The sequence below is a fragment of the Myotis lucifugus genome, unplaced genomic scaffold (genome assembly GCF_000147115.1).
Source record: "Myotis lucifugus unplaced genomic scaffold, Myoluc2.0 scaffold_146, whole genome shotgun sequence".
NCBI classification, from domain to species: Eukaryota; Metazoa; Chordata; class Mammalia; order Chiroptera; family Vespertilionidae; genus Myotis; species Myotis lucifugus.
The window spans coordinates 2803095-2861275 of NW_005871194.1; the positions used below are offsets into that span (position 1 = coordinate 2803095).

The 58181-nt window shown below is 56.9% G+C and overlaps 6 protein-coding genes across 6 annotated transcripts in view; all 6 read left to right on the forward strand.

The window, feature by feature from the left end:
* Positions 1–3311, forward strand: part of KRT19 (keratin 19) — a 4173-nt gene extending 862 nt beyond the window's left edge. Inside the window, exons 2-6 of the mRNA XM_006094937.3 lie at positions 1637–1719; positions 1950–2106; positions 2398–2559; positions 2692–2817; positions 2926–3311. Of these exons, the coding sequence (XP_006094999.1) occupies positions 1637–1719; positions 1950–2106; positions 2398–2559; positions 2692–2817; positions 2926–3180 (783 nt within the window). The 3' untranslated portion in view covers positions 3181–3311. The remainder of the gene's footprint in view (positions 1–1636; positions 1720–1949; positions 2107–2397; positions 2560–2691; positions 2818–2925) is intronic.
* A 5195-nt stretch (positions 3312–8506) lies between these two features.
* KRT15 (keratin 15) lies at positions 8507–13117 on the forward strand. The gene is given in 11 exon segments (XM_006094936.3): positions 8507–8697; positions 8700–9139; positions 10038–10086; positions 10089–10119; positions 10228–10384; positions 10826–10987; positions 11071–11196; positions 11372–11550; positions 11552–11590; positions 11988–12013; positions 12750–13117. Coding segments are annotated over 11 exon segments (1401 nt in total). The 5' UTR covers positions 8507–8648; the 3' UTR covers positions 12893–13117.
* A 6137-nt stretch (positions 13118–19254) lies between these two features.
* On the forward strand, positions 19255–23075 carry KRT13 (keratin 13). The gene is made up of 8 exons (XM_006094938.3): positions 19255–19781; positions 20731–20813; positions 20980–21136; positions 21323–21484; positions 21573–21698; positions 21788–22008; positions 22638–22663; positions 22978–23075. The coding sequence occupies exons 1-8, from the start codon at positions 19311–19313 to the stop codon at positions 23034–23036; spliced, it is 1305 nt and encodes a 434-aa protein (XP_006095000.1). The 5' UTR covers positions 19255–19310; the 3' UTR covers positions 23037–23075.
* Positions 23076–30984: 7909 nt separating this feature from the next.
* On the forward strand, positions 30985–34531 carry KRT36 (keratin 36). Its single transcript, XM_023759041.1, has 7 exons — positions 30985–31425; positions 32105–32187; positions 32433–32589; positions 33124–33285; positions 33386–33511; positions 33666–33886; positions 34261–34531. The coding sequence occupies exons 1-7, from the start codon at positions 30985–30987 to the stop codon at positions 34358–34360; spliced, it is 1290 nt and encodes a 429-aa protein (XP_023614809.1). The 3' UTR covers positions 34361–34531.
* A 5019-nt stretch (positions 34532–39550) lies between these two features.
* KRT35 (keratin 35) lies at positions 39551–44148 on the forward strand. The gene is made up of 7 exons (XM_006094940.3): positions 39551–40064; positions 41025–41107; positions 41300–41456; positions 41919–42080; positions 42368–42493; positions 43268–43488; positions 43762–44148. Exons 1-7 carry the CDS (start codon positions 39594–39596, stop codon positions 43907–43909), a joined length of 1368 nt encoding a protein of 455 aa, XP_006095002.1. The 5' UTR covers positions 39551–39593; the 3' UTR covers positions 43910–44148.
* A 3828-nt stretch (positions 44149–47976) lies between these two features.
* Positions 47977–53700, forward strand: KRT32 (keratin 32). The gene is made up of 7 exons (XM_006094942.3): positions 47977–48508; positions 49170–49252; positions 49406–49562; positions 50563–50724; positions 50804–50929; positions 51648–51868; positions 53281–53700. The coding sequence occupies exons 1-7, from the start codon at positions 48041–48043 to the stop codon at positions 53408–53410; spliced, it is 1347 nt and encodes a 448-aa protein (XP_006095004.1). The 5' UTR covers positions 47977–48040; the 3' UTR covers positions 53411–53700.
* Positions 53701–58181: the final 4481 nt, after the last annotated feature.

The following is a 58181-nucleotide window of genomic DNA, read 5'->3' on the forward strand; positions in this document are numbered from 1 at the left end:
GGTCTGGAGGAATTTGGGGACATAGGACACCGCTGTGGGCAGCCCTGACGTCCAGACCTGAAGCCCCCTTCGCCCTCGCAGCAGGAAAATGGAGTTTGGCCTGGGAGGGATCTGGTCCACCCCGGACCAGCCCTGCCTCGAGCTGCTCCCTGTCGTCCCCCCCCCGCCCCCCCCGCCACCTCCCCCTCTCCCCATGGGGCCTCTGCTTTCCTTGTCTCTGGAGGACCAAGGCCAGGTCTGGTTTCCATCACGTTCAGGCCCCTCCCTCCAGGCCTAGGGAACCACCTGGAACTTGAGAGAAGATCTAGGAGAAATGGGAGAGGCCAGGGGTGGGGACAGATGCAGAAGCCTTGGGGTTCTTTGCTGTGGAGACCTCTGTCCAGGACCGGGTGAGCACCAGTTCTCTGTCCTGGGCTCTTACAAGGGCCCTCGGAGCCTGCAGGGTGGGGCTTGGGCTCCGCCCACAGGGAAGAGCTTGGAGCTCTGTCCTGAACACATGTAGGAGAAGCCAGTGGGGGGCCCCGTTCTGGTCTCCCCACAGCACTGCCCAGTGTCCACCGTGGGCATGGCGCTGGGTGCTGGGACATAGATCAGGCCACAGACACGGAGGGAGGCCTAGAGATACACAGCGCACTTTTTAAGATGTGACCTATGATAGGAAATACATTTTTGTTGTTTGTTCATTTTTACCAGAGGATATTTTTCTATTTATGTTTTTCTATTGATTTTTTTTTGAGAGAGTGGAAGGGAGGGAGATAGACACAGAGAGAGAAAAACATTGATGTGAGAGAGACACATGGATTGGTGATCAAGCCTGCAGCCCAGGTACATGCCCTTGACTGGAATCAAGCCCCGGACCTGAATCGAACCTGGGCCCGATGCTCTATCCACTGAGCCAAACCAGCTGGGCTAGGAAATACGTTTTAAGATGAGTCCTCACGTTCTCTCATACACATGCACAATGGAGAGAAAAGTTTCCGGAAGCCATCCTTACCCTACTGTGAGTGATCACTTCTGCCATGTTCATCCTGTTCTGTTCCATTTAAAAACGATGCAAATCACCGCACAGCACAATGACTAACGCGTCATGACCTGGATGCACGTAGCTTAATGGTGTGACCATGCCCCTCAGGTCACGGGACCTGAGATTGGGGGTGACAAGAAATCCTGAACTTCACTTCCCACCCCCACAAAATAGGTACCCACTGACCTGACATGAAAGAGGTGTAAGGTGCCCGGCTCCTAATAGATGCCCAACAGACTTCCCTTCCTTGGGGCAGAATGCTGTGAGTGGGGGATACAGACAGGGGTAACCCCCTACCTCCCCACTTCCCTGCATCTGGTTTGCATATCATAGAGGCTGTCTTCCTTGACACCATGTGGAGTTTCCCTGGGCACAGGTCTCAGAGACACTCTCCCCAGGCTCTCCTGCCTGCCCTCCCCTGCTCATCACCCCCCCCCCCCCGGCTCCGCCTCCTGGGCAGGACTGATGCCAAGGTCTCCCAGAGAGCAGGCCCGTGGGCAGATGAGGGGCTTGTCTCCAGGCGGCAGGGGCACACTCAGGTGCTCCCCTTTCTCTGAAAAGAAAGTGGTGGGCAGGGCCAGTGTGCTAAACTGCCAAGCTTCTGCCTTCCAGAATCTTGGTGCCACCATAGAGAACTCCAAGGTTGTCCTGCAGATCGACAATGCCCGTCTGGCTGCGGATGACTTCCGAACCAAGTGAGCATCCCTGCCCTGCTGGGCTGCAGAAGCCGGGGTGGGGGGGTGGGTAAGAAGGTGGGGGTGGGGTGGGGGTGGGGGGCAATCCCAGGCCCTTTTGGGGCTTAGTGCAGTGGGGGCACTGGTTGAAGAACACCCCTCATGGACCCCGGACCCTAAGGAGGTGAGGAAGTGAGTCTTCAGAGGCACAGAGGAAAGGCTGGCCTGACTGCAAGTACTTCCTCTGAAAGGTACGAGACGGAGCTGAACCTGCGCATGAGCGTGGAGGCGGACATCAACGGCCTGCGCCGGGTGCTGGACGAGCTGACCCTGGCCAGAGCCGACCTGGAGATGCAGATCGAAGGCCTGAAGGAGGAGCTGGCCTACCTGAAGAAGAACCACGAGGAGGTGGGTTCCCAGCGGGGCCACCCCGGCTTCCCAGGGCTCCTCAGGACACCTGTTTCCTGTATGTTCTGACCACGGCCACACTGGCCGCACTCTCAGCATGGCCCTGGGTGTGGAGCATGGCTTCCAGGGTGCCAGCAGGGGATGGTGGCAACCCAGTCTCTCCCCCAGGGCCAGCTCCTAGGTCTGCACCCGAAAACCAGCCCCCTTCGGCCTGCGGGGTTGGGGAAGGACCTGGCCCGGGCCCAGCAGGCTCTGGGCCCTGACATGCCCACCTCTGCTCTGTCTTCCCAGGAGATCAGTGCTCTGAGGGGCCAGGTGGGTGGCCAGGTCAGCGTGGAGGTGGATTCCGCTCCTGGCATTGACCTAGCCAAGATCCTGACCGACATGAGAAGCCAATATGAAGTCATGGCCGAGAAGAACCGGAAGGATGCTGAAGCCTGGTTCACCAGCAAGGTATGAAGGGGGAAGCAGGTGCCCTTGGTGGGAGGGTGGCGGGGGGCGGGGGTGGCAAGGAGAGAGGGCTTGATGCTCAGAGGCGAAGGTCTGCCTCCGGGCTGATTCCCTTCGCCACCTCTCTGATTGCAGACTGAGGAGCTGAACCGGGAGGTCGCTGGCCACACGGAGCAACTGCAGGTTAGCAAGACAGAGGTCACCGACCTGCGCCGGACCCTCCAGGGGCTGGAGATCGAGCTGCAGTCTCAGCTCAGCATGGTAGGTGCCCTCTTCTCTGTGGGATGCACACTCGTGCCCTTGCGGACTTGGGCAGCCTGGACAGGGGCACAGGCTCCCCTGAGTCACCTTGTCTCTCCCTGCCCTCAGAAAGCCGCCCTGGAAGGCACGCTGGTGGAAACAGAGGCGCGCTACGGGGTCCAGCTGGCCCAGATCCAGGGGCTGATCAGCAGTATCGAAGCCCAGCTGAGTGACGTGCGCGCTGACACCGAGCGGCAGAACCTGGAGTACAGGCAGCTCATGGACCTCAAGACGCGGCTGGAGCAGGAGATCGCCACCTACCGCAGCCTGCTCGAGGGCCAGGATGCCTACTACAACAACCTGCTCACCACCAAGACTGCCTGAGCCCAGCAGCTCCTGGGGCTTCCTGCTTCCAGCTGAGGGATGGATGCGCCTGGGTGGGGGGAGGGGAGGGGAGGGACCCTTACCCCTGGCTCTTCCTTTGACCTGTCAATAAAATGTTATGGCTCAAGGGAGGAAGGGCATCGGGTTTGTTTCTTCAGCCCATGGAAACGGGCCAGGCCTGGGGCCTTGTTAGGTTTTATTTGGACCAGAGTCCACCCTGTCCCAGGAAAGGGAAGGGAGGGTGCTCACAAACTCTGACTGTTCGGGTCATTCTTGTTGGCAGAAGTCTTCATTAACCTGTTTCTTAAAACAAGCTTATGAAATAAGCATTGCTCCCATTTCACAGAAGGGTAAGCTAAGGCTCGGAGAGGTGAGACGCTTTGTCGTATATGTAACTGCTCCAATACATGGCAGAAGTGGGATTATTTTTTTGCTTCCAGGTTAGTTTGCTTTCAACTATATTCCTCCAAGGGTTGGTGTTTGTGTGTATGAAATGAATGGTTACTGAACACCTCCTAAGGGCCATTTAATCAAAACAACCCTAAAAGGTAGTAAGTATGAGTTGCATCTACAGAGCAGGAAACAGGCTCAGAGGTTAAGTACCTTGTCCAAGGCCGCACAGCAATTTTACGGGGCGGAGTGAAGACTAGAATCTAGGTGGCCTGATTCCTAACTCAGTGCTAAGCCGGCACCAGGTCTCCTAGGATCCACACCCCTTGTGCCAGGTCCTCAGGACATTTCGGTCTGGCTCCAGGTGAAGCCCAGGACAGGGATCCCCTGGGGCAGTTCCTGCTGACACACTTTTCCACCTGACGGAGGAGACACTGGGGCTTTGGGGTGAGAGCCCGAGTAATGGGGGCAGGCATCCACTCAGCAAGGCTGGGGAGTGCCTGCTGGCGTGCGTCTGTGTGCAGGCGCTAACACATTCAGCCGTTCCTGGGCAGCCCCACATAAGCCCCTTTCGCCCACCAGCCCATACCTGGGCCCGGAGCCTGGAATGGGACCCACATGGGACCCAGACCTCCTACACAGACCCCCCAACCGGGCTGGCCTGGAGCCGGGCCAGCCGGAACGCAAGTCCCAACTTCCTGGTACAACTCTGCCCTTGGGTGGGTATGGTCCTGCCCCTGTGGTTTATAGCTCGGTTGCCAAGAACGGAGGCCAATTAAAGGTAAATAAGTCCCACTTGGCCTTGGTCGAGAGGTTCAGGCTGAGGGCATCTGTTCAGGTTCCATGGCTCTGACAGCTGGCTACCCTGTGAGGGAGAGGGGCGAGGGAGGAACATTCTCCTCCATATCATCCCCCCTCCTTCCCCCAAAGTCTGTAGGGAAATGGAATGCTTGTTGCTGGGACCCCAGCACTGTGCTAGGGAGACCCGTGACCCTGTCATTCCCATGCCAATCCTGAAGGGGGCGCTCTTCCTGCCATTGTCCTGTGGGCCTTGGAGGTTTATTAGTTTGCTGCAAACCACATGGCTGGTGACTCCAGAGCCCAGCTCTTCCCTGCTGAGCCCTGGGCCAGGAGCCCTTTCTGCAGCTTCCCTAGCTGTGCTGCTCTGGCTTGCAGCACCCACAGCCCCCCTCTCCCACTTCACTTCTCAGGAGGTTTTGTAACTACAGACCTGAGACCTGGCTGCACCCTCAGGCTGGGACTTCCCAGAGATACTTGTCCCCAGTTCATGAAAGCCTCTGTTGTCACAGCTGAAACCCTCCCCCATGCCCCAGAGGCCCCTGGAATGTGGCTGGGGGCGGGGTCTGGGTCCACACAGGTGGGGTAGGTGACTGGGTCACAGGTCTGGGTGCTGGGAATGAAGCAGTCCTTTGTGCATGTGAGTGGTGGAGAGAGGGCAAGGGCGGGGACACTTAGGCCTCGGTCTGAGAGCTGAAACTAGGGGCTGACATAAGTGGCTGCCAATGGGAAATGGGAGAGAGGGAGAGAGAGAAAGGGGGAGGGGGTTTGGGGGGCACGGTCTTTACTTCCCTGCGGGTCACCTGGCAACTGCAGTTTGCAAAGCACTTCCTGTCAAGCATATTGCTCCATCCCTGTGAGTCAGACTGGGCAGGAGTTCTCTCTACTTTCCGGATTGGTAGACTGAGGCTCAGACAGAGGAGGCGGGACTACCCAAAGCCACACACCTAATAAATGAGAAAGGAAGAATTCCAAGGGGGTCCCTAGGCCCCAGGTCATGTGCTCTGTCCCTAGCATCTCCCTTGGGGGTGGGTGGGGGTGGGTAGTGGCCACCAAATGCTGACTGTGGCCCTGTAGCTGGTGTCCGTGTCAAGGCCTAGCTTTTATTATTATTATTATTATTATTATTATGGTAAAACAGGTAACATACATCTTACCATCTTAACCGTTTTTAACTGTACAGTTCAGTGGTATTAAATACATTCAAATTGTTGAGTCACCATAACCACCATCCATCCTCATAACTCTTCCCTCCTAACTCTTGTAAAACGGAAACTCTGTACCTATTAAACAATAACTCCCCATTCCCTCCTCCTCCCCACCCTGGCAACCACAATTCCACTTTCTGCCTTCATGATTTTCTAAGTACCTCATAAAATGGGAAAATGGCCCAATTTTGAATCAGAGGTTTTCTTAAAAAAATATATATATATATGTATTTTATTGATTTCAGAGAGCAAGGAAGAGGGAGAGATAGAAACATCAATGATGAGAATCATTGATCAGCTGCCTTCTGCACGCCCCACACTGGGGATCGAGCCCGAAACCCGGGCATGCGTCCTAACTGGGAATCAAACAGTGACCTCCTGGTTCATAGGTCAGGTCGATGTGCAACCACTGAGCCACACTGGCCAGACATCAGAGAGGTTTAATCGCACCCAGAGGAGGAGTCCAGCCGAGCCCCTGGGCTGCACCACCCCATCCCAAGGAGGAAAGGCCAGCTCTAGGGACAGCCTGTCTGCGGTGGACAAAGCTCGGAAACTGGCACAGCCTCCTGGGCAGGCTACACCCTGGACTGCGCCAAACAGCCCGATCCCCGCCCTGGCCAGCCATCCCCACCTGGTGCTAATTTGCAGGCCCCAAGGCCCCTCCCGGACCTTGAGCTCACAGGAGCTATTGGGACTGAACCAGGGATTGGCATGGGCCTGAGAGTGGAGGGAAGGCTGCCCTGGGGGGCTGCTGAAGGGGAGTGGGGTGCAGAAGAGGGGCTGGCTACGGTCCAGCCCTCCCTTGCCCCGGGGTGATGGTGCATAATTGTTCTCTATAATTGTTCCCGTGTTAATTGCTGGGGCCGTAATGTCTGCAGAGGCTTTAATGAGTGATGGCTGGTCTGACTTGGATTATTTTTCTTTTGGAGGAAGACAATGTTTCCCACCCACGAGACAATACCGTACTGTCTGGGCCCTGCACTCAGAGGCCCAGCTCACTGTGAGGCGGGTGAGGAGGAGCCCACCCACCCAGGCCTGTGGTACCCCTTCCACTATCCCAACTCAGAGGCAGGAATCTGGGGTCAGTGGGAGGGACCCTCTTGTTCTGTCCTCTGAGTGGTGGGGTGTGGGAGGTCAGAGGGCCATTTGAGTCCTGGCGTTGCCCCTTACTAGCTGTGCCGGCTTGCCCAAATCACTTTCCCTCTCTGAGCTTCTATTTTATTCCTTCTGAAACAGGACGAGGGATCATCTTCTGTGAGCTGAGGGTTAGGGGAGGTGTTGGGTTAGGGGAGGTGTTGGGTTAGGGGAGGTGTTGGGTTAGGGGAGGGGTTGGATTAGGGGAGGGGTTGGGTTAGGGGAGGGGTTGGATAAAAAAGCTTGATGTAACCTGTGAGGTGTGCCGTGGAAATAAGGGATGACTGTGATGATAGCAATAATGAAACGGCCTGCATTGCCCACCAGGCACTGGCTATGGAAGGATGTGGAAGAGCGATGCTGCTCACAGGGCTCGATCCGATGCCCGGGGACACAACTCCCTCCTGGCAAGGCTAGTCCCAGGCGACGGACATTCCCCCACTGTGTGGCCCCTCAGAAAATGGGGTGCTAGGAGGGGACAGGAGGGGCCTCCTGGATCTCAGGGCTTCCCCAAAGTGGGAACTGAAAGTGCCCCTTTGCCACAAGGACACCGAGACTTAAAGGTTTCACACGCAGTCACTGATAGAGGCAGGATTTGAACCTTGGCCCGAGGGGCCCCCGAGCCCTGTCCACTGCACTAAGGTGCAGCCCTGGTAGGACCCTCCCTCCCCCCACCCCCTCCACCCTGACTCTCCAGTGCAGGCTTGCTTACTTCCCCAGTCCCTGTTCCTTCTCAGTCCCGGAGCCAAGGCCACGCCTCCAAGTGGCGCTGCCCACAGCGATCAGGTATCCAAGGAAAGCCAGGCCCGAGCTGGTGGCAGAGAAGAGGGGTCCCTCTCTGGCCTCAGCATCCTGCTCTGGGAGGCGGTGCCTCTGCCTTCAGAGTCTCAGGCTGCCTGCCAGGCATCCTATCGTCTCCCTCCCCACAGCTCAGGCACGCAGAGCCCCCTGGGCACGGTCCCTCCTCGCCTGTGCGGCTTCGAGGGGCGCACGGAGGCAGTGGCGTTCACCTGGCCCTGCTGTGCAGTGACATGCCTCTCCCCAAAGCTAGGGGCTTCCTGAAACTCGGCCCATCTTATCTGCCGAGGTTTGCCCCAACGTGTCCCAGGAGTAAGCAAGGCTTCAGTGACATGTGCATTTGGCAGGTGGCGGAGTATCAATCAGCCCCTTGTCAGCCCTGCGCCTGCTGGCCTTTGAGAGGGCGCGAGTGCCGTGGGCTGGGGCTCGGGGAGGGTGGAGGGGAGACCATTTGCACCATCCAGGTAGTGACAGATGCTGTCCTTGCTGATCCCCTCAACTGGAACTCGACTTAAGACCCCACCCCCTGTCCTCAGCCGGTCCCCAGGGGCCCTGCATCCCTCCCTGCGCCTCTGCCCGCCGACCCCCGGGGCCATGGCTCTCCCGCAGCCCTGCAGGCACTCACATGGGGTCTGGGAGCTGGACAGCACAGAGCAGGGACGGGAACTGAGAGCAGGTAGCTGGCCACCTAGGGGCCAGGGTCCTGGGCTGGGGGCAGCCGAGAAGCCCAGCTGAGGCCAGGGCTGGCCTGAGCTGCTCTAACTGTGTGTGATTCGACTTACTCCGCGTCCTCAACCTGGAGTGTGGAAATGAGCCTGAACTCCAAGTGTTAAAACCATGGCCAGGGGCAACAACACCATTCGTTCTGAATCATCTCTTTTGTTGCATTAAAAAAAAACAGAAAAGAAAAACTCTACACCAGCCACATGGAGGTGTGCAGGCAGCTGTGTTTGTCAGGAATGCAGAAGGAGCTGGCTTGCCTTTGGGGGAGGAGACGTAAACCCACAACACCCTCCGAGGGGTGTATATAAGGAGCCCCAGGTCCGGGGGGTGACAGGCGCAGCACGCTGGTCCCGGGGCAGCCTGTACCTCCCGCCGGCATCTCCTGCGCTTGCTGATCTCACGGGCAGCCGCCTGGCCATGAGCACCACGTTCCTGCAGACTTCTTCCTCCACCTTTGGGGGTGGCTCTCCCGGGGGGGGTGCCTCCGGGGCGGGGGCAGTGGCTTTGGTGGGGGGAGTCTTTATGGGGGCGGTGGAAGCCGAAGTATCTCGGCTTCTTCTGCCAGATTTGTCTCCTCGGGGTCAGGAGGGGGCTACGGGGGCGGCATGAGTTCTGGCTTTGGTGGAGGGGCTGGTGGTGGCTTTGGAGGCGGCTATGGTGGGGGTTTTGGCGGTGGCTTTGGTGACTTTGGGGGTGGCGATGGCGGCCTCCTCTCCGGCAACGAGAAGATCACCATGCAGAACCTCAACGACCGCCTGGCCTCCTACCTGGACAAGGTGCGCGCCCTGGAGGACGCCAACGCCGACCTGGAGGTCAAGATCCGAGACTGGTACCAGAAGCAGAGCCCGGACAGCCCGGCGCGCGACTACAGCCACTACTTCAAGGCCATCGAGGAGCTGCGGGACAAGGTGAGTCCTAGGGGTCAGAGGGAGGGGGCGGGTGGCTGGTGCCCTGCCCACACCTTTAGTATCCGTGCTCCTGCTGCCTCGAGGGAATCCTCTCCTGCCGGGCAATGACTGCCAGTGGGTAACCTTGGAGCCCAGGGAATGTTTCCAGGCCTGGATGCCGGCATCCATCTGCTCCCCTTGGCAGTGCTCGGCCGGTCCTGGGATCTGGCAGGACCGCTGGGGGCCAAGGTGGGCGCAGTGACAGAAGGCAACGGCTCTCCCTGAACCACGCACCCTAGAGAGCAGGTGTGCCCCGCTTCTTCTGCGAGAACGATGGATGTGGCTGCAGGAGCCTGAGTGCAGGGCTTCCTGCCACACCCTCTGAGGATGTCTTTGGTGCCTGTTGGGGCTTAGAAGACCTGGAATTCTCTACGGGCTCTGCTGCCCACTCACTCACCCTGTTGCTCTGCTGGGCCGGGTTTCTCAGCTGTGAGATGCCCTCCTCAACTGCCCTCCAGGTCCCTCCCAGTGGCTTTGGGGATGGGAGGTCCTGTAGATCCCTGGCTGGGTCAGGCTGTGCAGGGGCCAGCGACTCCGAGCTGTTCAAGGGGAGGCGGGTGGACGATCCCGGAGAGGGCCGTTGTCAGAGCCCCACCCCCACCCCACCCACTCTATTCCCACAGGGGGTGCCAGGCAATCCTTGTTCCTTGGTCTTCCATGCCCCTGAGACAGGGGCAGATCAAGTAGTGGGCACCCGAGATAAGGGTGGACTCGGCCCCAGGGGCCCCACAGGCTTCTGTTGGTGGTGGCAGAGGAGAGATCCCCTGAGGTGGGGGGGGAGGATGACCTGGGGAACAGGGTGGGGAGAGCAGCAGGGAAGAGGGGGATCCTCTTGGCACCAACTGTCTGTCTCCTACAGATCCTGGCAGCCACCATCGACAACTCCCGGGTCATCCTGGAGATTGACAATCCAGGCTGGCTGCCGACGACTTCAGACTCAAGTGTGTTCCTGCCCCGCCCCTCCCCTTCCCCCCTTTCCTTGACCCCCCACTTACCAACTCAAGCAGAACAGGCCCCTCGCCCTTCCTTACCTTGGGCTCTTTTCCCAGGTACGAAAACGAGCTGGCCCTGCGCCAGAGCGTGGAGGCCGACATCAATGACCTGCGCCGAGTGCTGGATGAGCTGACGCTGGCCAAGGCCGACCTGGAGATGCAGATCGAGAACCTGAACGAGGAGCTGGCCTACCTGCGGGAGAACCACGAGGAGGTAGGGTGGTGAGACCAGAGTGGGGCCGCTGGTGCCTCCTCATAGTGGTCCGGAGGGCTTGGTGGTTCAGAAATGCACACCATAAACTCCAAAACAGGGGTCCCCACGGAGAGGAAGGGGTACTGTTCTCTGGTGACCCAGACCCCTTTCCTCCCTCATCCATAGCCAGAGCAGGTGGCCCGTGGGAACTGCTGTCCGGATCTGCTTCACGAGCTCATGCAAGGGCCCTGCTGTTTTGAGGTCCTCCCTTGGGAGCACTAGAGAGGAAGGGAGACCCTGAGAGCTGAGGGGCCCATGCGATCAGACCTCTTCCTGCGCCGTGGGAAGCAGGTGGGGTGGGTACGGGAGAGCCACGGTCACGCAGTGAGTTAGGGACCCAGAAGAATTTGCATAGGGGGCCCCAGACTCTCTGCTCTCCTGCCCTCTGTCGCCACCCTGCAGGAGATGAAGGAGTTCGGCAGCCAGGTGGCCGGCCAGGTCAACGTGGAGATGGACGCGGCCCCGGGCGTGGACCTGACCCGCGTGCTGGCCGAGATGAGGGAGCAGTACGAGGCCATGGCTGAGAAGAACCGCCGAGACGCCGAGGCCTGGTTCTTCAGCAAGGTGCGCCCGACCTCCCGGCCTCCCCAGCTCCCCAAGTCTCCCAGGAAGTCCATGGGGCTCACTTCTCTGTGTGTGACCTACAGACCGAGGAGCTGAACAAGGAGGTGGCCTCCAACACAGAGATGATCCAGACCAGCAAGACAGAGATCACAGACCTGAGACGCACCATGCAGGGGCTGGAGATCGAGCTGCAGTCCCAGCTCAGCATGGTATGGCTCCCCCGCCCCCCAACCCTAGTCTATTCCACCCTCCATGGGCGGATAAAGCCTTGGTGTTCCCAACCCCCACACAGGGGGTTCCCTGCATTCATTCAACACCCCTCCCCATGCCCCTGGTGCTTCCTTCTGGCCCGACGTGGCGCCTATTGGTCTGCTGCCCCCCTAGAAAGCCGGGCTGGAGAGCTCGCTGGCGGAGACGGAGTGCCGCTACGCCACGCAGCTGCAGCAGATCCAGGGGCTCGTCAGCAGCCTGGAGACCCAGCTGGGTGAGCTCCGCAGCGAGATGGAGGCTCAGAACCAGGAGTACAAGCTCCTGCTGGACATCAAGACGCGGCTGGAGCAGGAGCACCACCTACCGGAACCTGCTGGAGGGCCAGGATGCCAGGCAGGCCGGGTGCAGAGGGAGCGAGGAGGAAGGGGCCAGTTGTGGCGGGGGCGGGGGGGGGGGGGAGAGGGCGGAGCGCCACCCAGGGGGTTGATAGTGCTGCAGTGAGCGAGGACGGGGCGAGAGGCCGGGCTCTGGATTCTGCACGCTGGTCTTTGGCTGTTACCTAGCGCAGGTCACGGTCACTTCTGCACACGGCAGCCGTGGGGCTAAGGCTGGTTCCGTTCCATGCATGAAGCAGAGGGGGTGCTATTGTAGACCAGCACCTGTCTGCACGTGGGTGGCATGGCGGGACCAGCTCTCAGCCTCTGGAGAAGTCAGATGTGGGGGTGGTGGGTGTAGGGGGGCTGGGGAGGACCGCCGAGCCTTGGCTTACATCTGCTTCCCCCTCCTTCAGGATGGCCGGCATTGGCACCAGAGAAGGTAAGAAACTTCGCTCTTCCTGAGTGGGGAGGGCTGTGGCTAAACCCCCCATTCCTCTTGAATGGGAGGAAGGAGAAAGAGGCCCAGCATGCCAGTCGGGTGGGGACACGCCCATTCCGGTTGGTACCTCTTCTCCAGGGGGAGCCTCTAGCAGCCCTGGGGGAGCTGGGGTTGAAGATTTATCGAGAACCTCCCAGTCTGAGCAGGCTCTGTCTAGGGCAGTGGTTCTCAACCTGTGGGTCGCGACCCCTTTGGCGGTCGAACGACCCTTCCACAGGGGTCGCCTAAGACCATCCTGCATATCAGATATTTACATGACGATTCATAACTGTAGCAACATTACAGTTATGAGGTAGCAACGAAAATAATTTTATGGTTGGGTCACAACATGAGGAACTGTATTGAAAGGGCCAGAAGGTTGAGAACCACGGGTCTAGGGCCTCGCTCCCCCAGGCCCCACCGCCACGCACTTAGGCTGAGATGCCCAGGAGGACTCCCTGTTCACCTGCAGTTAAAACCCCCGACATCCGTGCTCACTGCCGGGCACCTGCCGCGGCCACCGCCCTTCTCTGCGATGAGTAATTCCACCCCAGCCCTTCTGGCAGCTCTTGAAGGAGGGGCCAGTGGCCACTCTCAGGGGTGCTGCCCAGTTCTCCTGGAACTCAGCCAAGTCCCGCCCCCTGGGAGTGGAGGAGGGGGGAGGGCCCCCACTCTAAAGCTTGCTCCTTCTTTCTAGCCTCCCTGGGAGGCGGCGGCGGCAAACTCCACATCAACGTCGAGGAGTCAGTGGACGGGAAGGTGGTTTCTTCCCCGCAAGAGAGAGATCTGAGTGCCCAGGGCAGGAGAGATGTCCCACACACGCCCACCCTCCCAGGCTGACGGAGGACTGGCCGGAGGGGCAGGACAAGCAAACTCGCTTCTGCCTTCAGCGGTGCCAGCGCAAGAGGGTCCTGGTCTCCTAGTTGGGAGCTTCCCTTGCTCTCCCCTCCCTGCTCCCCTCCACCCCCCAACCACCAGCTCTCCCTCCTCGTTGTGTAACAAGGCCATCCCTACCATGTAGTGTTTGTCCAGGCAATAAAAATCGCTTTTCCTTTTTCAAATATCTCTTGGTAGTGCGTCCAGTTTTTCTTGTCGGGGCCTCTGAGGAAGCCCAGGGCCCACATGCTGGTGTCTCCCCCCACTTTGGCCTCTTCCCTGCAGGGTGTAATTCATTCTTTGGGGTGCCCAGGGCCCCGGGACAAGCCCACGCTGCCCGGGTGACTTGCTGTTCTGATGGACTCCATTCGGTGATCATGGGAGCCGGAGACGGGGTGGGTGGGTGAGGAGGCGCTTCCTCAAAGCGGTTTTGCAAACTGAGCACAGAACTTGGCAGAGCAACGAATTATTCTTTTTTATAGACATCGCTTTTTATTTTTGTAGCTTACAAAAGGAATAAATATGCTTTATGTAAAACCATCGACTAATGACTTACTGTGTGACTGCCTGCATGGAGTGTACTGGGTCCCTGCTGTGTGGTCGGCGCTGTGCTGGGCAACCCACCCACAGGGTCTCCTATAATACAACGGGGGCGGGGGCGGTCAGGATTGGCTACTCTCATCTTAGAGATGAGGAAACATAGAGATGAGAAAGCTGGGGAGAGGCAGGACTGGCCAGTGGCCTCATTGAATTTAAAGTAAGCAGCAGGGTTGGGCCTGAGCCCCACGTTTGTATGACTCCAAGACCAGGGCCTCCTCTGGCCTCCTCAGGCCCCAGCCCTTCCCAGTTCACTGCTAGGACCCTCCTTCCCCACAGGTGCTGTTTGAACCTCCCTCCTTCCCAGCCAGGCACCCCTGACCTCCGGGTGGCAGAGCCATTCCCATCTCTGCCCCCTGAAGTCGCCAACTCCTCTGCACAAAACACTTCAAGTGCCCAGAGTGAAAAACACCAGCTCCAGGAGGGCCTCCCTGATTTCCCTAAGCTTGCATCCAAAGCAACACCAACCCCCATTGCCCTCCTCTGTCCAAACCCCGCTCTTGCTCCCCTGACCCCAGAGTCTCCACGCTCCGGCCCATTAGAGCCTCGGTAACCACGCACACCTGATTTATTGCCTCTGGTCTGGGGCTGGTTCCTCTGGGATTCTTAGCCCTGGAGAGAGGGCAGGGAATGAGGAAGTGGAGACCTCTGGGTGCTGTGGCTGGGCTGGGTCCGTGGGGAGAGGGAGAACTGGTTTCTTAGCCCTCTGGGAAGAGCAGGTTGGGGGGTGGTGCCTCTGTGATCCTGAGAATCAAATCATTTTTGGGGGAGAGCCAAGCCCTCTGAGAGGGGGCCCCTGGGTCTCGCTGCATAAAACTCCTTGCCCGGCAGCTCCGGTTGGAGAGAAGCTGGCTCCTGTGCTTTCTTGGGGAGATTTGATCTAGAATGTGTCTCCTGAGTACACACTTTCCCCGGGGCTGGAGGAAGCAAACACAATTGATGAAGTGCCTGCGTTGTGCCAGGCATTCAACGAATGGCCTCTCACCTACTCTCCCAGCAGCTTTGCAAAAGCGGGGTCCGCCTTCAGCGTCAGTTTTCAGGAGCGGAACCCGCGGCCCCGGGACGTTAGTAACGTGAGCAAAGTCACGGCTGGGAGATAGGGAAACCGAGTCTGGGGATTGTCTCTGTTCCAGACCCCGGCTTTCCCCTGGCGTCACAAGGGCAACAGACGAAGGACACACCTTTCTTACCAGGAAGTACCCAGTGAGCACCCACTTCTTAACCTCTCTGGGCAGCCTGGTCCAGCCTCCCACAGCCGCTATGGCCTGAAAGATGGTCCTCGCATCTGAGCTCGGTCTCTCGTGCTGTGGTTAAGCTTATGCTGAAGCCCAAGGCACCAGGGGCCAGGTCCCCGGCCTCCTGGGAATGGCCAGGCGCCTTCCTGAGACTCTCAGACCCAACGGCCTGGCTGCTCCTGCCTCACCGCCTCCGGCCTCCGGCCTCTGTGAAGAAGTCTTAGGCCCGAAGCAGTCAGCACAGGTGTTCTCAGCCTTTACTCTGTGAGAGTAATGACCTCTGCAAGCTGCAGAGAGGCAGGTGGGGCCTTCTCTGGGGGCTGGGCCCCGAGCTGCGGGAGGGGGAGGGAGGCTGTCTCTCTCTCCCTGCAGCACCGGGCCCTGCTCTGCTGGGGCTCCAGGAGGGCCGTCAGGGAGGCCCTCGGACTTGCCAAGCCCTGGCCCCTGCCTGACCCTGGAGTGAGCTGCCCACACCCAGGGGTAGCTCTGCCAGGCCGAGCCCTTAAATAGTCTCAGCAGAGATGGCCCGCCTCCTGCCTGCCCCTGGGCTGAGGTCAGGCTTGGCCTCCAGCCAATCTGAGCCTCAGGCACTGGGCCTCCCTTTTCTCCACGAGAGAGGGCAGCTTTGGGACTAGGGATGAGGGCCCCGGGCGTGTCCTTTGCTGGGGCTGGGCTTCCTAGCACAAGCATGTGATGTGCCCACCGCTCTCCCCCTGAGGACTTTGGCTGGTCCTTGTCCCTCTCCGGGCCTCAGGGTCCCATCTTTAAATTGAGGAGTCTGGCTGCACACGATGGTTTGGAAGGTCTCTGTGAGCTGGGACTCAGAGGGGAAGCGGCCTGTGGGAGCTGGGACAGCGGGGCCATGTCTACTCTGGGCACGGCTGTGTCCTCGGAGTGGGCGCTAAAGAGATCCTGACCTAACGCATGCACTTGCTTCCCCTTGGCTTTCCTGCCTCAGACATGGCTCTGGGTGTCTGATAGCAGGTTGGGCATGTGCCCACCTGGTGCTCACCTGGCCCTTCGTGGGCAGCTGGCGGTACAGGGGAAATGAGAAGCTGGCAGTAGTTTCCAGGCCGGTGTGGCTCAGCAGTAGAGTATCGACCCAGGAACCAAGAGGCCATCAGTTCCATTCCCGGCAGGGCACATGCCCAAGCTGCAGGCTCAATCCCCAGTGGGGGGTGTGCAGGAAGCAGCCAATCAATGATGTTTCTCTCTCATCCATGTTTCTGCCCATCTCTCTCCCTTCCTCTCTCTCTAAAAATCAATTACAAACATTAAAATAAAATAAAAAAGCTATATAATAAAAAAAAAGAAAAAAAGAAGCTGGCAACTTTCCCATGAGATTCAGAGCTGGGGTGACCCCACTGGATACCACTCCTGCTTTCCATCCTTCTCACCCCAAACCAGCAGACAGCGTTGTGAGTGTCCTCGCAAGCCCCGAGCTTTGGCGCTCACACCGGAGACAGTTGTTAGACGGCTGACCCATCGGGCATCAGCTGCACCGGCTGTGCCACTGTGGGAAGCAGGACCGCCTGCCAGCTGGGCCTGGGGGATGGGGTCCTGAGCACGGAGAGGTCAACAGAGGATACCCCTGTTTGGTTAGGATGGCACTAACACTGGCCTGAAAGGGGTTTGCCAGGCAGTGGTTAAGGGCATAGACCCTGCAACCAGAGGTTTAAGTCTTGGCTCTGACACAATTGAGTTTGGGTAACTGAGTTTGGGCAATGCATTTAACCTCCATGAGCCTCAGGTTCCTCATCTGAAAAAAGGGTATGATAAAAATAGTCAAGTTGCCTTTTTTTGGGTCTGTGTTACATTTATTTATTTATTTTAATTTAAATTCTTTATTACTTAAAGTATTACATGTCTCCTTCCTCCCCGCCCGCCCATTGACCTCTCCCTGGCCGCCCCCACACCCTATAGTCAAGTTGTTTTGAAGTCATGCATGTAGAGTGGTTAACACAGCATTCAAGAAATGTTAACTAGTGTTGTTTTATTATCTTTAAACACATACAGAATGGAACACCTGGAGATCATTCATTAGCAAGTCTCTTCTACAACATCGGGTGGGGGCGAGAGAGCCAGGGTCCAAGTTTAAATCTTGACTTCATGGTGACCTTGGCCAAGTGGCTTCGTCTCCCTGGACCTCAGTGGCCTCATCGATAAAACAGGGCCAATAAGCACCCTCTCTGGTTGTTGGAAGGACTCAGCGGGTTAAGGGCAGCCTCCTGGGCAGGGGGAGCTCATGTACCAGCTTTCTCTCTCCTTCCCGGGAAGCGTCCTGGGGAGGGGACTGACTGTGGTGTGATTTCACCAGAACGCAAAGCAGAAAGCTCCAGACCAGCGCGCAGTGCCTCGGCCGCACTCGGTCCTGTGCTATTAGCACCGGGACCTCCGCCCAGCTTCCCCCGGGAGGCCCAGCTTCCCTGTGGGTCAGAGGCCAGCGTTCCTGTGTCAAGGCCCCAAAAGTCCCTTCTGGGGAGAGGAGGGGCGGGGAGGGCTGTGCCCTGGCCCGGGAGGGGGGCATGTGTGCGCTGCTGGGCTTTGCGGGATCTGAGGTATTGTTCCTCTGAGAGGCGTTGGCCAGAACCTGCTCAGCAGCCCCGGGGAGATCATCACTCCGGGCCTGGCAGGTTCCATTAATCACCTTTTTGTCAGTTCTGATCCTCTCCTCAGAGAGCCAGAGCTCCTGGTTTGGGCTGAATCAAACGCTTTCAGAGGGAGAGCTGAGCCATCAGTTTGGGGCAGAAGGGCCGGGCCAGGTCAGGGGTCGGCGCATCGCGGGTTCACGTGGGCTTTGAGCACCCGCAGCCGCCCTGGCTCTCTCCCTGGTGCTGACACCCGCTGGGTAAAGCACAGGCCGCTTCCCTACCTGCAGCAAACAAAGGCGAGAAAGCCCTGACTCAGAGCCCTCTTTCCTGGTCTTGCTGAATCAGCCCGATCACCTCACACCGGGGCCACCCTACCCCGGCCCTGGCCTGGTCCCAGGCAGACCCTCTGGCTGGTGCGGCCAGAAGGCTGCTGCCGAGAGGTCGTTCACAGCAACCCTGGCCCCTTGGTGAGTGGGGCTGGGAGCCCGAGTCCCGGGCCCTCCATTCTCAAACCTGGAACCTTCTTCTGTCCCGGGCTCTGGGTGGTCACCTCAAGGCCCTTTCCTTCCAGCCTGGGTGGTGAGGGCCCCTCTGGCAGAGTTACTAAGCGCAGCTGAGTTTCAGCCACTTGTCAGAGAGACCCTGGCCCCCGGTCCTGGGCCACATCCTCCCATGTGGCCTCTTGGTCAAGCCCTCACCGTCTGAGGCAGGTGTCACATGGTTGGGGGGCTGGACACGGCCCCGCTCAAGTACAGCAAGGCCTTCTGTCTGGGCTTGGCGGTGCAGCCAGGGCAGCTGGTATAATGGAGTCATGACACACACAGGCCGGGCTGATCCAGGGCTTCTGAACCCTGATCAGCTGAGCAATGATTCTCTCTTATGATTGATGTTTCTCTCTCTCTCTCTCTCTCTCTCTCTCTCTCTCTCTCTCTCCCTTCCTCTCTGAAATCAATAAAAATACATTAAAATGCATTAAGCTGGACACATGATTTGTACATTTTATTTTATGATAATTATACCTAAGAAATGAGCCTTAGGTCCGACAGAACCAGATGTCGGTCTCAGTCCTGACTCTGCCCTTCAGGCTCAGTTTCCTCGTGTGTGAAATGGGGACAATAGCAGGACCCACCTCATCCGCTGCTGCAAGGCTTAAACTTCCAGGCCACCAGTATGAAGTTCTTAGCCCGATGCTGAGGGATCTGAGAGTATGACCTATGGTAACGTACAGGGTCGCTTCCTCTTCCCGTGCCTCAGTTTCCCCAGCTGTGCTGGATGGTCCCTAAGGTTCCGTGCCACCGTAACTGTATCTGAGGGTCTTGGAGTCATCTTCTCAGCCAGAACACTTTCAAGGTAGTTGACCCTGTAGGACCAAGCAAAGTTTGCCCTTAGCGTCACTGGGGACGCGGGGGCAGGTGAAATGCTAAGAAAGAGGCAGAGCTTTCTGGTCAGAGGTTTTAGAAATAGAAAGAAGGGAGGCCAAGGGCTGCAGTGACCTCGCAAAGCACCTGGTCACTCTGCACCACCTCTCCCTTCACAGAGGCACCTGAGCAGCCTTTGCAGCTCGGTCCCCATTCCAATACTGGGTGGGGCCCAGGCCTCTGGGAGTGAGTTCCTCCAGCGGAGAGGTGAAACAGAATTCAGCTGTCAAAGGGCAGTCCTAAGCAGAACACCGTTCCCTCTGAATCATCCCTTTTGTCAAGGGTTTAACAAAAAAAAAGCCAGCACCCCCCTCCCCCCCGAGGCACAACCCACCCTGGAAAGTGGAGGCACCTGAGCTTGTGGGAAACAGAGACGCCCAGCTGGCACCAATCAGAGGGTGGGGATGGGAGGAGAGGAGATGGGGCCATTGTCCAACCTCTGCGGAGGGTGTATAAAAGGCATCCACCGGGGGAAGAGCCACATCCTCCGCCCAGGCCAAGTCAAGCTCCTGCCCGCACCTGCTCTCCATCTTCTCTCATCATGAGCCTTCGCCTGCAGAACTCCTCCGCCAGCTATGGAGGCGCGTGCCAGCTGGGGGGAGGCCGCGGCATGTCCAGCGGCTGTTCCAGCCGATTTGTCTCTGGGGGATCCGCTGGGGGCTATGGCGGCGGCATGAGCTGTGGCTTCGGTGGAGGGGCTGGTAGTGGTTTCGGAGGTGGCTTCGGCGGTGGCTTTGGAGGTGGCTTTGGAGGCGGCTGTGGTGGGGGTTTTGGCGGTGGCTTTGGTGACTTTGGTGGTGGCGATGGCGGCCTCCTCTCCGGCAACGAGAAGATCACCATGCAGAACCTCAACGACCGCCTGGCCTCCTACCTGGACAAGGTGCGCGCCCTGGAAGAGGCCAACGCCGACCTGGAGGTCAAGATCCGAGACTGGCACCTGAAGCAGAGCCCGGCCAGCCCGGAGCGCGACTACAGCCACTACTACAAGACCATCGAGGAGCTGCGGGAAAAGGTGAGCCCCTGAATGTTGAGGAGGGTCCCTGTGTGCAGGGCAGAGCTGAAAAGGCCAGGACACGCAGTACCCCGGGGGGACCAGAAGATGCAGGGTGGATGGAATTTTCACCCTTCCTGCCGGGGAAAATTCTAGTCTTTTACTACCAAGGGTCTCCACTCCTGATGGGCTTTCTCATGCCATAACGCCCCAAATGCGCTTTCTCCCATTCTCCATTTTATTGTTGTTCTTACTCGTGTCAACGTTTTTATTGCTTTCCAAACAGTTATGTTATTAGTGACTCACGCTCTAGAGTCCTAACCCCCTGAGTTATTTGGACACCACGACAGTTTTAAAAGCCACGAAGAATGACTAAAGTCAATAGAGAAACGGATACAAGTTCACTCGCTGGGCTGGAAATACGAGTTCACTTTGTAGGGCCCCCTTTCAAGTGTTATTCTCAACTGGCTGCGGCCGGGTGGGGGAGATGGAGGCAGAGGCTTAGGCAGTGCTAAGTCGAGCTTCCCTCCAAGCCTATCCATCATGGGGTGATGCCAGCTTGTCGGAACAGACACCCACCTGCCCCTGCCCGGGCTGAGTCCCAGCTCTGTGGAGTGGATTTTCAGTGCTTCAGGATAGAAAAATGTAGCCAAGGAGTCCAAATAGATGCATATATTTGTTTGGTTTTCCCTCTGCTCAGCTGGCAGACCAGCTCTGGCGCAGTGAGGAACTGTGTGCAGCCAGGTGGACTGCCTCCTGGCCTAAGGGAGAGGCCCTCAGGACAGTGGGCTAGAGAGGCTGCTAGTCCGAGGCCTTGAAGACCTGGCTGTCCAAAGATGTTCTCTTCTCAAAAGGGATCCGGGCGGCCCCTCATTTTACAGAGAAGCAACCCAGGTCCAGCTCCCATGCTCTCTCAGCCCTCCTCCCCCAGCTCCTGGGACCTCCCGCGGTTACCTTCTGTGTTTTGCAGATCCTGGCGGCCACCATCGACAACAACCGGGTCATCCTGGAGATTGACAACTCCCGGCTGGCTGCCGACGACTTCAGGCTCAAGTGAGTTTGTTCCCATTCACTGTTCCTCGCAGTCTCTTGTCTTAGACAAACGCTCATGACACTGGAGCTTCCCAGGAGCGAATGTCTTGGAGAAGTAGCAGAGTCCAGGGGGAGTGTCGAATGCCACCGATGTGTTGTTTTTTTCAATTAAAAAAAAATCCTTCAGGTATGAGAACGAGCTGACCCTGCGCCAGAGCGTGGAGGCCGACATCAACGGCCTGCGCCGGGTGCTGGATGAGCTGACCCTGGCCAAGACCGACCTGGAGATGCAGATTGAAAGCCTGAATGAGGAGCTGGCCTACATGAAGAAGAACCACGAGGAGGTGAGAGGGGCATGGGCCTGCCATGGTGCACCACCTCCCGTGAGAAAGGGGAGCCCAATGCTGTGGCCAGACTCTGTGCTCCGCTGTGGGACCTGGAAGGGCTTTCCAGAACATTCCAGTAGCATCCAGAACTAAGGAGAGGAAAGAGGAGGAGCCTCATAACCTCTCCCCTTCCCATCCCCACAGGAGATGAAGGAGTTCAGCAACCAGATGGTAGGCCAGGTCAACGTGGAGATGGATGCCACCCCGGGCATTGACCTGACCCGCGTGCTGGCGGAGATGAGGGAGCAGTACGAGGCCATGGCTGAGAAGAACCGCCGAGACGCCGAGGAATGGTTCCACAGCAAGGTGCCCGGCCCTCTTCCCCTGAGGGGTCAGGGGGTGCCAAGCCTGCCATCCGGGCTTCTCCATCACCTTCCCCCTGTTTGCGTTTCAGAGCGCGGAGCTGAACAAGGAGGTGTCTTCCAACACAGAGATGATTCAGACCAGCAAGACGGAGATCACGGAGCTCAGGCGGACGCTCCAGAGCCTGGAGATCGAGCTGCAGTCCCAGCTCAGCATGGTACACCTGCGGCCCCCTGCCCAGCGGCCACCGCCTCCGGGCCTCCCCTGGGTCGGGCTCCCCTCACCACCTCTCTCCTGCCTCACCAGAAAGCCGGGCTGGAGAGCACGGTGGCCGAGACGGAGTGCCGCTACGCCACGCAGTTGGTTCAGATCCAGGACCTGATCAGCAGCATGGAGGCCCAGCTGAGCGAGGTGCGCGCTGACACCGAGCGGCAGAACCTGGAGTACAGGCAGCTCATGGACATCAAGACGCGGCTGGAGCAGGAGATCGCCACCTACCGCAGCCTGCTCGAGGGCCAGGATGCCAAGTAGGTCCCCGCCAGCCTCTCTCTTGGGAAAGTGCCGGCGGGCTCTGGGCTGTGAGAGCAGGCAGCGTCTTAGGGATCAGGCCCTCGTGTCCCAGGCAGGAGGGGGCCTGACGGAGCTTAAACAGCCTGGAGGGAGACCCAGGACCAGAGCTCCCCTGTCCTCTGGAACCAGGCTGCAGCGTCCATGCCTCTGACATTCTCATTCAGGCCTCTGAATGGGGCCAGCGGGACTAGGGACCATGGAGGGAACACCTCCCATTGGAAAAATAGGATCTTGGATTCAGGTCAGCCCAGCAAAGCTCTTACAATGGCGATGTAACTGCCTTCAGACCATCTGCAGAGCCCAGGCCATCAGGGCGGGGTGGGGGTGGGACTGAGTGAACCAGAGGGAGGACAAAACTTCTGGCAAATGCCCTGCATTTGGGGGCCAACGGTACCTTCTCCTGAGGCCTCAGACAGACAGACAGACAGACCAGGCAGGCACCTGCTGCTGCTGCCCCTGGGCGGAGGGCACAGTTAGGTGTAAAGGCCCCACTCAGGGCTCCAAATGATGGTCTGAGTCGTTGTGAGGAGGGTAAGTGCTGACCCCAGTGGCCTTTCTGCTCACGGCTGCCTCTCCTCTCTTCCAGGATGACTGGCTTCCCCTCCTCCGGAGGTAAGGACATGCTGGGGGCGGCTCCTGCTCACTGCCCGGAGGGCCTCGGGGGGCAGCGCTGGACTTCCCCATGGGAAGGGGGGGGCAGCGGGGAACGTGGGCATTTGCTCACCTGTTTTCCTTTCATCACAGATGGCTCTGTCCCCTAGAGCCACTGTCTGTCTGGGAGAAAGCTGGCTTCGGGGACAACCATAGAGTCCCCGTTAACTAACCCCTCACTGACCAATTCGGGGGCTGGGGGCCCTCCTGGGGCCCTGCCCTGGCCCGAGCTGAGTTTCTCCAGCCTGAGCATCTCTCGCCTCCTTGTTTCCCAGGAACCACCAGCTCCGGCACCGCTCGCCGCCCTTCTGAGGTCACCACCCGCCGGCCTTAAATCTGCCCGGCATCCCCTCCCTCTGTCTTCAGCGTCCAGAGGGGGAGAGAGCTGAAGGGGCCTGCAGGAGAGAGGGAGGGACCCGGGCCCCCCTCTCCCTGGGTGGGCGCTCCTTGCTCTTCCCTCTGGGTCGGCTTCCTTTTCCTCCTGTCTGGGTCGGCTTCCTTTTCCTCCTGATCTGGCTGCTCTGATTTCTCTGCTTCTCTGCTCAAAAAAAAAAAAAGAATTCAATAAAGTTTCTTTCCTTTTTGCAAACGTATTTTTGATTCTGGCCTGGTTTTTGTCAGTGGCACCTGATTTGGGGCTATGGGTGAGCAGGTCACCCCGACAAGCTCAGCCCAGGGAGCTCCCAGGGGGCATGCCAACAGCACCGGTGCAACAGGACAAACAGGGGTTCGGGGGGGTCACGGACGGTGGCACTCTGCAAACATGGACATAGGCAAACCGGAGACATGTGGGGGCACGGGGATCAGCTCAACACCCTATAGGGTGTCCAGTAATAAGGCAGCAGCGGGGTCCTGTTGAGTCCGTTAGTGGGGAGATGTGGATGGGAGGTGTGGAGGGTGCTGGGCAGGCTGCGAGCGGCCGGTGCAGGGCTGCTTTGGGGAGAAGGAGGCCCAGGACAATTACCCCAGCCCCAGCCTGCTGCCTCCCTGCTCCCTGCAGACATGATGGGCATCCCGACCTGCAGTGCCCCCTCAGCCTGCCCCCGGGTCCTGCCGTTCCCAACCTCTCAGTGAAGCAGTCACAGGCCTCCATGAGTGACCCGTGTGCTCTGTCTTTCTTCCCTGCTTCCCCTCTGCACCCTGCCCCACCCTCACCACCACTCGGGATGTCCCAGCTCGGACTTGCAGCCTCCTCTTGCTCAGCCTGCTCCTTACACAGGGACTGGTCTCCTGGACCCTGGCATGGGCGCACTTCTCTTTGTCCTCTTATCTGTGATTGTTTGTGAGTGAGGACACTCATGTTGTATGTTCATGCAAGAGATTCCAGACTAGAGGGGACAATAACACAGGGGAAAGGGATAATGTGCCCAGCACTCACTCTGTACAGGGCTCCTTTCCTTCTTTATTTCATCTCTACAACAATCCATGAGTTGGCACCGCTGTGCCCATTGTACAGATGTGAAGGCTGAGGCTCAGACTGGTTAAGTGGCCTGCCCAGCATAAGAGCTGGGGTCCAAGACCGTGGCCGGTCCTTTGACCGTGGCCGGTCCTTTGTCGGAAGCTAGGGGGAGAAACCAGGCTCCCACCTAAGCCTAGTGCTGAGGGGACAAAGACATCAACCACAGAGCATTCTCGTGGCCTCATTCCCAGTGTCTCGGAGCCCCAGAGCGGAGCGCCTCCACAGGGCAGGTGTTGCACACAGGTGGCTGGTTGCTGTGCTGCCTGTGACTCCTGGCTGCTCTGTCACCCTCCTTCTCAGCAAAAGCCGCCTCCCTCTCCCCAAGGCTCCTCCCAGATGCATGAGGCCAGTGCACCTCTGCACTGCATTCCCCATGGGGTTGCGTGTCCTGCCTGGGTCCTGCAGGGGGCAGGCTCACTCCAGAAAGCAGGTCAGTGCCTCTGAGGCCATCTGCTGGGACACACAGTGAGGGATAGGGCTCTAGACCTGGTCCTCCCCTGGCCTGGTTCCAACATGGCCTCATGTTGGGCAGCTGAGCACAGGGACAAGCAGGGCATGGCTGAGGACAGAGCAGCAGCCCTGGGACCCCCCTGGGTGCCTGTAATCTCTCTGTCTTGGGTAACAGCCTTGAGGGTCCACAGGAGACGTAGGGTGTGAGATAAGGGTGTCCAGGTCTTCCTGGTAAGGGGAATCTCAGTCTTCACATCTGTACAATGGGCACAATGGTGCCAACTCAGGGATTGTTGTAAAGACGAAATGAAATGAAGAATGAAAGGAGCCCTGTGCAGTGCTGGGCACATTATCCCTTTCCCCTCTGTCACTGTCTCCTCTAGTTTGGAATCCCTGGCATGAACATACAACATGAATGTCCGCACTCACACACACCCAAGGGGAGTCTGGGGAAGAGAGGAAAGGGACCTCCCAGGAGGGCTATGGCCCATGGCACTGCGCCCGCCTCCCTGCTGGGCCTCTGCCCTCCCTGCCTGGGACCGTGCATCCCCGGGGCTCTTGGCCCCTTGACCCCTGGTGGGCGATGTTCCTGAGCTTTCAGCGCCTGGAGTGGGCAGGCTGTGTGCATTGCTTCCCTTGGAGCAGCTCCTCGGGGAGTTACAGAGTTTGGGAGGAATCAGGTGGGTGGGTGATGGCTGGGTGGGTGCTGCTCTTGGGGGTGGAGGTTTGGGGAGTTGGCCGAGAGCTGGCATTCACTCTTCTGGCCCATTTTTATAGACAGCCGTAATAACCCCGTGGCTTCTTTCATCCCGGGATCTCAGACCAGGTTGAAAGTAGACTCCACAGTGTAAACGGTGGTTAATTACAACCCAGAGCCCACAGTCGGGCTGGCAGACACCCCGTGAGAGCCACTGCACACCAGCCCCTGTCAACGCAGCTGGTGGAGCCCCACCAAACGGGGAAACCTGCGTTGTGGTTCAGTTAAGTGGCACCTGCGTCAAGGGGACGCGGAGACTGCGGTCCCAGCTTCTTTCCCCTGTGGGCCTGGCTGTGGGTCTCCCACAGACCACAGGTTCTCTAAGCACAGCAGGGAGAGCAGTGGCAGCACGGGGAGTGTCCATAAAAGCTGGGTGGGGGGAGTAGGGATGGAGAGGACCTGAGCAGGAGGCCCTGGACTTCCAGCTGGGAGCTGTCAGCCAGCAGAGCCGCGCAGGAAGAGCTGGCCTGCGGGCGAGAAGGCAGAGCCTGGCGTGAGAAAACCAGGAGGTATGGCTTAAGACTGGGGTCAGGGCGGCTCTCTAGGCCTCCCCCATGGCAAGAGCAGTTTGGAGCAGAACCCCGAAATCCCAGGCAATTGCCAAAACCATATTCTGGTGTGGGGGGGATACCTCTGTATTTTGGGGGAGAGGAGAGTTCCAGGGCAATGCTGGCCTGGCAAAGGGGCAGTTTGGAGGCCTAATCAGGTAAGGCCCAGGCCCAGCGGGGACTCAGGACCTTGCACAGAGCAGCACGTGGGCAGCTGGGTGCCCGGGAGCCCCGCAGACCCTAGGGCCATGGGAGAAACCCCTGCTCAGGGCCCTGGCCAACTCATCAGCAGGCTCAGGGCTCTGTAGAGGGAGTGGAGAAAGACCTTCTTGGTCACCTAGAGTGTGTCCGCACTGTCCTGAGCTTGGTGAGGCCTGACGACAGCAGGGGTGGGCAGAGGTTTGGGGCACAGGCTGGGGGAGTGAGAAAGGGAGCAGAGATGGACTTGCCAGATCTTGCCGAGGAAGGTCTGAGTCACCCTGCTCCAGGCAGCTGCCATGGGGTGGATTGTCACTGAGGTGGCCAGGACGACAGTGAGGACAGCGCCGCACGTCCGAGTGTGCTCGCTGGGCCTGTGAGGGTAAAAATGCAGCCACTCCGAAGAGGGTACAGAGAACAGGAAGATGATTTTCCAAAAGAAGTCAGATACACCGGTCCCCAAGGCCAGCCAGTCACGGGACAGGCCACAGGGGAGGAGGAAGGAATAGCTGTGTCGTGTTCGGCCCAGGCGCTCAGCCGGCGATGCTTTCTTACCGAGGACTGCCAGATAAAGTGCAGGCGCCCAGTGACATCGGAATGACAGATGGACACTTTTTAGTATAAGTATGTCCCAAACATCGCCTGCATGCCCATTTGTGAAATCCGGTGACCCTATCCTTGGCCGGTCTGTGAACATCCCCCAGTCTTCTGCCGTCGAAACTGAGTAAGCGAGACCTTTCTCCAGTTCTCTGGACAAATTAAATGGGTGGCTTCAAATGTCTTCATTGAAGATTTTCTCCTCCCATAACGCTCCCTTCACCTTTGTGTACCTGCCACGGCAAGCCTGCACTAGACCTGACATCAGCTGGCAGTAGCTTTGGCCCAAGCTTTCGATGTGGTTATTTGGCACAGAATAGAGAGTAACCCTGCTTTCCTGGGAGGGGCCGGAATCGCAGGTGCTTTGTCACGAACACATTCTTGGTTAAAAGGAAGAAGCAGTGTGTGTGTGGAAATGAGATCAGTGTGGGTCTCCCCATTTCTGGGTGACTGCTGGGTAGCGTCTAAAGAGGTTAAGATATGAGCCCTGACCAGATAGCTTGGTTGGTTGGCGCATCCTCCCGATATGCCTAGGTCACGGGTTCTGTCCCGAATCAGGGCACATACAATCAACCAATGAATGCATGAATGAGTAGAACAACCAGTCAACATCTCTCTCTCTCTCTCTCTCATTAAGAAAAATTAATTAAAAATAAAGGGGTTAAGACACGGGGCCAGCATTCCTTAGATGCCTGTTACGGTGGGAAATTCTGCAGGATCTGTGTGTGTGGACGTCAAAGGTGGATCAGGCAGCAGGTGACAACCAGGAGGACGAAGCCTAAGGCAGCAGGACACTGAGAGGCAGCCATGGGCTTCCTGAGTGATCTTGGTCCCCTTGGTGCCCAGTGGCAGGGGACGTGGCTGCTCCGTGGCTCACGGTCTGCTTCCTCCGATGCCTGTGGGGCACTCTGGTGGTGGCTGGCACGCTCTGACCACAGCCCAGAGCAGCAGGGAAAGGGGGACCCTGCTCAGAGAACCCATTTCCTCCGGGGCACACCGTGCCGGGCTGTGCCCGCTGCCAACTGCACTGAAGGGACGGCTCAGGGCTGGGCAGAAGGAGACTCAGGCTTGACTTCTCGGCTCTTTGCCCACAGAGACCCGGGCTTCCGGATGTAAACTCACTTATGGATGGAGACTTCTTTTTACCAAAGCAGGAGCCACAAGCTCCGTGGCTGACTTTGAACTTGGTGGCCTTCCCCGATGGGCTTGGGAAAAGCCAGGCTGTTTTCTGTTCCTGCGGCAGCATCTCCTCTCTCCCCTGCCCCTGCAGCTGGGGCCATGTGGGCGGAGAATGCGCTGTCAGCTTTGTAGCCCTAAAACCAGCACTGCACCTGCAAGGCGGGGGTGGGGTGGAGGTGGGGGTGGGAGTGGTGGCTTTTGGGAGCTTCTAGAGTAAAGGTCAGAGGCCAGACAGAGAGTCATGGCTGATGGGGTCCCTTTAGCCCTGGACACAGCCCCAGCCACCACCTCTTTGAGCAGCTGTGTTTCCGGGCACAGCTGGGTCAGGCCTCCGAGTCAGTGTGCCATGAAACCAGGGGGAGCGGTTTGTGTACTGGAAACAGTATTTGGGGCTCAGACGGCAGGGGCTCCAAGAACAGTTTTGATCTCTTAAATCTGTGAAATGAGTTCCTGTTTATCACGCACATGTCAATAAGTTCCCACAGTCCTGTGGTTTTGTGATCTCCATTCACCTCTTGGGAAAGCGGAGGCTCAACTGGGTTGGCAGCTTGACCTGAGGTCTTGCTGAGCCCAGGACTGGATTTGGATATAAAACCCGATGCATGGGCAGCCCTGGTTTACTAAACAGTGGACAGGCGGGTGTCCTTCAGGGCTGGCTGGCCAAGAGAGGGAGGGTGGGCGGTCCCTTGGTGTGTTCCGGGGCGTGAGCGGCTCTGTGAGTCCGGGCTCTCTCCTCCGATACAGGTAGAGCATCTGTTCCATGTGGGCCTCCGCCTTCCCACGATGGTCCCAGCTTCTGGGCGCAGGATCAGGAATTCTTCCCACGAGGCTCCCTCCGCACTTGCTTCCAAGAGGTGGCCTTGAAGTCTGCAACATGGAGAAAGGCAGGGGCCTGAGGGCGGCTGAGAGACCTTCTCTGGCCAGCTGGTCACCTGCTCTGGGAGAGGTGCATGCCTCTGCTCAGCCCTGGAGACGCCTGCGGGGCGCTGGCCCACCACAGCCCTCCTGTGCGGCTGAGAGTGGGGACGGCCAGGGCGGCAGACCCCTGCTTACTCAGTTGTCCCGAGAGAGACCTGGAATCAGCGTCAGGTCTCGATTTCACAAAAAATGAGAGCAGCGGCGTCAGCCAGAGACCCCAACAGAGAAGAGCCACGCCGGGGGCTTGGGAAGGGCTGCCCGCAGGACAAGCCCCGTGTCACAAATGAGGTAAACTGAGGCACGGATGAACTGAGGACTTGCCTGAGAGGCCCCACAGTGCCCACCGGACTCTGCACCAGTCGTCCTAGGAAACAAAGGCGATGCTTATAGGAGTCTAGACAGAGCCCAGGCCCTGTCCCGATGGTCCAGTGGGTCTCAACTGAAGGCGGTTTTGCCTCCCGAAGGGATATTGGCGATGTCTAGTGACATGTTTGGTTGTCACAGCTAGGGGAGGGACATGTCCGTAGATGCCAGGGATGCTGCTAACATTTCACAATGCACAGGGAGCCCCCACGACAGAGAACTCTGGAGTCCGAGATGTCAACAGCGCTGAGGTTGAGAAAGCCCGAGACGCCCCGTCCTAGGCCCTGCGGGCAGAGCAGGGAAGGTGGGCAGCTGGGAGGAACTGTGGCTGAGGCAGCAGGGGCTCTGGAGGCCGGCTGCCCGCTCCCAGTCCCGGAAGGAGCCCCCCAGGTGCAAAATGGGGCACCTCGACAGGATGCCCACTGCACTGGGCGAGGTGCTGTGCACCGCAGCCAACCCTCCTGAGTAATGCCAGAGAGAAGCTTATAAAGCGTTTTAAGAGGTTGGTAAATTACATCCCCAGAAGCACATAAATGCGCCCATAAATGCCAGCCTTGCACAGCAGGCCTGCGTGGGAAAGCCCTCGTGGGGAGGCAGGGACCGCATTTACCTTTGCTCCTTAATCCCCAGGCTCTCCCCCCGGCTCACTTACCTGCCTGGTGGCACTTTGTTCCTCTTCTTCCTTCCCTGTCCAGAGAGTCTGCATCGACCATCGACCATCTCTGTACCCAGTTCAGGGACTGGGGGGGGGGGGGTCAGAGCCGGCCATCTTGGGGCCTTGAGTCTACCCTCCTAGGTTTAGAGAACTGGAGGCCACAAAGGGAACTACCCTCCAAAGCGGCCCCATTTGCAGGCTCACTCCCATGATCCTTTGCTGGCCACAGCCATCAGCGACCACCAAAGACCGTTCTCTTAGCTTAACCCACATCTCTACGGCACCCGATGGTTTTCAAAACACGTTTACTTCTGACTTTTGATTCAGGCCAGGCTGGCGATCGCTCCTGTCAGGATGAAGGCACTGAGGAGGCCAGAGAGGGGGTGACGTGCTCGGTGGATGATCAGCAGAGCCAGGATTTGAAGCCCCTAAATTCCGGTGGTGGCACTTGACCTTGGTTGTGTGGGGGACGAGGGCATGGGAGTTGGGGTCTGAGAGCCTTGGTTTCAGATCCCGGCTCTTTCCTCACAGCCTGTTTACCTTGAGCGAGTTTTTATTTATTTGTTTTCTAACCATTCTGAGCCTCAGTTTCCACATTGGCAAAATGGAGACAATACCAGCCTGTGGTGAGGTGGAAACAGAATGATTCTAGCCAGGCCCATAATAGATGCTCCATGAATTTTAGTTCTCTTTGCTCCTTTTCCACCATCCCAGTGGCCCAGGCCCAGGTCAGGGGTGAGGAGGCATGGGGTCGTGGGTGATGGTGACAGATGGACAGACTGGGCTCCTCAGGGGAAGGCACGCAGACAGGGCAGGGACCAAATGCCATCCGCGAGGCCACTCCCGATTTATGGGATCTGGTGCAAAGTCTTTGAAGAGGCAATAAAATGCATATTCTGCTCCGAAGTGACAACAGCCGAGAGTCCTGACTTAGCCAACCAAATTGAACAATTTTATTTTCTTTTTTACAAGGCAGGGAATTCTGGATGGGTAGCAAAAAGTCACGTTCTAATGCGATCAGCTTTCTGGACTAGGACTAGGCTTTCCCAAGAGTAACACGCCAACACCCCACAAAGAGGGTATATAACCGCCCCAGAGAGGCCGGGAGAACCCAGAACCCCAGCTTCCTGCTCAGCTCCACTGTCCTCTGCTAGCATCATGGCCACCCAGACCTGCTCCCCGATCTCTTCTGGGTCCATCAAGGTCCTCTGTGGCCCAGTGGGCGGGCTCTCTCGGGTGTCCCCCGTCCGGTCCATGGGCTCCTGCAGGGGTGCTGCGGGCTCGGCCTCCTCCGGCCGGCTGGGCCTCTCGGGCCTGGGAAGCTGCTTGCCCAGCTCCTGCCTGTCCTCTGGGTGCTACCCCTCTGGCTTTGCTGGGAGCGGGGTCTGGCTCTGTGAGGGCGCCTTCAATGGCAGCGAGAAGGAGACCATGCAGTTCCTGAACGACCGCCTGGCCAACTACCTGGAGAAGGTGCGGCAGCTGGAGCGGGAGAACGCGGAGCTGGAGAGCCGCATCCGGGAGTGGTGCGAGTGTCAGATCCCGTACATCTGCCCCGACTACCAGTCCTACTTCAAGACCATTGAGGAGTTGCAGCAGAAGGTAACCGGGGGCCTGGCCCCTCTCCAGCCCAGCAGCCCCGCCCCTGGAGGGGTCTGTCTCATACCAAGGGGCTACGGGTGGGACTGCAGCTCTTAGGGAATCCTCCCATCAAGGCCAGCTTTTCTCTTTGGGGGGCCCAGATCTCTCCATTGCTTGTAACCTGTGGCCAGCCATTCCTCCCCTCCCCTCGCTGTCTCAGTGATAGGAAGGGCAACACCATGTACCAAGCCCCTACTGGGCGCAGGCACTGTGCCTGGCACGTTCCTCTCTGTGGCTTATTGATCCCTCATCTGGAAGAGATGGGCTTTACTGGGCCTATTGAACAGATGTGGAAGTTGAACAGATGGAGTGCCCGGTCAGCACCTTGACCAAGATCACACAGCCTGCCAGTGCTGGGTGCAGAGCCTGACTCCAGCTCCGCCTGGCTCTCTCCACGCCCCCTGGTGTTTCCCACTGTGCCACCCTGAGGGCTGCCAATGCCAGGTCTGACGGCCATTGACATCCCTCCTAGGACTGACGCTCCCTTCATACCTGGGCTCAGGGCTCAGGGCTCAGGGCTCAGGGCTCAGGGCTGGAGATGATGAAGGTGCTGGTGGCACTTAGAGGCCTGGCCTCTGGGAGCTGAGCTACCCACCCTGCTGGGCCTTCTCCAGCTCATGGGGTGCCCCTTGTTCCCCAGATCCTGCTGACGAAGGCCGAGAACACCAGGCTGCTCCTGCAAATTGACAACGCCAAGCTGGCTGCTGACGACTTTCGCACCAAGTGAGTGGGCCTGGTCCTGAGGTTTCTGTGCTGCTCCCCTGCCCTGGGGAGCCGGTGAGGTGGGGGTGAGGCCAGATGAGACTGTACGAGGAAAATGCAGCATTGGCTCCGGATCCCTGCTGGGTCAGGGGAAAGGACCCCTGTGCTGCTGGCCCCAACTCAGCCACTGCAGCCAGACAGCAGGCAGGGGCCCTCCCTGTGCCTGGCTCCTCTGCCGCAGACTTGGCAGGGCTCTGTGTGTGCAGGTACGAGACGGAGCTAGGCCTGCGGCAGCTGGTGGAGTCAGACATGAATGGGCTGCGCAGGATCCTGGACGAGCTGACCCTGTGCAAGGCCGACCTGGAGGCCCAGGTGGAGTCCCTGAAGGAGGAGCTGCTCTGCCTCAAGAAGAACCACGAGGAGGTGAGGCTGGTGCCACGAGACCTCCCTGTGTTTCCCGCCCAGCGGGGCGTCCCGGGTATAACAATTGTGGCAACCACCTCCCAGGAACTCCAGCTGGCATTGGTTCATGGCTCACTGTGTGCCAGGAACTTTGCATTTCATTTCATCCTCACCACAATCCCAGGAGGGATATACTATGATAAGCTCCATTCTACAGATGAGAACACTGAGGCACAAAGAGGTTAAGTCACTTGCCTAAGGTCACCCAGATCCCACACTCCTGCCCATCACACTAAAGCTCCATTTGGGCTGTAATGCCTGCTAACAATCCTACTTGCCTGGTTCTTGCACCGTCTCACCCTACTCTCCCAAGCCCTCTGAGGAGGTTGCTCCAAGTCCATGAGGAGACGGAGGCTCAGAGAGGTTCAGTATCCTGTTTCATGTCACACAGCTGGCCACCGAGGGGGGAAGGTTGGAATGCAGCTCAGCTGAACCCCACCCCCTGCATCCAGCATCCTTTTCATCACCTTATGGCGTCTTGTCGGCTCTGTGCAGGAAGTCAACACACTCCGTTGCCAACTCGGGGACCGACTGAATGTGGAGGTGGACGCCGCCCCCCCAGTGGATCTCAACAAGATCCTGGATGACATGAGATGCCAGTATGAGGCCCTGGTGGAGAATAACCGCAGAGACGTGGAGGCCTGGTTCAACATGCAGGTGGGGCTGGGGCAGCCCAGGATCACCAGCTCCTGGGTTGGGGTTACCCTTGACAGTGGCTTCCCTTGGTCTGACCGCACTGGGCCCTCTCATTTCCCAGACCGAGGAGCTGAACCAGCAGGTGGTGTCCAGCTCGGAGCAGCTTCAGTGCTGCCAGACGGAGATCATCGAGCTGAGACGCACGGTCAACGCCCTGGAGATCGAGCTGCAGGCCCAGCACAGCATGGTGAGTGGCCCCTGCTGAGTGGCTGTCCGTCCCTTGTGGCAGGCAGGCTCTTAGACGACCAGGGGGCGTGATCACAGTGACACGCAGAGTCCCAGGGCCGTGGGTGTCTGGGTGGGATCCCTCCCGTTGGCAGCTCTCCTCTTTGCCGCTGCAGCGGAACTCCCTGGAATGCACGCTGGAGGAGACCGAGGCCCGCTACAGCTCACAGCTGGCCCAGATGCAGTGCCTGATCGGCAACGTGGAGGCCCAGCTGGCCGAGATCCGCTGCGACCTGGAGCGGCAGAACCAGGAGTACCAGCTCCTCCTGGATGTCAAGGCCCGGCTGGAGTCGGAGATCGCCACCTACCGCTGCCTGCTGGAGGGAGAGGACTGCAAGTGAGTGGCCAGGGTCCTGGGGAGTCAGGCCTGGCGGGGGGAGGAGAAGGTGCACCTAGGTCCTAGACCCACCCCCAGGGCCTGGCTGGCAGTATCAGCCATGGGGTGGCTAGTGCACAGATGAAGGGGGAGAGGGAGAGAGAGAGAGAGATTCCTTCTGGCCCCTGACTTGGGTCATTCATGGGGGGACAAGCCAGTCCAAACTCTGTTTTGGCTGGGAGTCTCTAGTCTTCATCCCTGCAGCCCTCACTCGGCACTGTCTGAGGCCGCTTGTTGTTGTCACCCACGTGTTTCACTTGATCCCCTAAATCTGTTTAACGTGACGCCCGGTGCCAAGTCCCGATGCCTGACCTGATATGATTTCATCTCCCCAGGCTGCCTCCCCACCCTTGTGCCACGGAATGCAAGCCCGCCGGTAGAGTTCCCTACGTCTCGGGCATGTCCTGCGCCCAGGCTCCCCAGGGCAGCACCTAGATTCGCACCATCGCCGAGGAGATCCGAGACGGGAGAGTCATTTCCTCCAGGAGCACAAGCAGGCCTGCCCGCTGTGCCCAGCCGCCCAGCCCAGAGGGCAGGCCCTGGCCCACAGGAGGGAGGCCACCCCTGTGGCTCCCGGCTCCCAACAACCCCCCTTCCCTAGAGGGGCTCCCCGCTCAGCAGGCTTTTTCTACCGAAATACTTCTTATATTGTGCTTCTCCATTTCACTGCTTTCATGCATGCAAAACTAGGTTTCCCTGGAAATGTACCCAATAAAGTGTGTTCTCTTGGCATAGCAAATGCGGCTCTGTCTACTCTGGTTAGTTCTGGGGGTGTTTGGTTAGGGGTTGCACTGAAGGGGTGGGATTTGGTGTCAGGTCTGTCTTTGCTGGTGGTGGGTGATAGGAAGTGACGGGGTGATTAAACATATCGAATAACGGGGATACCTCAGGCCCTGGTCCACGAGCCCAGACACTGACCCAATCAGGATGGGCGCTGGCCACAACCCCCAGGCTTGTTGGCCCTGCCTGTGGGTACCCACCAGGGGAGACCTCAGAAAAGGCAAGGGCTCCCCGGCCAGTCCTCCTCAGTAGTCCTGCCTGGATCTGGGGGTTCTCTCTCCCTTCCCTTTAGCTTCTCCCTTGCCTGGCACCCTTTCCCCTGCTCACCCACCCTCAGACCTGGCTCGGGGACAGTGTAGGAGAGGGGGTTCCAGGACCAACCAGAGAGAGGCAAATTCCAGGCTGCCAGGCTGGGCCAACCACCCCAGGGAGCGGAGTTGGAGTGACTTGGGGTATGAAGGTGGGGGGTGAACTCATGTCCACAACACTGGCTACAGAGCCGAAGTGAAAGGTGATGGGGACAGTGCCGTGTGTGTGTGTGTGTGTGTGTGTGTGTGTGTGTGTGTGTGTGTGGCAGGCGGGGGGCGAACTTCACAATGGGGCAGAGCCGTGCCCATCTGAGCATCGAACCTAACCATGCCAAGACCTGCTCCCCTCTGAGCTGAGGAGCATGGCCTGTGAGAAGTCAGAGGCCCTCACGCCTGCTTTGTCTCCTGCTCATTCTTCAGTTAAGAACATGGGCCCAGAGAGAGCAGTGACTTGTTCCAGGCCACACAGTGGTGAGAGGGACAGGCCATGGCTTAGCTATTCAGACTCTAACTCTGGTGCTCTTCCCAGCACGCAGGTCAGGTTCTCACCTCTCTCTGTGTGTCTGTTTCTTTCTCTTCTTTTCTGCCTCTGAGCTCTTACTGGAGCCCAGGACCTCCATGGAAAAGACATGGCCTTGACGGATGTCACCAGGAATTTGCTGCTCAACCAGAGGTGCAGCAAACATCTTAGGGAAGAGGCGCATGGGCAGGTTGGAGCATCTGCACTGAGTGTGGCTCTGTTTGGCAGTGGGCGCCCAGTCATGTCCTGTGACCTCTCTAGTGTTGGCTGGTTCATCTGTGAAATGGGGCTGCAGGAGGCTCAGTGTGTGCAGCCCCCAGGAAGTGGTAGCAATGAGCATTAGTGTTAAATGAAGGGCCCCTGAGCTGAGTATGGAGAGTGGGAACCCCCTGCTCCCCGAGGTGGGCCCGGGGTCTTTGCTTGGTTACACGGCAGGACGCTGGTGGGGCCTGCACTGTTGGTCAGCAGCACCCTCGGAGCTAGACAGTGAACCCGAAGGCCTTGGCCTCAGAGGACTTGCTCGGCCTTGGTCAGGAGGGTCCTTCCATGTGGTCTCACTCTCCTCCTGCCCTGCGCTCTCTGGGCTTCGAACTCCTGCTCTGGGGCCTGCGGGCTGCGCTTCCTGGCTCATGCCTGAGGCTCAGGAGATGAGCGGTGGGCAGGGGGCACGCAGAGCATGCCACCCCTGTTTGCTGGTACATGGGAACAGCCAGGGATTGGACTGGACCTTCTGTTCCATCTACAGCTCAAGCTGTCTGGCTACTGTGTTGGAGCAGACAGACCACACAGGCTTGTGACCTGACAATCACACTGTCAACTCCTCCCAGCGTGCAGTGTGTCTCCTTTCATGCACTCTCTACAGTTTGCAGAGGGAATTCACAGCCTCATGCCATGCACTCAGACAGCCCTGGGTGTCATGGGCGCCTTATTTAGGTAGCCTTGTCTAGCTCTTTATTAAATTGTTTAGAGTCTCTAATGGTTAAGGAACCCATTCCTACTCTCACCCTCACATACACCTTCAACTGAGTTCCAGTTTAAATCACTAAACAGTGTGCACACCAGAACTCAACTTTTCTACTGTGGACTGGACATGGACACGGCAGTGAATTGGCTTATGGTCCTGTCTCCCTTTGGGCAGAATGGCGTTTGGCCCGGAGAACACTTTGTTCTCTGCCAAAGGGGCTGGTTAGTCTGAGCAGGTGCTGCTCACCTCCACAGAGATGCCTAATCTTTTATTGCTAAATCTCGGTCTCCTCATCTGTAAGAGTAAGGATGGTAAGACTGACTTTGGAAGTACTGTATCTTTCTCTCTCAGTTTTCTACCCACTTTTTCTCTCCTTCCTTCTTCATTCCCTCCTTTTCTATGCTCCCTTCCTCTCAAAATCCTTTCTTTGCTTCCTTACTTAGCACAATTCACCATGGGCAAAGCATTCATTCATTCATTCATTTATTCATGTATATTGAGACACCTAGAAGCCCAGCACTGTGCTTGACATGATAGAGGTTTCAAAACAAGTACCAGGTCACTCCTTGCCCCCAAGAATGTACAGTCTCCCTGAGAAGATAGGGCTGAAACACAAGACAATTTGAGGATATCATCGAATGGAGGGCCAACAGGTCAACCACTAGTCACTGCCATGAGTGTTTGGAGCTGGTAGAGTACAGCAGGGCAGGAGCAGGGGGCAGGCTCCTGAAACATTCCCAGCCTCAGTTTATCCATCTATTAAATGGGGATATTGGCGATGCCAATCTCATGGGGGTGTTGTGAGGAGTGAATGAGAGAATGCCTGGAGAGAGCTCAGCAGAGAGCCCGGCAGGTGCTCAGTGCTCAGTGAATGATGGCCGATCCCACTAGCTTGTTATTACGAGGACTATGTGGGAGAGAGAAACTCCTTCCAGGTAGCACAGGTGTGGAGCCCTGCCTGGGAACCCATGTGCCCCTCAGGCTGTATAAACAGCATGTGGCTTGCTGGCCTCCACGGCTGTAGCTTCTCAGGGCTCCTGGGTGTCTCCAGGAGGCTGCAGCTTAGCAGGGCTTGGGTGGAGCCCTGTACTCACCTGGGTGGGAAGCACAAACACCCAAGGAGGTGCAGCCAGGTTCTCAGCTCAGGTGTGTCCTTGCACCGGGGCATGGATTTCCAGGGAGGGAGAGGCTGAGGCAGCCAATGGGGGCCTGGGCTGGCGCTGGGTGGGTGCTGGTCACACCAGGCCCCCAGGTGTGGGAAGGGCATGGTGACTCATGGAAGCTCTGTATCTGAGGGCCCCAAACACATGCACCTGGCCCGTGGGATGGTGGCCTGTGTGCTCAGAGACTGTCCGCACTCCCTAGTGACAGCTGCGTGGTATTGAGGTGTGACTTCAACAAGATTCCACAAGTGTGGGGATCAGCAATCAGCGGCTGCCCTTACTGAGCATGAACCATGAGCAGGTGCTGTTCTAGAAGCTTCACAGTATGTTATCCTCAGAGCAGCCCTAGGAAGCAGGTAGCAGGGACTATCTTCCTCCCGGTTTACAGAGGAAATAGAGAGGAAACAGTTGGCACGCAGCAGGGCTGGGATTCGAACCCCCAGAGTTCACAGGTAACCACCATGCTGAGCTGCATCTCCTGGGACACCAGAGGCTATTGGCCATCCTCTTGTGGAGTCCACCCTATTTTGTCCTTTCCTTTCTCCACAGAGCCCTGCCACAGGATTTTTGAGCTGTGGTGGAGGCTGGTGGTATGGTGGAGAAGGCCAGACCAGACTCGGGTCGGCATCTTGGTTCTGCCTGTCACTAGCGGGTGCCACTAGCAAGCTTTCATCGTCCTTGGGTCTTGGTTTCCTCAGCGTTGAGAGGGGGATAACAAGCTCGGCTCACAGGGCACCATGAGGATTCAGTGAGACCCCGCACGGGAAAGCACCGCGCCCTGCCGGGAAGGCTGCTGGTGCTCAGCCCACGGTCGTTCTCCTCATGGGATCCCGAGAAGAGTAAGCAGGACTCAGACCGCAGGGCAGAACAACAGGCAAGTCCCATCGGCCTCCCTGTTGAGGCCCCGCCCCAGCCACACCTGCCTTCTTGCTCAGCTCCCAGGCCCTCTTCCAGGTCCCCCTTGCTTGGCAGATGGATTTTCTGGGCAAATAACCCAACTTTGTCCAGCTTTCTGGGCATCCATCCAGACAACTCCTGTTGCAGAGATCGAATTCCGAAGGCCAGGCACTTTGAGCCTTCTGAGGAGCTTGTGAGGCAAGACCACTCTGCCTGGCCCAGCAACCAGAAGGGAAAGCTTCTCCATTTTCAACCAGGGCCTGGACGACACCTTCCTTATGTGGGGCAGGCACCCAGTTAGCCGAGCTCTAGCATTTTGGCTGGAGCTGAGGCTGCATAGCCAGAACGGACTTCCTGGCAAGGGAGGGAGTGGGGATGTGTTCATTGAGGCTCTGCTGCATCCAGGGTGACCAACTGAACCCTTTTGCCCAGGACTGAGGGGTTCCCAGGGATCGGAGACTTTCAGCACTAAAACCAGAACAATCCTGGGGCAACAGCAATAGTTGGTTACTGTAGTTATATTTCCTGAGCTGTTCTAGAGCCTTCTGTGTCTCCTTGGGCTTGAGGCCCAGCTCTTGCAACAACCAGACTTGCCCTTCCGACGCCCAGGAGCCAGCCCAGAGGCCTCCTCGACTCAGTTGGCTCATAAAAGAAGACAATGCTGGAGAAAGTCAAGACCGACTCCCACACCTCTTAACGAGGAGGCTGAGGCCAGGGCTCTGATGACAGGCCCCTTTGAAGAACTGACGGAGACTGGGTCTTGCCAGCAGCACGGGGCGGTGGTGATGAGTCTCAACGTAGCCGCCAGTCCAACGGGGCTCCTTGTTTACGAGGCCGAGAAATGTTCACAGGAAGCTAAAGAGAAGGTTAATGAGGGGTTCTGATAGAAAGTGGTATTAACTTTACGAGGAGAAGACACTTTAGAAAGGCCAACGCCCACGGGGGCCGAGATATAAACCCGGGGCGAGGAGCTGTGCCTGTGCATCGGGGGTGTCCAGCCTTGCAGCTCTGTCACTTGTGTCCTGGTGCGGAGGCCATGGCTTCCAAATGCCTCAAGGCCAGCTTCTCCTCGGGGTCCCTCAAGGGCCTGGGAGGGGCCCACGGGGGCTCACCCCGCATGTCCACCGTCTACTCCAGCAGCTCCTGCAAGCTCCCCAGCCTCTCCCATGGGGCCCGGAGTTTCTCCACCTGCTCGGTCGGGCTGGGCAGGAGCAGCTGCAGGGCCGCTAGCTGCCTCCCTGCTCTCTGCCTCCCATCTGGAGGCTTTGCCACCAGCTATAACGTGGGCGGGGGCTGGTTCAGGGAGGGCATCCTGACAGGCAGCGAGAAGGAGACCATGCAGTTCCTGAACGACCGCCTGGCCAGCTACCTGGAGAAGGTGCGGCAGCTGGAGCAGGAGAACGCCAGCCTGGAGAGCCGCATCCGCGAGTGGTGCGAGCAGCAGGTGCCCTACCTGTGCCCCGACTACCAGTCCCACTTCCGGACCATCGAGGAGCTCCAGAAGAAGGTGAGGGGTTTCGGGTGGCGCCCGCAGCTCAGGAGGCTGGTGCCACCAGCACTGGACTGGAAGCCAGAACATCTGTGCTGGTGGCCCAGTTCCCCGGGGGCACCTCAGAGGTCACAGGGCCTGTTCACACTGTGGTCTCACTTGCTCATCCCAGTAATCTTACGAGGGAGGTATCACCAGCCCACTTAACAGATGAGAACACTGAGGCTCAGGCTGGTTAAGTGACTTATTCTAAGTGGTCCCACTGGCAGTTAGTGGAGCCAGAGCTTGAACATGACTCTATGGACTAATTGGTTGTATGACCTTTGATACCATAGCCCAACTCACCTCTTCCTCCTCCTCCTCCTCCTCCTCCTCCTCCTCCTCCTCCTCCTCCTCCTCCTCCTCCTCCTCTTCCTTCTCCTCCTCCTGGTCTTCCTCCTCTTCCTCCTCCTCTTCCTCCTCCTCCTCCTCCTCCAAGGTAAGGGGATTGAATTTGATGTGTTGGTTCAGGGCAGGTTTCTTATAACTGATTCAGGAAAGGAAAAGCCTGTCAGAAGTTTCCTTCTCACCCAGCCCACATTCCCTGAACATCAGCTGGCTTCTGAGAAGGGTCATTTATGACCAAGGAATCACAGAGTGTGCTGTTGGTAATAACCTTCCCGGAGAGCCCTGTAGCCTGGGCGATAGAAAGAGAAGAGGAAGCCATCATGCCCGGTCTTCCTGCAGCACTGCCACGCCTCCCCCTCTCTGTTCCAGGCTACAGGTCAGATGCACTGCATGGGCAGGGGCCCTAGCGGTTTCCTCCCTAATTCGTGCAGCATGCCCATAAGCCTCATGTAGCCTCAGCTGTCAGGAGTCCAGGGATGGGTGCTGCCCTTTCTCCAACAGCAGTTCATGCCAGCTTTGGGGTGCTCCAGCCAGCAGAATGTCCTTTCTTTTACTGAAGTAACTTTCCCCCGACTTTCTGCCCTCCTCTAGACCCTGTGCACCAAGGCAGAGAACTCCCAGTTGGTGGTGCAGATCGACAATGCCAAGCTGGCCGCAGATGATTTCAGGACCAAGTGAGTGCCCTGCCTGCCCCTTGGTTGGGGGCTGGTAATACTGGACATTGGTGATGCCCAGACTCGGGGTTTTGGCTGCACTAAGTCAGAGGCATTAAGGTGGACACACAGCACCAGGCCAGGCTGAGGTGAGATGTGACTTGGATATAAAACAGAAATGCAGCTTCAGGTGCCCTGTTACGTGCCTGCCAGGTATGAGATGGAGGTGTCCATGAGGCAGCTGGTGGAGTCGGACATGAATGGGCTACGCAGGATCCTGGATGATCTGACCCTGTGCAAGGCCGACCTGGAGGCCCAGGTGGAGTCACTGAAGGAGGAGTTGCTCTGCCTGAAGAAGAACCATGAGGAGGTAAGTATGGGGAGGTGAGCATGGGGGAGTAGGTGAGCATGGGGAGCAGTGAGCAAGGGGAGTAGGTGAGCATGGGGAGTAGGTGAGCATGGGGAGCAGGTGAACATGGGGAGCAGGTGAGCATGGGGGAGTAGGTGAGCATGGGGAGCAGTGAGCAAGGGGAGTAGGTGAGCATGGGGAGTAGGTGAACATGGGGAGTAGGTGAGCATGGGGGAGTAGGTGAGCATGGGGGAGTAGGTGAGCAAGGTGGGCAGGTGAACATGGGGAGTAGGTGAGCAAGGGGAGTAGTTGAGCAAGGGGGAGTAGGTGAACATGGGGAGTAGGTGAGCAAGGGGAGTAGTTGAGCATGGGGGAGTAGGTGAACATGGGGAGTAGGTGAGCATGGGGAGCAGGTAGCTGTGTTGGGGAGGACAATGGGGCAGCCAGTGAGAAAGTTAGTGCTGACCTTGGTCTATGCCACAGGAAGTAAACTCACTGCGCTGCCAGCTTGGTGACCGGCTCAACGTCGAGGTGGACGCTGCCCCGCCTGTGGACCTGAATCGCGTTCTGGATGAGATGAGGTGCCAGTACGAGACCCTGGTGGAGAATAACCGCCGGGATGCTGAGGACTGGTTCAACACCCAGGTACGTCCTGGAAACAGTCTGCCACGGAGACACACCGTGGGTCACACAGGAGTGACCTGGGGGCTCCCCATCGAGAAACCTGAGTTTGAGTCCCAGCTCTGATCTGACCTCCACATGCACAATTGGGCAGGTGGGTGCGGTCTAAGCGACCATGTCCTCTAAAATGAATAGTTTGGGCTGGGTGATCTGGAAGGTCCTTCTCAGCTCACGCTTCTAAGAGGCCTCTGTGGACCTCAGAAGCTGTGTCCCCAGTGATCCTGACCAGGTCCGGTGTGTGTATGTTTCAGACCGAGGAGCTGAACCAGCAGGTGGTGTCCAGCTCAGAGCAGCTGCAGACCTGCCAGGCGGAGATCATCGAGCTGAGACGCACGGTCAACGCCCTGGAGATCGAGCTGCAGGCCCAGCAGAGCATGGTGAGTCCTGAGGCTGCTGGGGACCAAGCCTAGCTGCCCATGAGCCCCCCCCCACCCCCCGATTTCCATGCTCTGACCACACAGGCTAGTGGTCAAGTTCTTGAGCATCAGAGATTTTCTGTGCAGAGAAGAGGGAACGAGAGCCCAGCCCCCATTCACAGATGCCCCAGGGGTAAAAGAGGAGGCTGTGGCAACCGACATGTCCAGGCAGCAGCTCCTGTATGTGTGGAACCAGATCCTTTCTGAGTAATTATCAGTTACTCAGAGATATCTTTCTGGTTTTTTGTTTGTTTTTTGTCTTGTTAATCCTCACCTGAGGATATTTTCCCATTGATTTTTAGGGAGAGTGGAAGAGAGAGGGAAAGACAGACAGAAACATCAATGTGAGAGGAACACATTGATTGGTTGCCTCCTGCATGAGCCAAAACCAGGGCTCAGGCCAGGGAGGAGCCTGCAACCAAGGTACCCGCCCTTGACCGGAATCAAACCCGGGACCCTTTGGTCCACAGGCTGATGCTCTAACCACTGAGCCAAACTGACGAGGGCCAGAGATATTATTTTTAGGTCATTTTAGACCAAGATGGCTAGAGGGGCATATCAGCTCATCTCAAGGGAGATGTCTAGTTGTGGTTCATCCTGGCTCAAAGTGATTCTCTGGGCTTCTGTTCTTGGATTCCGAGGCCTCTGTGAGACCCAGATGGATTAGGTGCATCTTCCTTGCTCCTTCTCTGATCTTTAACCTTCCTCCTCCCTACACAACCCTGGTCCTCACAGAGAGATGCTTTGGAATCCACCCTGGCGGAGACGGAGGCCCGCTACAGCTCGCAGCTGGCCCAGATGCAGTGCCTGATCGGCAACGTGGAGGCCCAGCTGGCCGAGATCAGGGGTGACCTGGAGCGGCAGAACCAGGAGTACCAGGTGCTGCTGGACGTCCGGGCCCGGCTGGAGGGTGAGATCAACACGTACCGGGGCCTGCTGGAGAGCGAGGACTGCAAGTGAGTACCACTGCGCTCTCATCTTCTGAACGCAGTCCACACAGTTCTGGGGAGACAGCATGTGCCTGGGAAGAGCCCAGCCAGGAGCCTGGGTTTCCTTCTGGTCTTGTTACAAATTCATCACATGACCCGGGAAAATCTCTTTTCTCCCCTGGCCTCTGTTCCCCTTTTGGCAAAACAATGGGGCAGGGCTAGGTGATTTTTAAGTTACTCTGAGTTATGGAAAACAGCAACTGGAAAATCATACTAATCTGATCTTTTTCTTTCTCCTAGGCTGCCCTGTAACCCGTGTGCCCCGGAACCCTCACCCTCCAAGTCATGCCTCCCCTGTCTTCCCGTGGCCTCCTGTGGTCCTGGCGCAGCCCGCACGACCTGCAGCCCCCGCCCCATTTGTGTGCCCTGCCCGGGAGGCCGGTTCTGAGAGTGCCTAGGCCCAGAAAGCCAAGGCCACTGTCTCCAGGGCTTGGAGTTGGCCTCCGGTTAGCCCTAACCCTAAAGCCCCAATCCCTTCTCATGCAGAGCCCAGGGCCTGGTCCTAAGAGGCCTCACCGCAAATACACGCCATAAAGTTTCTCAAAGCCTGTCTCTAAGGCTGGCCGCTCCCGAAGGCCGCAACTCCTCGTCATTTCAATGGGTGCCAGGGTCTCTGTTCTCGGGCTGCCTCTTGGGTCAGCATTTCCTTCTGGGTGCTGTTCCGGTGGGTCCTGAAATGCAACAGAGGGATTCAGAACAATAAAGTGCATTTGCTCTGGCTCTCGATGCCTAAGTAGCACCATTCTGGATTGTTGGTTTGTGTCTCTGCTGTGTGAAGAGGGGTGACTCTTGGGCAGATGAATGGGGGATGCTTGACCATGTAGTAGTATGATGCCGGGGATGACAGGGTCCCTGTGCTCCTTTTTGGGGTGGGTAGAGGTCTACAGTGGGGCTTATTGTTCAGCTTTCCTGATGAAGACCTTTCTCCAAGAGTCCAGTGTGGTGGCAGATGTGACCAGACCCTCCCTACTATTCAGTATACACGGTCACCCTGGGATCCCAGAGGAGGAGAATAAATCTGGGGCCAGTACAATGGGAAGCATCTCAGGCCACTGCATTAGCTCATGTCTGTGGTCCTCCTAAGAGCAGCCGTATGAAGTCCCACACCAGGGTGCTTCTAGGAGCGTGCTTCCATCAGCCCCACTCTTCCATGGCAGCCTTTTCACGCAGGCCTCCCCGTTCAGCAACCCCCTGAACACCCACCCTCCAGCCAAAGCACGAGATCCGAGAGTGAGACAGCCACTGTGACATCCACCCACAATTCAGAGATTCTAGCCCTTAAGAGGCTCATCACCTTCTCGTGTGCCCTTGACGTCTGATAAGGCCCACCGTGGGTACCAAAGCATTTCAGCAGGAGGAGTGGGAGCTCCCAGCCCCTTGACCCAAAGGTTCTCACTTGGGCCCAGAATGTCCTCCCCCAACAGACCAGGTAGGGTCCAAGTTCCATCAATGCCAAGGGGAAGTGGAGAAGGATGAAGGCAAAGCTTTCTGAGATGGAAAGGAAGGCGGGTTGGCCCCAGATGGCCATGTGCTCTTTATAAGATGCCAAGAGCACATGCTGAGGAGCTTCAGTGATGGTAAGAGAGTTATAGCGACACTCAAGGTGGAAAAAAGATGGGGGAAGATGCTAAGGTAACGCTGAGGACCCCCCCCCCCACACACACACACATCTCTTAAGGGTGCCGAGTGTAGTTCACCCTGATTCAGTTTTAGAATCCTCCCCTTTCCAATCCCCTGGAAAGGAGGGTCTGGGGCTTCGGTTCTCCCAGCCCCCTCACTCCTGGCATTCTGCACCCCCTCAGCTTTGGGCTTCTTGGAACCCCTTGGCTGGTTTAGCTGAGGCTCAGCCAGCCAGAGAGGATGATGGTCTCAGGATCATTCAGTTCATTCAACAAACCCTTGCTGTGCACCTTCCTGGGCCAGGCGGTGTGTTAGGTGCCAGGGACAGAACTGAGCCTCATCCGAGGGAGGCCTTGGGATGGGACAGGAAGGAGCCCACTCTCCGTCTCTTTTCCTTCCTGTCCCTGGCACACCTACTGCCTGTGGGAGCTTTAGCAGGTGTAGGTCTCAGTGTCATCATCAGTAAAAGAGAACATGACAGTGACTGTGCCGGAAGGTCCCTAATGCTATGCTGAGCATTTGAAAACTGGCCAGTAATTATTGTGGACTCTATTCTAGCTGGATGCCTGGGTTGCTCGGAATGTGTGCACCCACCTTTTTCCTGCCCATGGTTTCATTTCTGAGGTTTCCTTCCAAGCAGCAATGAATGCCCAGGGCAAACCAGGCCAAAGTGGTTAAGTAGCTAGATGACTTATTAGCTAATTCTGACTCGGAGTAAAGTCAGTGGGAGAATCCACAGTCAGCGAGGGGTACACGCACCCTCCCTTGAGCACACAGCTTGGGTTAACTGTTTCACACAAGCCACACTCTCCTTCCCCTTCCCCTTCTCCTTCCCCTTCTCCTTCCCCTTCCCCTCCTTCTCCTCCTTCCCCTCCTTCTCCTCCTCCTCCTCCTCCCTCTTCCTCCTCCTCCTCACTCCCTCCTCCTTCCTCCCTCCTCCCTCCTCCTCCTCCTCCTAGTCGTCGTTATTCTTTGTGGTACAAGCCTCTTCCAAACCTACCCTAACTCCCTCCAAGATGGAGCACACCAGATCCTGTGCAGAAGGCATTACTATCTACTTTATTAGCTTGTGCTTTTCAATTGTAAAGCTGTTTCCACTTGGTCAGAGGTCCTTGGCCTTGAAACACATGGATGCCTGGTCTGAAATCCTGAAATCCTGACTTTGTGGGTCTGGAACAGGCCTGGTATTGGGGTTTATAAAAGCTCTGCACGTGATTCCAGGGAGCAGTCAGGCTGAGAGCCCTGCTGGCAAGGCCCCTGGGAGTTCAGGGGGCTCAGGGCGTCTCTGACATCGACCTCAGTACTGTCTGACCCCCATGGTGTACTTTTTAAAAAAATAGATTTTTATTGATTTCAGAGAGAGAGGGAGAGATAGAAACATCAATGGTGAGAGAGAATCATTGATCGGCTGCCTCCTGCACACTCCACACTGGGAATCGAGTGCCCCGACCAGGAATAGAACTGTGACCTTCTGGTTCATAGGTTGACGCTCAACCACGGAGCCACGCGGCTGGGCTAACCTAACCTTTTCAATTTGCACGAGGAAACTGAGGCCCAGAGAGGTAAAGTGACTTTCCCAAGGTCACACAGCAAGTTAGAAGGTCATAATCTCTCTCTTGACTCTTCTTAAGCAATGAATTTCTGGGAATAGGGCTGGGTGGGGTTTTCTCTTCCCTGCCTCTCCACCTAATACTTCTAGAGATAGGTGAAAAACAGGACAAGTGCTTATGCTCCAATATTATGTTGAGAAGATGAAGGAATAGGACACGGCTATATAACACACACACATTAAACATGACATGTGTGAGCTGGCGGGTATTGCAGACAAGGACTGAAACCACGGGTCTCACCTGTTGCTTTCTTAAGGAATGTCAGGGCTCCTATGACTGCAGATACCTGTCCCCAGCTCCTGGCACAGCTCATCCCCAGGCTGCAAAGTGTTACTTCTCAAGGGAGCTGATGCCCCCTGCCTCCCCTCTCTGAGGCCCCGACAGGAGCCCTCCCTGTCCACCATTGCAGAAAGGGAAAGTAGGGCCAGTGCCAGCCTGGCCAACCTCCATCTCAGCAAACAAGACCCGAACTTGACTTGCATTGCTCACTGCTCCCTGTATGTAGAGCAGTGAGCAATGAAAGGGTGATCCAGAGCCGGTCAAGATAGAGCATCTGCCTCACGGAGGCGTCCAGGACATTGAAGGTTTTCTCCCCGAGTGGCATTCCCGCATCTTTCTCAACGGTGTCCAGCTGCAAGGCTGTCCCTGGCTCTTAAGGCTTTCTGACTTGAGTTTGTTCTCTTGCCCCAGATATTATTTCTTCCCCTGGGGAGGAAGCTGATCCGTGCTCCGAAGCCTCAGAGGTTCTCTTCCCGACCTGCCTGGATTTCTACCGCTGCCGGTATCGATGCAGCTTCTGTCACCCACACACTTCCTCCTTCAGGGACAGGTCTCTTCCCACAGGGAACGCTCTCATTAAAAGGAGTGCCCGCCGGCCCATAGACTGTGCCTTTCTCAGGGCCGGAGCAGGCGGGGGCGCGGTGGGCCAGGCCCCAGGGGGCACAGGGCCAGGCCACCGTGGTCTCCTGGCGACCCCGCCCTGGTAATGAGGGCCCAGCGTGGAGCCGATCCTTTGAAGATGTGTCCGGAAACTCTCCCCTGGTGATCAATGACAGGAGGCCTGCTTTAGCCAAATGACAAGCTTGGTCTCTTTTATGAGGAAAGGAACTGCTTATTGGAAACCAAATTACAAATTAATTAGCAGCTTCCTCTGAGGCCGAGTGTACACATCAACACCGCTTTCTAGGGCGAGCCCCCTCACTCCAAGGGGATAAAAGGCCCCAGAGGGATGGGGTCTGTAGGTGTTGGCAATCCAGGTAGCTGCAGCTGAGAGAAGGGGCCTCCCCTACATGGCATCCAACTGCCCACCTGCCTCCAACAAGAGCTGCCCCCGGGCCTCCTCTGTCTGCTCCAGCGGCATGAACTGCCGGCCCGAGCTGTGCCTGGGCTACGTCTGCCAGCCCATGCCTTGCGTGCCTTCCGTCTGCCTGCCCACCACCTACCGGCCGGCCAGCTGCCTCTCCAAGACCTACCTCTCCAGCTCCTGCCGACCCAGCAGCTGCCGGCCCGCCGCTGGCATCTCCAGCACAATGGGGACCTGCAGCTGGCTCTGTGAAGGGACCTTCAATGGCAGCGAGAAGGAGACCATGCAGTTCCTAAATGACCGGCTGGCCAACTACCTGGAGAAGGTTCGGCAGCTGGAGCAGGAGAACGCCAGCCTGGAGAGCAAGATCCAAGAGGCCTGCCAGTCTCCAGTGCCCACCATGTGTCCTGACTACCAGTCGTACTTCAGGACCATTGAGGAGCTGCAGCAGAAGGTGAGAGCGGGCGCTGAACAGACTGGGAAGGCAACTGGAACGGCAGGCATCTAGATTGGAATCTCATCGTTTACCAAGCTATGTTCAGGGAAAAGAGGCTTCCCCAGGGCACAGAATGATCTCATCATTGGAGCACCCAGCCAGAGCCCTTAACGTGGAAAGGGGCCTGGGATGTAGTCTCCATTGCATGACTTTGGGAGGCCCCTTCCCTTCCCTGGGCCTCAGTTTCCCCATCTGTAGAATGGGGATAATAATGGTCCTTACCTAATGGGGCTGCCAAGAGGATTCCCTGAGTTGATGCAGGTCAAGCGCTGAGCACAGCCCCTGGACCGGGGTGGGTTTTCAGTAAATGTTAGTGCTGATGAAGGACCCTTCTAACTGTCCCATGAATGACTTCAGACTTAATGAGAGTCTCTCCTTCCGTATTGCTCATTGTAGCCAGAATGGGGTATTTGGATTTTTGCACACCCAGGTGCTTAAGAAATAAAACTCATGTCTTTAAGGATGAGCAGTTCACTAAAGTACGCCCCCGCCACCAGAGTTCCAGGGAGGAGGGGCTTCTGTAGCGATGGCTGCTAGGCTGCTGAGCCCCCCAGCTACTGTCTTCTCCTCCTTGGGTTCTTATCCTGGACTGACCCCCTCTGTGTGCTTCGGCCTCCAGGTTCTGTGCACCAAGGCAGACAACGCCAGGATGGTGGTGCACATCGATAACGCCAAGCTGGCTGCCGACGACTTCAGGACCAAGTGAGTTTGGCCGGGGATGGGCGCCCTCTCTCCCCGCACATGCTTGGGGGCAGCTTTCCATTCACTTCATGGAGAGTCGGAGAAGTGCCAGCAGTTGAAGGACTCCCCTGGTTTCCGTCTCCACCCCTCACTGTTGACCCTGTCCTTGTGCAGGTACGAGACGGAGCTGGCCCTGCGGCAGCTGGTGGAGGCCGACACCAACGGCCTGCGCAGGATCCTGGACGAGCTGACCCTGTGCAAGGCCAACCTGGAGGCCCAGGTGGAGTCCCTGAAGGAGGAGCTGCTCTGCCTCAAGAAGAACCATGAGGAGGTGAGCCCGGAAGTCAGGCAGAAACAGATCGTGGGAAATACGTGGGGCTTCGGGTCAGACCGACGTGGGTTGGAATTCCCAGGCCTGCCACGTGTTGTTTCTGTGACTTTGCCCAGTGCCTTTCACCTTTCTGAGCCTCCTTATCTATACACGGGAGCAACACTATCAGACTGGGTTGCTTTGAGAATTCAGTGAGGTCTGGGGCTTGAAACACCTGTCCCTGGGTCGGTGCTCAGAAACGCTAGCCATCTTCTCTGCACTCCCTGGACTTGCGTGACTGCCAGGTGCTTTTCCACGGCGTTTGTTTTTCTCCTGAGAGCCAAGCTCCAGGGGCCGGTTGGTGCACTGGAACCTGGGGGTTGTGTTCTGGAACTCACACCTGCCCGTCTCTGCCAGGCTGGACTGCTGGGTGCCCCATGTCTTCTCAGGGGCAGTTGAACTGCCGTGGTTTCCTTCCTTCTGTCCTCATCCTTGTCTTCCTTCTTCTCTTCTGTTTGCATCTAATAGACTTAATCCACGAGCCTCAGGTCAGCCCTTTCTGGCTTTCCCTCCTCTCCTGCAGGTCCTGGCGGGAATGCTGAGCGCCCACCCGAGCTCTGGTGTTTTTCCCTCCTTCCCTGGGTTGACTCTCAACCTCTTGACTTGGCACTTGAAAGAACAAGTGTCTCTGATTCCTGGCTGGGTTTCCTTAAGTGTAAAGTAACAAACCGCACGTATTTGCCAAGTGCCCTAAGGTACCTGACTCATCCCACCTAATCAGGGAACTGGGGCCTGAACCAGAAGCCACTAATGAGGCGCTATCGCACACGCTGGAGCCTCAGTGACAACTTTCTCTCCTTGGCAGCCAAGCCTGCGGAGGCGCCTGCTCTAACTTGGCCTTGAACCAAGCGAAGCCAGGCTTTTGCTGCCCCGCTTCCCAGATGAACACGCGGGGAGGGTGGCCGGGTGAGCCCCGAATCCCACAACTTCACACGTGCCTGGGGCTCTCGCTCCTTTTCAGGAAGTCGGCACCCTCCGATGCCAGCTTGGGGACCGCCTTAACATTGAGGTGGACGCTGCGCCCCCTGTGGACCTGAACAGGATGCTGGAAGAGATGCGGTGTCAGTACGAGACGGTGGTGGAGACCAACCGCAGGGACGTGGAGGAGTGGTTCAACACGCAGGTGGGCCTCTCGCCGGTGGGCGGCCTCGCCAGTGTCCCCGCGAAGGCACTCCCAGCCTCTCCTGTCTCCCCCCTTGCAGATGGAGGAGCTGAACCAGCAGGTGGCCACCAGCTCTGAGCAGCTTCAGACCTACCAGTCGGACATCATTGATCTGAGGCGAACAGTCAACACACTGGAGATCGAGCTGCAGGCCCAGCACAGCCTGGTGAGTGCCCCTGGGGGGGGCACCTCTTCCGCAGCTCTGGCTCCCAGCTGGCACCGAGCGTAGGTACGGGCATCCCGGAAGGAGGAGGAGGAGGAGGCCCAGATGCAGCTACTGGGGATGCTCGCCCAGCTGACCTTTCTTGGAGGGAGGTTTCTCCCAAGACCCAGCTCAGAGATAAAACGGGTGACCCAGATCTGACATGAGTTAGGTGGCTGCGGTCAAAAACGACTCCTCGAGAACGTTTGTGCTCTGCTTAGCCTGCCCTTCCAAACCCGTGCTTCCCCACCTGTGAAGATTTAAAGAACCAAATGCCCAGGTTCCTCCCCAGGAGAATGAAATCAGAGTTTCTGGAGGCGGGGCCGGGGCCTGGGTGACGCTAACATGCAGCCAGGGTTAAAGACCACTGTTCCCAATGATGCCTGAGGGAAGGAGCCCGGTGAACCTCAGACCCAAAGCCTGAAGGCAGACTCGGGTTGGAGAAGGAAGAGGGATTTAGGATCACATGGACCTGTGTTCAAACCCTGGTCCGTCACTTACCAGCTGCTTAACCTTGAACAAGTCACTTGGCCTTTCTGGGCTTTAGTTTCCACAGTGACTCAGGTAAAGAGGGGTCATTCTCAACCCCCAAGAGAGACTTGGCTCTTTCTGGCTCTTCCTGAGTCAGGCCGTGGAAAATAGATCTGTTCCTCATAATTATTTCATCTTCTCCTTTCCTCAGAGGGACTCCCTGGAGAACATGCTGACGGAGACCGAGGCCCGCTACAGCTCGCAGCTGGCCCAGATACAGTGCCTGATCACCAACGTGGAGGCCCAGCTGGCCGAGATCCGCTGCGACCTGGAGCGGCAGAACCAGGAGTACCAGGTGCTGCTGGACGTCCGGGCCCGGCTGGAGTGTGAGATCAACACGTACCGGGGGCTGCTGGAGAGCGAGGACTGCAAGTACGTGGGCCCAGCCGAGGCTGTGCCGGGAGATGCGTGGGAGGTTGGGGAAGCCGCCCTCCCTAAACCGGGCCCATTGAAGATCCTGTTCCATCCCAAGTCAACAAACTCCTTCCAAGGCCCAGCGTGTGCCAGGCGCCAGGGGAAGACCCAGATGGATGATGATAAGGCATCTGCTCTCAAGTTGTTCCCATCTGTTTAGAGAGCCAGGCAGATGAGCAACTGGAGATCATACTGGGGCCGCGGGCGGGGTGGGGGGTGGGGAGGCGAAGGATGGTTTCAGCACTGGGAGGGGAGTAAGTAGCTTCATGGGAGTAAGTAGCTTCATGTGATGATCTGGGTGGGAGGCGGACAGGAAAGGTCAGTTGGGGCCCATTCATGGAGAGGGAGGGTTTTATTTTATAGGCAATGGGGAGGCCTTGCTGTTTTTTGAGGAGGAGATGATAGAATTTAACTGCGGATCTCCCTCACTGGAGGGTGAATGAGTACCTGGACCTCAGAGACAATATAAAATATTTTTACCTCCTGCACCTGGCACATAGTAGATGCTCAGTAAATATTTCTTGACCAAGTCAGTGAGAGCTCACAGCTGCTCCTCAGGAAGATGCCACAGATGGCAGGCAGAGGAAGGGCTGAGTAGAGGGAGGAGAGACCGGGCAGGGACACTGTTCAGGAGGCCCTCATGGCCTAGAGTGGTCGGCAAACTCATTAGTCAACAGAGCCAAACATCAACAGTACAACGATTGAAATTTCTTTTGAGAGCCAAATTTTTTAAACTTAAACTATATAGGTAGGTACATTGTTATTAACTTAATTAGGGTACTCCTAAGGCTTAGGAAGAGCCACACTCAAGGGGCCAAAGAGCCGCATGTGGTTCACAAGCCACGGTTTGCCAACCACGGATTTAGTCAATTATTAAGAGTCTGCTCTAGGCCAGGTATGCAGGGGGCATGCATCCATGGCTGCTCACCTCACTGCTCACTGGGAGCGAGTTCATACTAGAATAATCACACCGCTCTGGAAGGAGGTACATGGTACCACAGGGGGATTTGACACAGAGAGACCCAGGGGGGGCTTCAAGGAGGAGGTGACCATTGAGTTGAAGGAAGTTGCTCTTTGTCCTGAGTACAAATGGGAGGCTCTGAAGGTCTTAAGCAGGGGAGGGAGATGATTAGATTTGTGTTTGTGGAAGATCGCTCTGGCCACCAAGTTAACAGTAGCTACAAGGGGCAACAGTGGGGTTGGGAGACCAGTAAGGAGGCCATTGGGGTCACAGAGATGAAGACGATGAAGGGTGGGACCAGGGAAGTAAGCAGAGAAGGTGAGCAGTGGGTGCATTTGGGAGGCATTGGGGGCAGAACCTGCTGCCCACTCCGGCTTCTTTAACCCCTTCACGTGCCTTTCCTCCGCAGGCTGCCCTGTAACCCGTGCTCCACTCCCTCGTGTCCCCCCTGTGTGCCCTCCCCCAGTGTGCCCCGCACCGTCTGTGTGCCCCACACTGTCTGTGTGCCTTGCGTGCCCTGCCCCCCGGGCCGCTACTGAAGCCCCTCAGTGCTGGTGGATGGATCCTGGAAGGACCAGAGCTGGACAGCCGGTGCCTCTGCAAGTCGAGCCTGACCTGGGTTCGGTGGCCACCAAGAGAGCCGGGCCAACAAGGAAGACTGAGCAGTGCCAGGTGGGCCGTCTGTCCGAAAGGCGCTCTGATACTGCAGGGGGCGCCCTGGCCCCCATCTCTTAGTAACAGCCTCTCCACAGGCTAATTTGCTGATGTTTCTAGTTCTCTGCTGCCTCAAGAGCCTGTGTCCTTAGTCAACTGGCAAATAAAGCCTCATTCAGTGGCCCTGCAAACATCTTTCTCTATTTGTCATTTACGATGCTGTGTCCATCAGCCAGTACCGCTGCTTAGTGGGCATCAAGAGGAATGCGGCCAAATTCTGTATTTGTTGTATGGCCCTGCTTCCACAGAGGCTTGAGAGGCATTTGCCAAAAAGGCCCACATGCCAGAAACCAGTTAAAACCAGGCTACTGGTTCAGAGCCAAGTAATAAAAACATAAAAAGAGGAGGGAGATAATTATGCCGGGAACTTAGGCCAAACAACTGTAGATGAGAATATTCCTGTGATGATCCCACCCTAAACCTCATGGCAGCTGGTACAATGGGGTCATTCATTTATTCATAATATCCTTACTGATTGCTTGGGAGGTGAAGGTTCTACATCATGGGCTGGTTACCCCAGGCAGTGGCCCCCCAGACACCTTGTTAATGCCCCATTAAATCCTTGCAACAATCTATGAAAAAGGCACCATTATTTTCTCCACTTTACAAATGAGGAAACTGAGGCCCAGAGAGGTTAAGAATCTTGCTCAAGATCACACAGTGAGTAAGTGGTGGGCCCAGGATCCAAACACAGTCCTTCAGGCTCCGGAGATGCTCAACCAATTCATATTCTCAAGTAGTCCTCACTATTTGCAAACAACAGCTGGGGGCTAGGGCATACCAAAAATGCAAGTGATCCCCACCATCCAGGCACTTCTAATTAGAGAAGGAGCTAGAACCAGTGTGTAAGGCCTCACTCATGCCTCAATAAGGGCCTAGTAATAAAATAATAATAACCATTTCTGCCACCTACCGAGCACTTGTGATGCACCTTATATTGTATTGCGCACATTACATAAATTAACTTATGCAGTTTTCATGACCGTGTCCATCTTAGAGATGGGAAACTGAGGTGCAGAGAATGGTTTAGTCAGTTGCCCAAAGCTACATGCAAGGATAAAGATTTGGACCCAGGTCTAGCTGCTTCCACTGTAGCATTATTCTAACCACTCTGCCTCACTGCCGAATTCCAGAGTATACACACGACACAGACTGGGAGAAAGTCCTGGTTTGGGGAGAGCAGAGAAGGCCTCAAGCATGTCCAACTTGTGGTCCGCGGGCCGCATGCCTCGTTTATTTGGCCTGTGTTAGCCTTTGAGTCTGACATGCTTGATGTAGCTGGTGGCATCTGAGATTGGCCTGGAAGGTTGAATAGGATGTCTACGGTACAAAAGAGAGGTATAGGTGTGGGTTCTGCAGGAAAGCAGAAGTCATATCTGGGGAGGAGAGTGGGGAGCGCATGAGTGGCCCTCCTGGCGGGAGCAGCAGGTTCCTGTGACAGACTGGTGGAAATAAAGCTGAAATGGTAGGAAGGTCAGACCGTGGGGGGCCTTGGTTACCCCACAAAGAGCCTGGACTCCATCCTGAAGGCAGTGGGAGGGCTACTGCAGGCCTTGAGCCCAGATGACATGACTGGGGTGGGGGGTGGGGTATTGTAGAAAGTTTCACAAAGGAGTGTAACCAGGACAGCTGAGAGGCAGGGAGAGCTGATGAACAATGTGGCAGAAGCTGAAGGGGTCTCAGCAATGGCAGTGGGGAATGGAATAGTAAGGGATCGACTGGGGGAACTCAGTGAAGGGCCCAACTTGGCAACGTCAGATAAAGAGAAGAAAGCCGGGAGCAGGAATCTTGAACACCTTTTTGCACCTCACCCTCTGAATGCGTAGTTCTTCCTTAATGAGCTGAGGTGATGTTTCTATTAAGAATCTGCCCTCTGGACCTGCCAAGAAATGATGAGAGATGGAGTGGCTCCTGACGCTGCCCGAGGCTGTTCAGACAGGATTCCACATGCCTGGCAGACAGGGCCATGAGCCTGACGGGAGACACACAAACACACTGCTCAGCCGCTGTGGTTCCTGGTTGTGTGTGTGTGTGTGTGTGTGTGTGTGTGAGAGAGAGAGAGAGAGAGAGAGAGAGAGATTTTAATGAGCTGGAACGCCATGGTAGGGGGGCTTCTAATAACTGAGCACAAACTGGCATTCCTTACTTTTAGTCCCTGTGCAAAATTTGTCCAGAATGTGCTCAGCTTGATTAACATGACAGACTAAACAGAACCAACTCTTTGGCTCTAAAATCCTAGGCCCATTCTGTCCAACATGGTAACCATTACCTACACTGGGCTGTTTAATTTCTCATTAAATAAAACAGATCCAGAGACACAGAAGCATGGAACAGACTGATGAATCTCAGAGGGAAGGGGAGATGGGAAGAGATTAATCAAAGAGCTTATATGCACACTAGAGGCCTGGTGCACAAATCCGTGCATGGGTGGGGTCCCTTGGCCTGGCCAGCATCAGGGCCGATCAAGGCTGGCCGGGAGAGGGACCGTGGGAGGTTGGCCGGCAGCAGGAGGTTGGCTGTGGGAGCACACTGACCACTAGGGGGCAGCTCCTGCATTGAGTGTCTGTCCCCCGGCGGTCAGTGAGTGTCAGCGACCAGTTGACTGGTCATAATGGTCACTTAGGCTTTTATATATATAGATATGCATAACCCATGGGCACAGACAATGGTGCGATAGGCCTGGGGGAGTGCGGGTGCAGAGTGTCAATGGGGGGGCATTTTAAATACTTTCAACAATAAAGATAAACTGAAAAGAAAGAAAACTTCAGTCACACTAGCCACATTTCAAGTGCTCAAGGCCTTTGCATGGCTGGTGGTACGACACTGGTGTGTACAGATAGGGACTATTTCCATGACTGTAGAAAGTCTATTGCACGGTGCTGTCCTAAACTATCAGAATCAAAAGCAGCCCTACAGTTGGCCTGGCCCAGCCTCTCATTCACAGACGAGGAGTCTACAGGCCCAGGTTGATGGAAAGATGTGCTCACAGACACACAGCCAACAGGTGGGAACTGGAGCCAAGTGTTCTGACGCCAGCCAGCGGGTCTCTTCGAGCTTGTTATGCTTCCTCCAAGCACCAAGATTTGTTATTCTTTCAGGCTAATAAACATTTCCCCTTTCCCCTTCTTTCATGCCCCTAAGAACAGAGGCACTTTCTCTGAGATGCTGAAACTCTTTCCTGGGAATATAGTTTTCCTTTAAATAACAACTAGCAACCTCCAAACTCAGCATCCCCTCATCCTTCATGCATCTGGCTCAGTAACAGCACAGACCACGGGCTGTAGCCAGAGTTGCCATGGGAACAATCACACTAGAGTTGTGACTCAGGCATCTAGGCCCCTGGACCTCATGCAGACTTCTGCAGGCTCCTTCCCCACCCGCCTGCCCCCAGCACATACTGTCCAGTCCAACCTAACCCTTGTTCCCACACCTGTGTGTCCTCCGACTTGCCAAGACCTGTCTGACCACCCAAATGCCCGTTAAAGCTTTTTATGTGAAACCAAGCCCTGCAGCCCAGGGCCAGGAGTGCCACCCCCTGCTGGGCACAGATGGCCACCACCTTCAGTGTTTGGATGGTACTTCCAAGTTAGAGACCTCCTGAGCTGTCCTCCTGCCTAGCCCATCTCTCTTATTTGATGAATGAGGAAGACGGGGGCACAAACTTTGGGAAATACGTCCACCAGCACCAGGACCTTCTGGTAACTGGACCCAGTGCTACCCACATGGGGGATTCTCAAAGGAACCGTGTCCTCATATCAAAGCGTTTGGCTTTAATTAACCCTGGTTTATAGGAAGACTTAGGCAGGGCTATGGGAAAGCAATAAAACCTCTGGTGTATTTGATGTTCGGGAGAAACTCCCACAGGTAGCAGGATCCTTTCCAGGTGGGAGTGAAAAAGAAAGAACTTGGGTTTCAAAGCTGCAACTCTCCCTGAGGCCATTAAAGAGTCTGGGACTCAGGCCTGCCCCTCACTGTCGGGGAAAGAGGCCGCCTTCTGAAGCAGGAGTGAGGACCCACCGGGCAGAGCTGCCTCCAGGAAGCCTGGCCAGAGGGCGATGACTCTCAGAGAGAAAAGTCCAGGAGTTGGACACAGTGACTAGGGGACGGGTGAATTGTGGACTGAAATGCACTAAGTCAATCTCCCCCTACCATACTAGGGACACTTTCACAGCATGATCAAGAAAAGGTATGCCCAGCCCAGCCTGGCCCGGCCGGTGTGGCTCAGTGGTTGAGCATCGACCTATGAACCAGGAGGTCATGGTTCAATTCCTGATCAGGGCACATGCCCAAGTGACAGGCTCTATCACCAGTAGGGGGCATGCAGGAAGCAACCGCCCAACGACTCTCTCTCATCATTGATGTTTCTCTCTCCCTCTCCCAAATCAATAAAAACATATTTACCAAAAAAAGGGTATGCTAGGAGATAACTGGGAAAATCATCAACAATAAAAAAACTATCTTTTGGGGTTTCATACATTTTAGCACACGAATACAATGATCTCAATTTTGCTAAACAGCAAGTTCCTTTGAAAGATCGTTTGATGGCTTATCTTTTGAACCATTGGTTGAGATAGGCTTATTTCTGCATAGTCCTCT

Bases quoted from the DNA above. Each gene is read 5' to 3' on its own strand.
- KRT32 (XM_006094942.3), top strand. From the start codon at position 48,041: ATGGCATCCAACTGCCCACCTGCCTCCAACAAGAGCTGCCCCCGGGCC. The intron at 49,253-49,405 runs GTGAGTTTGGCC...GTCCTTGTGCAG, and splicing joins GCCGACGACTTCAGGACCAA to GTACGAGACGGAGCTGGCCC. The intron at 49,563-50,562 runs GTGAGCCCGGAA...GCTCCTTTTCAG, and splicing joins TCAAGAAGAACCATGAGGAG to GAAGTCGGCACCCTCCGATG.
- KRT36 (XM_023759041.1), top strand. From the start codon at position 30,985: ATGGCCACCCAGACCTGCTCCCCGATCTCTTCTGGGTCCATCAAGGTC. The intron at 32,188-32,432 runs GTGAGTGGGCCT...CTGTGTGTGCAG, and splicing joins GCTGACGACTTTCGCACCAA to GTACGAGACGGAGCTAGGCC. The intron at 33,512-33,665 runs GTGAGTGGCCCC...TTGCCGCTGCAG, and splicing joins TGCAGGCCCAGCACAGCATG to CGGAACTCCCTGGAATGCAC.
- KRT13 (XM_006094938.3), top strand. From the start codon at position 19,311: ATGAGCCTTCGCCTGCAGAACTCCTCCGCCAGCTATGGAGGCGCGTGC. The intron at 20,814-20,979 runs GTGAGTTTGTTC...AAAATCCTTCAG, and splicing joins GCCGACGACTTCAGGCTCAA to GTATGAGAACGAGCTGACCC. The intron at 22,009-22,637 runs GTAGGTCCCCGC...CCTCTCTTCCAG, and splicing joins CTCGAGGGCCAGGATGCCAA to GATGACTGGCTTCCCCTCCT.
- KRT35 (XM_006094940.3), top strand. From the start codon at position 39,594: ATGGCTTCCAAATGCCTCAAGGCCAGCTTCTCCTCGGGGTCCCTCAAG. The intron at 41,108-41,299 runs GTGAGTGCCCTG...CGTGCCTGCCAG, and splicing joins GCAGATGATTTCAGGACCAA to GTATGAGATGGAGGTGTCCA. The intron at 42,494-43,267 runs GTGAGTCCTGAG...TGGTCCTCACAG, and splicing joins TGCAGGCCCAGCAGAGCATG to AGAGATGCTTTGGAATCCAC.